This window comes from Manacus candei, unplaced genomic scaffold (assembly GCF_025592945.1).
Source record: "Manacus candei isolate 608988 ecotype Guabito, Panama unplaced genomic scaffold, ASM2559294v1 h1tg000008l, whole genome shotgun sequence".
NCBI classification, from domain to species: Eukaryota; Metazoa; Chordata; class Aves; order Passeriformes; family Pipridae; genus Manacus; species Manacus candei.
Window position 1 is genome coordinate 9,308,577 of NW_026138056.1, and position 72,089 is coordinate 9,380,665.

The window sequence follows — 72,089 nt, forward strand, 5'->3', positions numbered from 1 at the left end:
GAAACTTCAGCTGGAACTGACAAAGCAACAGACAGGTCAAGAATATAATTCTTGGGTTTTCTCCTCACAGCAGTATGTTGTGGGGTGACATCATCCTGGTTTGCTAAGGTGGATTTTTCTGAAGCAAAGGCAAAATAGAAAAAGATAGAGAAGTAACAGGAAAGCATGCCTAAATGTAAGAGTGGCTATCTTAGGTCAGCCTTAGACTAGTGTAGACTAGAGATTCGTAGGGGAGGAATACCAGAATACCCAACATATTCTTTCTATAACCCTTTCAGCTTCAGGTATTTGCTGGGTGAGTCGCTTCCTGATCCAGAGTTTGGTTTTATATCTTTGCAATCAACTGAAAAAAAAAAACCAAAAGAAGAAAGGTGTCAGGGAGAGTGCCACAATAGCAAAGGAATGCCAGAATAATAGTCTGACAATTCAGATGATGCTCAGGAAACAAAGCTATGATGACCTTATTTTCCTATTCTCACTTGACCAAATCAGAATACTTTTAGGGCTAAAAAATTAAAGTCACAGAAGTGGTGCTGGTAAGTCCTTGCAGACTAGTCTTGTTGAAGAGGCATGATGCTTTGAATATGCAGAAACCTCTTCTTATGTTATAACTGATGTCCCTCTCTACTTCAGTGTTGATTTTGGCTGGGGTATAGTTAATTTTCTTTACAGTGGCTAGTATGGTGGCAAAGTTTTGGATTTGTGATGAGCAGTGTTGACAATATAGAGATGTTTTTGTTAATTCCAAGCAGAGTTTTCACACCATCTAAGCTTTTTCTGCTTCTTGTACCGCCCCACAGTGAGGATGCTGTGGGTGAACAAGAAGTTGGGAGGGGGCTACAGCCAGGACAGTTCACCCCACTCAACCACAGGAATATTACATTTTCCTGGAAGCATCACCAGCCTGGCTTAGTGGCTCAGCTGTGTCCTTCACTTGCAGACCTCACCTCTGCAGTCCTTTGCTGCCAATACCTTGTCAGTGATGTCCAGTCCTCCATGTGACATCCCAATATTATTAAATAATATTGTTTATAGTTTTGGGTTAATGCATGTCTAAATATAACACTCATGTGAAGAGAAGTTGAAGGCAAACAGCAAGGAAGTCTTCACAGTTATGCTGTCTTAACTACTCCTAAATTTACATCTCCACCACAGAGGGATGCAGGACCTCCACCGTGGGAATTCACATTGCTTCTCCAGCAGTTGGTGGTAGTTCTTCTCTGGGGGGTGCTCTGACTAGACAGTGCACCTCCAGGAAGTGAAACATAGTGCAGTATACAAACCTTATAGTTGGATATGGGGAAATGACAACCCTACAATCTGCACTATGGTGTAGCTTGGGCCAGAATTTTTCCCCCTTTGGGGTTCTTGAAGCTAATTCATATCATAACTTAGCCTTAGCATGTAGTGTGGATGTGTGACAACTGCCAGCACAAGCAGAAATGATGGCTTGCATGTGCCCAGGTGCAGCACAGAGGAGATGCACAGAGGGACTGAATGCATGAGTGTGGCTACAAGCTTTTGCAAGGGGGTGGTTTTTACCTCGTGTGTCTATTACATCATTGTCTTGGTTTAATGACAATAGGTTCAGCAGGCGAGACCTCTAATGAGATGAACTCTCCCTTTTCTTTTATTTCCCTTCTCCCAGTATAGACATCATAAAAAATTATGAGGAGTCTGAATGAAGAAGAAAAAATAACATTTTTACTAAAACCAGAAAGAAACAAAAAAACCAACAATAGCAGAAAATATTACCTAACAACCCCCCCGGTTATAACAAAACTTGGAAGGATATTTTGTCCAGGGGAGAGTCCTGTGCCTCTGAGATGGTAACATGGGTTCTGGTGTAGCAAACCATGCGGAGTGATAATGGTGGGGCCAGGATGACCCGGCTCAGTGCTGGGACCAGGCCGTCACAGGCCATGCAGTGGCAGCATTTTATGTAGCTCTAGAAAAGAGGAATGTCCAGTCTGTTGGTGGTGGCTGGTCATGGTGGGATGGCTCATCTGGGGTTGGGGCGCTTTGTCTAGTGTGAAAAAACAGCTGCAGCTCAGATGGAAAATGCTGCAGGTGAGGCAGGGCAATCTCTAGGAAGACACTCCAAGTGTCCATGGTGCTCCAGTGAGCAAAAACCAGGTACCAAAGAGAGTTCTAGAACATGCCTGTTTTGTCTCCTGTCTCCTGAGTTTCCGGGATGCTTCACTTTAGGGACCCAGCTTTTCGGCAGGTCCTGAGATGTTGGGATCAGTCTTCCCCTGATCCGGGTCAGAAGGGGTTGGGGGGCGGTCCCCATGCTCCAAATTACATGGTGGTATGAAAAAAGTCACTAAAAATCTTTACCATTTTACTAAAACTACAGCAAGCATAAAGTCTTTTATGTTCTAAATAAAGACTGATTTTTATCTTGACTGTGCTAAAATTATACTTTACATATGAAGCTGCATACTGTAAAGTTTCATAAAAATGCATGAATATATACATTCACTAGATGAATGGTACAGTTTTTCTCTGAAACATTAAGTAGGATTTCCCCTTAGTCAGATTTACACAAAGAAACTGATTTTTTTCTGCCATCTTTTTTTCTCCTTAAAAATTTTCCTTTTGCTAAGAAAAGTACTTGTGAAACCCTCATTCCTGTCAAAAAGATAGTCAATTCTCTTATTTCCAGGAAAGCAACACTATCTGTGAAACATCAGGTAATTAGCAGCTTACAGCTGACACAAATGAGAAAATCCCAAAATTAAAAAAAAAAAGACAGAAAAAATAACTCTTTATAATTGCATATTATTAGGAACAGAACTTTAGTTTTCTTCTATGGCATTTGTATATTAACAAAAAACCACAACAGAAAAACCAGTGAATTTTCGTGTATTTATATGATACTTTTGCAGGAAGCAGATCAAGCTATGAAAGCCGTGATATGAGTGTGGATTGAAAGGAAGTAGCACAGAAGGGTGACATTCATTAATTTACAGATGGTATTACTGTAGCTGCCTGAAACCATAGTGATCTGGTAACAGGCATGGAACTCCAAATGCCTGAAGCAACCCCAGATGTCACAGCATACACTCCAGGGAATATAATTTAATAATAATTTATATGGCAAGTATAACACTTGTGAAATATGTCATTCAGCACCATCACTGTGCACATTCCCTGGTGAGTAATTTAAGAACATATAATATTTCAGAACTTTGAATCAGGAGAGACATGATAATTAGATTCGTACTTTAAATCAGGTATATGAAGGGGAAAGTTAATCAACTCAAAAAGATAATTTAGCAGATTTGGATTCTCTAATGACACTTCTAATTAGAATTAGGGCATAATTTGGGACACATATAAAGTTACTAATTATTATGAAAATATTTCCAAACATGGTGCAGGCTCAATGGTGAAAAAAGTTTATGCAAATCTTGACAATAAAACCTGTCAGATGCTCCGTGGCTTGGTATAAATATCTTTTCTGAGCAGCTATGGGCTTCCTGTTAAAAATTATGACTGGAAAATTTTCATGTGGGGCACCTGGCTCCTAAACTGAGTGATTATGTTTACTGAAGAGGTTTATGGGATTTTCTGAGAAGGGATCCATTGTCTTGCTAATTGTGGGGTTCTGGTTGTGATGCCTATAGTTTGTTAATCATCAGGATTCACAGGTCTTTTCTTAGCAATAAGGGGGAGGCAGAAATGTCTTCTATTCCCAATGCCATGTACTCCAAGTCAGTGGAGTAACACTCAGACTCCATAGGAAAGAACTGTATGACTCCAGTATTTAAGTATTATCTTTACACATTTAAGACAACTCTTAAAAGGAGGCAAATATTTTCAAAGTGAATATTCTAACCACTAGATTAAAGCATGCACCCTATAGTGCATGTCTCAACTTCTCCAGAGGAAGTGGGTTTGTTTGGTGAGTTAAATAACAAACTGAGGAAAACACCTCAAAAAATGCTGAAAAAAGGGCTTGATCTAGACTTGTGACAGAGAAGGCTGTGCTGTGCCCATGTCAATCTCAAATGCTGCCTCACACTGTACTAACAGGAGTGGCTTTGCATTGTGCTTCTGTCTCTCAAGGGCTTTCAGACTCCCAGACCTTCATTTAGAGAGTATAGCATTAAAAACTCGTGTACTTGTTCAAGCACGTGAAGGATCTGCTGCTTCAGACTTTAAAATGCTTTGGATGACCCTCTCCCCAGATCTATCCCACTTTACTTTAGTCATCTAAAAGTTAGATTAACTAAGCCACCTCCTAGGCTTCCTCTGAAGTCAATGGAGAGAGCTGAGGATCTTCAGGGGACAATTTATCCTTCTGTTCTAGACACTAAGGACAACATGAGTCAATTTCTAAAGGTGCTTGCCTTTCACCATTGACTACAGAGAAAGTCAAGATGTTTAACTTTTCATCAGTTAGTGAGATTACTTCCACCCACGGTGTCCGCATTAGGCATTTTGATTTAAAGAAAACTTATACAACGTGTGACGTTGCTTAAGTTAGAGAGAATGAAAGGTTTTTACTGTACATCATTAAATCTCATCTGTAGATTCTTCTTTTGTATCTAAGAAAAAAAGGAAGATATTTAACAAAACAGTAAGCCAAAATGTGCATTTCTACCAAACGCACAGCAATAGTTTTTCAAGGGCATTGTTATGAAATCGAACATTTGCACCATTATTCAGTGATGTACTGGTGGAAAAGCTCAATGCCATTCCTTTTGCCATGAGTTTTATATTCATGAATCAGTGTTCAAGCTGAGGGTCAAGGTAGTCTCCTTGGTTTTTGAAAAGTTACATTACTGACAAGTACCAGAAGAGTGTCCCATTGTATAGCGGGTGAATTACAGAGAGAAGCTAGGATTGTATTCATTCCAATGTTATTTGAACAGACTCTCTTGAAAAATCTCCAATACACATCAAATGCCACTGGACTGAATAACAATCAGGAACCAGAAAAACAGAAAATCCAGCTAGACAAAAGACTAAGTCCAGATCTCAAGAAACATGAAACTGTCTCATGAATGAAAAATCTGTTGTCTTAACCTTGATCATGTAGAAATACCAGTGCACCATCCTCATGCTTATGCAAAGTTTCAAAATAATTTCTTGCAGAATGAGAGTTTTATAGTTTGCTTCATATACACTTGGCCTTCAGACTAGGCACGTCCTTTACTAAACACACTGTTTTCCAAGCTCTTATTCCTTGCGCTACTTTAATTTAGCTTTGCTCTTTTACCCAGCTTGTAGATCCAGGGACAGTTCCTTCCACACCAAAAGCTGTTTTTGAGAAACAGGAAAACTTCTCCTGGCACAGTATTTCAAAAGATTGACCCTCACATACAAGATTGTTGTTACAAAATAAAGGCACGGCCATGGCTCTTGCTATCCCAATGTGCCCTTCTGCAGACAAAAGAAATGGACAAATAACTCAGGGATATTCTGTATACCGGGAAAATCTCTGCCAGACATGTAAACTAATTTGGTGTCTGCTAAGTAAAATATTGTTCATCTGAGCAGTGAATGAAAATCTAAACCTAAAATTTTGTCATGACATTGTTTTAATGATTAGATTAGGTAGAGGAGATGCGAGCAGTAAAACACAGCTTGCATCAGTGTCATTAGGGAAATAGATTGATGCATAGGGAAAGAGAACTATCTCTGTGAGGTTTTTGAGATAGATTCCTTACAGAGGAGTAGAGCAGTCTAGACTGAGAAATTTAGTCTTTTAATTTGGATATTGAAAGAACATTTTATGCTTATTGTGATTTGCCTTATAATGGATAAACCACTTTGCCATTAGGGTTATGTTTTCTGCAAGAAAAACTCTTTGATACCCTCCTAACTACTAAAGACGGAAGCCCATTTGTTATTGTCATAATGTAGTTCTGTTCTTTCTTTCCAAGTGCTGAAGATAATGATGGTTTGTCTGGGGGGAGAAACCACAAGGTTAATTACATAAGAGTGGAAAATAGTCAAAATAAAAGTATTTAGAGTTTAATTTGACAATTTTAGACTTTTAGAACTATTATTTCAAGGTAATGACAATTTAGTAGAACAATCTATATTGTTAGAATAATTTGCTTCCTTCACATCTTTTAAAACTTTTTTTGTTATTAGTTTAAAATCCTAGTAGGATATGTAGATTTTATCAGAGTAAGTTAACTACTCAATAGCAGAAAGCTTTAGAGATAATTTCTTCAAGATTATTTATAGGCTCATTATAAAAATGAACATAAAGCTGGTTTCAAATGTCAATTTTGTAAATAAAAGTAATAAAGAAGAATTTTTTTGAGACAAAAAATACCTATTATCTCCTTTTATGAAATCTAATCACCATTAGACTCCTCGAGATTACTTGCTCATGTTTCCTTACAATATCAAGTCTCTGTTATAAAAAATAATTTGTTTCTCAAATGCCTGATGTTTTTAGCTGAAATGCATGCTTGTTTTGTTTTCATGCATAAGCATTTATTTTGAAGAATAAAACTCAGAACCACATTAACATAATAACTCACAATATGTATCTAGTATATATTCACACATACAGTGTGCTATTAAATGATGCCTTCCAGGAAACTGCACTATCTAAAGCATCAATTTTTATCATGGTTTTAAATCAAGTCTAACTCAAATGCCAATTTTCCCCATGTACAAGATCTAAAACCAAGTTGTTATTCTGGAGTCTTCAATCAAAACCCCCAACTTTGGTTGTTTCCTGTACAAGACAATGGTTCAACTACAGCATTTCTGGAAGTTATTTCAAACCAACTCCATTTGATACTATTAAATGTACTCCCAATGCATGTTTAGTTTACTTGCATCCAAAAGGTATTCCATGTGTATGCTACAAGAATGCTCAGCAATCTGAAGAAAAACCATTGATGGGATGGAGATTCATTCCTAGAATTGCACTTCTGACTGAATGCAGGTCCCAGCTGCAGATGGCAATGTGGGTAGCCTCTACATGCCTAATACAAACTCCTTCAGCTTCAACATATGTTTGATTTTAGGATGGAATTTAAAGGTTTGAGGAAAGCAAGGGCACTCTTCAGTCTCATTTAATTTATCATTCTCCCCTTCTTCCCAGGCAGAGCATTGGCACCTTTAATATTTAAGGACAAATGCAAAGCTACAGCCTTTCTCCCATTCTTCTGCTACAGATACTAGCATCTGGGACTGGTACTGGACTGGGAAAACCACTAGGATTTCAGCATTGGACTAGAAAATGATTTAAATATCCTTTGCAGAAGGTCTCCACTCCGCACTTCTGATATATTTTATTTATCTCAGTCACAAGATTTATCTGAACAAAAAATTAAAACAAAGCTAGTTCTTTGTTTAGCTCTTACTGTAATATGTGTCTTTTAATCCACAGATCTTGTTTACATTTTATTGTCTGGATGTTATTTAGTTAAATTATACATAACATTATTGTCTCCTGACTCTTTTAGAGATGGCTGATTTACTTTGTGTGACAAAGAGATTTGCCTCAGTACTGATTTCTCATCTTTTCTCTACTGAAGAATCTCTTTATTGTCTAAAAGGGAGAATCATAAATCCCTGAGATATGAGTGCAGTTAGTCTTGTTAACTGCTGTTTTAGCCAGTGATCTTTATTAGGAGCATATCTCCTCCTGGATACTTCCTGAACTCAAGAACTCTGGTAGCTGAACACTGATCTCCTGCTTTCATTACAAAGATTTTGTGCTCAGTTTGTATGTCCTGTTTTGTTTGGTTTATGTCTAAATGGTCACCCTCAGGGGGAGCATAAAAATCCCCCAAACACTCAAGAATAAGCCTGCAAAATGTTCTCACGAATTGCACTCACAAATTCTCAGTTTGCAAGATAAAAACTTTTCATTCATCCAACAATATTTACTTCCAGAAAATGTTCAGTGTAGGTGGATTTTCTTAAACTCTGGACAGCCACAATCTGCAGTATAAGTTTCATGCTTTTGATCTTTCTGAAATATAAATACAGGTTATCATTATTTATTCCTGTACTCAAGGAAAAATTCTGCATCATATATCTACAATGAAAAATACAGTAGTAAAGAGGACTAAATACACTCCTAATGTTTAGAAAAATCATAAGTTAGGCACAATGACATTCCAGGGACATGAACTCACAAAGAAACGAGCAATAAATATTAGATGAGAACACACTGGTTTGTTTCCTACTGTTAAGTCAGTTTGGTTCCAGCCATTTAGTTCCCAGTAAGCTTTCACTGGCTGTTTTCTTCTTTCACCTGTGAGAAAAGATAACACTAAGGTAATTGTGCAGAGGGATTTAAAAAAAAAAATTTGGAATGGCTTTCTAATTTTCCCTAAAGACATTTGCATTGCTTTACCTTCACAAAACTAAGATCAGTGACAAAATTAGGAGAAGGAAAGACATATACAATTTTTCTGTATGTTCCTTGCTTAGGCTTTGAACCAGATCTATAAATGAAAACTGAAACTGAACTTCCACCAAAAATAGGAGACTAATAAAAGGGGAAATTGCAGGTTCTTCAGTAACCAGTTGTTACCAAAGCTGTAAATCTGACTGGTGAGTAACATTAACTACAAGTCTACTTTCTAAAACAGGCAATAGAGTTCGTAGCAGCAGAAAAAGCAACCTTAGAAAGAAGTCCTTACACATGTATAGGTCATCCTCTAATGATGAACTCCAAGGCGTGTTGCAGCACACTTATTTGTGAAGTAGGAGGTTGTGCCAAGTTCGAAGCTAACCTTCCAAAACTTTGCTCATTTAAATGTGTGTAAAAATAGAATCCTATTACGGTGGTATTAAATGTTTACAGGCACTTTCAAAGATTCAGAATTTTTAGTTGAGCCGAACACACGACTCACCCCTTTGCCTGAGTTTTCTTTAATATTTTTCTGCTGCTTTGGAATTATCACATAGTACAGCATTTTACACACAATCTCTGTGCACTCCTGGGAAAAAAATATACATAATATTCACAGGAGGCATTCATAATATGAAAATATTTATGTCTTGATCTAGTTTACTTCAGTTCATTGAAAGATGTTGCTGATGTTTCTGGAAAATGTTAGCAACATTTCCCTCTTTGCATCTTTCTGACAACAGCCGAGTCAATGGTCATACACTTTGATAAGACACAAACTAAGCATTATGATTTCTGCATGACATTTATTTTAGCTTTAAAACATTTCTTCAGGAAGTTAAAGTTGTCCCTCCTGACTTGGCAGCATAGCCAAAAGGGCTTCTACACAGAGTTAAGAAATCTAAGTATTTCTGAAATACTGAGGGAGCCTTGCCAATTTTTACCCTCTGACTAGGTCATAGACAGATTCAACTTCCACTTAAACATAAACCCATTGCTTGTAATACTGAAAAAAAAACAAACCAAACCAAACCAAACCAAAAATCAAAACCAGAAACTTTTCCTTTCTTGTTGGAATCATTCATTCATGTCTAGTTTAACAGTTCACAGTGCAAGAAATTTTGGGCAAAACAGAGTAACACACATATACATATATATATATATATATATATATAAATATAAAATTCTGACTGGCTATGTATGGTTTTTAAATATACATTAATTCTTTTTTCATAAAAATATACAATCAGTGACAAGAAGCATCGTTCTAAAATAGTGAAGAGTGAATTGTAATGCTTCAGATACAGTAAAATTCATCCAGAAGGACTATCTACTATCTAACAAATAGCTGGTACAGAAAATCCCTCCTATATGGAACACTTGCCTAAATTTGTTCCAGGTCTTAACTGTCATTTAAATTAGAATGTATCTTTTACATAAACCCATTGTTCTTTTCTGTTCCCCATGGATAATGAAGAATGGGTTGTTTCCCTTCTTGCAGCAGCTATTTATAGATTTGAAGACTACTGTATGTTCTACCTTAGTCTTATTCTAAACTGCATAAGATTTTTGAGTCTTTTGCTTTAGAAACTCATAATATTTTAGCTCATTCTCTTTTGGAGTATCTACACAACATCATGATTATCTTGAATGACAGTGCTGAAAATCAGACAAGGATAAAATTGAACCATGATGTTTATGCAAGGATTCAAATATCCAGTATGTCTCACTTCTGTTTACACATATATTGTATTCATGATTTTATTTCAATGATCCTTTGGGCTCCCTTTCTCCTGTTCTGCTACTCTCCTTTCCCTGAGGTTCTGGCTAAGGTCCCTGGAGCTGCTTCAGACTGTTGCAGTAGACCCAGAATGGGAGTTATGAGAAAGTAGAAACTGCCCAAACATAACGGGCTATCTTTTTTGCTTCTTACCCAGCAACTAGTATCTGGGGAAGAGGCCTTGAAGGTCATTGCTACACACTAACAATAAAGTTTCTCCTTCCAGGGGTACAATCATTAAATATTTAACTGAGTTTTTTTTCAATCTTGGTTTGTGTTACCAAAATGATGTTGAAGAGCTGAATTATACTGAAAAATTAAACCACCCTTCTCTATCTACTAACACATACTTACCCATGAATATGAATGAAATGTCATCCTAAAAAATTGTTCATATATCATGAAGAAAATAATTCTATTAACTCGTTTGCATTTCTCAGAAAATAGTCAAAGCCAACATCATTGTGAGTATCCTTTTTTTGGAATGTCTCTTAACTTTTCTTCTTGAGTCTCTGAGTCACTTTCTTTGTTAAGCACCTGCAGATATTTCATCTTGTGTTAAACTACAAACTATTTCCTGCAGTTCAACGGCGAACTTTTTTAGTTTCTTCATTTGCTTCTATAATTAGGCTAAATTTGGATGATTCATGATGCTAAATAATCCTCAAGGCCATGCTTCCAAATTCTTCAATAGTACCTCATTAAATGAAACCCAAAAAAATGCAACAGCTATTATGCATAAACTATCTCAAGGTCTTCTGATGCTTCCTGCACATCTCAGCTCAACACTGGCCTGGCAAGACAGCTCAATCCTCTCAGTTTATATGTGACACACCAAAAGAGACTTTTTACCTACAAACAAAAACTTAAGAGCACACAGGAGACAGCAGAGGAGTCAAAAAGGAATTACAGAAAGCTAGTTTTGCATCTTCCACTTTTGGATAAGCTGCTGGGTTGGGATCCTGTTTATAATACCTGCCTTTGTGTAAGATCCTATCAAAAATAAAAGTAATACTGCAAATCTGTGATGAAGTGCAACATACCAGAAGACACAATGGTCAGCTGTGCTGTTGCAGAGGAGTCCAAGCTGCCTTTAAGGGTATGTGACCAGAGGGACCAAAAAAGTTTCCAGAATGTACCTGTAGTATTGCTACCTCCTCTGTTTTTGTTGAGGTGGTTGGGCCCTCAGTTTAACACAGGTGAAAAACTCTAGAAAGAGTCTGCAGCATTTCTTGCCCCAGGATCTCTTCATCTGGCAGTGACAAGCCAAAGTAGGAGAGGGAGTAGAGACTCTTTGACCACATCTCTGCAAACCAGCCTTCCACTGCTGCACATACCCATATCACTCTTCTTCTTTTCACAGCTTGGAAGAAAAAAACGTTGTCAAACCTCATGACCATGCCCCACTTTCCTGCAAACTTAGCTTTATCTCCTTTCAAAATGTGGTCTGCATACTTTCCAGGGTTTGTTATTGTATTTGTAATATGATGGTAGTGATTATAAACATACATTTTTTTACTCACCATCTCAGAGCTGGAGCAATGTTGGTTTCTCCTGAGGGATGGACTTATTTTAAAACAGCCCACTAATATATACATTAATACCTATACAGCCACCTATCTGTGCTCTCTCCTGAGAATGAAGAAGAATCATGAACCCAACAGCCTGTAAATTTATTTTTTTCCTTCCCAATGACTTGTTTCCAAGGATGTTGAATTGCTGTAGGGAAGTCCCTGTACTTGTGAAGACTTTCAGGACACTGTTACAGAGGCTCACCAAAAGAATGCCATTACTCTCCATGTTGTCCCACAGACACAAACTATGTCCATTGGAACACAAAAAAGCTTTTTCATTTATTTATGTGTTACAGGACTTGAAAGGAAAAAATGAAAATGTTTTTCTTCAAGATACTCAGTAGCTCTTTCACTTACCTTTTAATTTGTTAAACAGGTGGCTTGAAATAAAGATGTAGTAGAATCCTCCCTCTTGGTATTGCAAAAGGAAAGAAATTCAGAAAATACCAGTGGCAGAATGTCATCCTAATTTTAAATTTGCTCTCTTAGCCCAATATGAAGACCCAAATTTTCCTCTCATGGTAGTTGAGTACAATTGCAATGTGTCATATAAAGCAAATAGAAGTAAATACTTGGTGAGTCCACACATACTGATCACTGTGCTGACATGGGAGGCTGTCACTTGCATTTCATTGTACTTTCCAATAAACCAAATTACACTGCCCTACTAGTGATTGCAGTGTCCTCAAATGCACTCTTTTCTAACCATCCACACAACTGAAATTTGTGTGCACTCTACCAACTTACTTTTCAATTACGGAAATGTACTTTTCTTGCCTTGACAAATGTAAACTGATCTTGTTGTTATCCATTCAGAACATGACTGGAAATGGCACCTTCACAACACACTCCACTGGCCATGCTTTCTCCTACTTTTTTCCATTCTCTTACTTGTCAGAGATATTTCCTTCTGGTCCTGCTGCCATGTGGAGCTTGTCACCTAAAAGCACCTGATGCAGAAAAGGAAATATAGGGTCTTTTAAGTCAGTTAGCAACAGATACTTGTCAGCATTCTTCTTGTTTTTTTAACATCTCATTACAACTGCTTTGCAAGTAGGACCTCCTCGCTCTGTGTTTGCACAGATACCAAATCTGTGATGAGGCTCCTATATGTTCTGGGACACTCTGCTCCCCACATGGCAGCTGTCACTACCAGCTAACAGTGAACTGGAAGGAAGCAAAGGCCACACCAGAGAATTGTAGCTCCACTCGCCTAGATTTTGTGTGCTTGATTCACTAGGGATGTATGAGCATTTCCATGATTACTTTTAAAAGGTTATAAAATTAACTCAGAAACTTTTTAATGGGGACAGGTGGTTCTAGCTGGGAAACAATTTTTTTCCCCCAATGAAATTATTCTTTTAGTGTATATTTTAAATGACACAAAAGCAAGATCAATTACTATGCTATATTGGCTTTGGACACATTTTTCAGTTTTCTAATGGCTTTAATTTAAAAATCATTTGTCTTTGGTGAGTAATTAATCAATTATATTTGAAAATTAAATCTGTCAAGATAATGAAGTTCAAAATTTAGTGCTGAATATAAAGAATTCTACTGTATTCAATTTTCATAATTTTAAAAAGTCTGAATAGTAGTATAATTACAGAGTTCAATCTATGTTTCAAGGGAGCTATTTTCCTTAAATAAAAGAGAAATATTTAGAAATTTTGTACATAGTCAAACCACAGTCCAAAATGGTCTGATTAATAACACTGTTGTGGGTTAATTTTTGGAAGGCAGCTAGGCCACACACACCAGCTAACTCACTTGTCTGCAGTGAGATGGGGGAGAGAATCTGAAGGGTAAAAGTGAGAAAATTCATGGGTTGAGATAAGGACAGCTTAGTAGGTAAAGCAAAAGCCATGAGCAAGGAAAGCAAAACAAGGAATTCCTTCACTGCTCTCCATGGGCAACCAGATATTCAGTCCTTTTCAGGAAAACCAGTCACTATCCCACATTAACAGTGCCTTGGGAAGACAAACATCATCACTCTGAATTTCCCCCCTTTCCTCCCTCTTTCTCCCATCTTCTATTGCTGAGTACGGCGTCATATAGCGCAGTATACCCCTCTGGTCTGTCAGAGTCAGCTGTCCCAACTGTGTCCCCTCACAACCTCTCGTGCACCAGCCTGCTCATGGTGGGATGGAGTGAGAAAGAGAGAAAACCTTGATCTGTTTAGGCACTGCTCAGCAACACCTAAAACATCAACACTGTTTTGGTCACAAATCCAAACCATAACACCATACCTGAGCTACTATAAGTAAAATTGTCCCAATCAAAAGTAGTAATAACACTAAAAAGTTTTTGTAAAAGCTGAATAAAAATAAAAGGAGAATATGGGAAAAGGAAGTCCGATGATTAAGAAGTTTCCTTTCTTCTTCTTGTTAGGGATGTTTCCTAGTGTACTCCACTGCTATGTGGAGTCTATCACCTAAAAGTACTTGGATGCATGAAAGTCTCTTTCATGTCTAGCGATAGAAAGCAAGTCAGTCATGATTTGTATGTGCGTATCTCTCCCCTCAGAATAAAGCAGAGTGAGGGAGGTAATTAACAAAAAACTTCTAGAAGACTTGCTAAGGCTGTCTTACACCCAAGACTGTGGTGAATGACTAGTCTAACTGAATCACAGAATCACAGAATCAACTAGGTTGGAAAAGACCTCTGAGATGATTGAGACCAACCTTTGACCTAATACCTAATACCACCTCATCTACTAGACCATGGCACTGAGTGCCACGTCCAGTCTCTACTTGAATACTTCCAGGGACAGTGACTCTGCCACCTCCCTGGGCAGCCTGTTCCAATGCCCAATCACTCTCTCTGTAAAGAACTTCTTCTTAATGTCTAACCTAAACCTCCCCTGTCACAACTTAAGACCATGTCCTGCTGCCGGTTGCCTGGGAGAAGAGGCCAATAACCACCTCACTATAATCTCCTTTCAGGTAGTTGAAGAGAGTGATGAGGTCTCCTCAGAGCCTTCTCTTCTCCAGGCCAAACAACCCCAGCTCTCTCAGCCTCTCCTCACAGGACTTGTGTTCCAGACCCTTCACCAGCCTCTTCGCTTTGCCCTTCTTTGGACACGCTCTAGCATCTCAATATCCTTCCGAAACTGAGGGGCCACAATTGGACACAATACTCAAGGTGTGGCCTCACCAGTGCCGAGTACAGGGGAAGAATCACTGCTCTGGTCTTGCTGGTCACTCTATTTTTTGATACAGGTCAGGATGCCATTGGCCTTCTTGACCACCTGGGCATACTGCTGGCTCATGTTCAGTTTGCTGTCAATCAGAACTCCCAGGTCCCTCTCTGCCCGGCTACTCTCCAGCCACTCTGTCCCCAGTCTGTAGTGCTGCAGGGGGTTGTTGTGCAGGACCTGGTAGTATTTTTATGAAAGGACTTTAGTTCTTGGATTAATTTCAACTTGTTATCTTTTTTATATAACTTAAAAAATAGAAATACATATTTCCTAGTGTATTTTTCTGTCTCTATTTAATGTGCCAGAGTTTTATTGATTTGCTGCCTGATCTTTGCTATTATCAGTCTTACCCAATCTTACCCAAAGCGACAGAACCCAGTGAAGAGTAATACTGTTGGATGTCTATGTGTATTAAAAGAAGATAGATCTAGAGCTAACAGCTCTCATTTTCCCATTATTTACTAAGTTGAGATGAACATCTCAGATACAGACACCTCCGCTTCAGAGATTAAAACTGGGTCAGAAGCATTAGCAGATTTTAATAAAACCCAATGTGTTTCTGATTTGAATCTTTCCCATCCAGACAGAAAGAGAAACCAAGGGACAATTATCTCAGAATGTCTTTAAAGTTACTGGTTTGATGTGGGACAAGAGAATCTGGCAATCTTTTTCTTACATTCAGCCTTAGGAAACCACAAACAGAGGAACATATTTACTTACCTTGTTTTGAGTGAAAAGGGGGAGCCATTTATTTCTAAACAGTTGCTATGGAAATCAAGGGTAGACTCATTAACTTTAGCTTGATCTACAAATCACACTGACAGTCAGTATCCCACAGACAAACACTTCCCCACTACAGTGGCAAATTGGTAAATGATCACCTCTCCATACTCCTTTTGTGCGCTGCTCTCTTCTCTATTTTGGGTAGGGATAAAGATAAATTGGCTATTTTCCAGCAGAAAAGGGTTATGTCAGTCAGAACTAATCAGAAGGACCACAGTTTTTGATACATAAGGAAGAAATTTGAAGAGAGACTTTTTGTCTGTCTGGATACTTGCTGCGACTCAGGATGTAATAAACAGTATCAGCATAAGGGTGACTAACTGGTGATGGTTTTCAATGTAAGTTACAGAACAATGCAGTATTGCTTCAGTAATTTTAAAATGAAATCCTTCTCTTGTTGAAGTCAGCGGAAGTCATACACTTATCATTTTGCTCAGAAATCTTGTTCCTCTGAGTCATCTAGTAGATTGCTAAGCATTTCATATCATGAATTCTTTTTTCAAAGGAAAAACATATACTTCACAAGTATATATTTCAATATATTTCATTGATAAATATTTATAGATATTTATAAAAATTGTACTTTATCTGCCATATTTTTCAACATATTCAAGAATATGTATATCACTATCTTACAAATACATTACCATATGTTTTATTTCTGCAAGTATCCAGATGCTCTCCTGCAGAATAACAAGTAGATTCATCAGAGAATTATTCTTTTTAATAACTCTGATTGCTTTTCTTTCAGTTATCTAATTATTTATGTCATCCTCCCCTATTACCTGTTGACTTGATAAAGCAATTAAAGCTTTGGAAAATGCTTAAACTTGGAAGTGCATGCATTTTTTCGAATATAAAAATGTATTCATCTTTGTGGAACTTAGGTGCCTAACACCCTATATGACCCAAATATATAGTGAAATATGAAACAGGACCATTATTATGATAGCAGATATGTCTGCAATAACTGATGCAGAAAAAATTACAAACCAGTTTCCATTTTAAATTTCAGGTTTTCACTCACTCAGAACTATCTGAAAAATATTTTTATCTGGATGGAGAGCAAAGGTTACTTATTCATAAAACTTTGTTTTAACAAGATTTTATTCAAGAGGATTCTAGATAGGTCTTTGGTACTCAAGGTACATCCTAATGAACTATTCTCCTCTCACTGGACTAGAAGTTATAAAGATTATGTCAAACATCCTTTGGCAACTGTCAGAAAAATCCAAGGAGAGTTTCCGTTTTGTAGTACTCCAAGTACTGCATATAATACTTTGTGTTATATGAAGTTTATGTGATCATCTAGTAGCCAAGGTAGTACAGCTATTCAGAGTAGTCTGGACACAATACAATTGTCATTTTATCTGTGCACCCCAGAGTTTCCAAAGATCCCATCATGTTTGTCCTAAATCAAAATAACTTTTGGTCCACAATATTTCAAGAAGAATTTGGTTATATTCTGAAGTATTTCTTTTTCTTCCAGTCACTTCAGAACAGAATATTATTAATGTAGCCTATATTCTGAAGACGTCTGTAGTACAGAATCAAGGATGGCAACATGTAGGAAAACAAGAAAAAGATTACAGAAATCCATTCCAAAAGGTGGATCGTGACTTTTATTGGTGTGAATGTTATGAAGAGAAATCTCCCTGAAATATTTAATTTTCCTACTCAGGCATCTAATTGAACTTTTGCTGTATAATGAACCCCCTGAAAGTCAACATATGAATCAGCCTGGTAATGAATCCAAATCTCCTTGCTATGAGAGGAATGAGGGGACAGATGAAAATGCACAGCGAACGTTGAAATCCTTGAGATGTTTCTGGGCAGTTCCTCTAATGAGTCGTGCTATGGTTTACCCATCCCCTGCCTCTGAAGAACTTGTGGAGCCCATGGGCTCCCTCATACCTCATCTTCACCTCTAATGGCCAAAGTAAATGGAGCCTATGATTATCATTTACCCCCTCAGACTCACACGTGTCCTAATGAAAGGGATTAAAAGGATGTTGAATCCAGGGACATGCTCCTCCCCTCTTCAGACCTAAACTGTGTTGTGTGCTTGTTCATTTATTGGTTCAATCACTGTCTTCACACTCCTTTGATTAAGGATCTAATCTGCTCTGTTTCTAAAGTGAGTTTCTTAGTCTTGCCCAGTCAGTGGGCTATTGAGACAGACTACTCCAAGAACCTGTGTTTGTTCATTAAATGTAGAAAGTTCATTTAATGTAGAAGAAACATTTTCTTCTGGTTGTAATAAAGATCTGTTAAAAAGGTGGGTGGTGATGCTTTTGTTATTAGCTTTCAGTTAATCATGGACCAAATAATGAGATTTAAAGATGTAATATCTAAAGTGTCTGGAGAAAACAGGTGCCTTGTCTCACAGTTACCAGGAGAGGGAAAAATTCATCAGTTCCAATTAGACCACAAGAAGCATCTGTGGTATAAAGCACAGACTGATGCATTGAATTCTTCAGGGATGTGCAAATAATTTGATGTTCAGTTAAAAAAGAAGTGACAATAAACAGATTGTTGTCTTCTGTTTTTTAGTAGGCACAGGCATTTCAGGCTCAAATACCTCTTACCTGTGTCTCAACATGACAGTTATTAAATGGGGACAATGCAAAATTAACTTTTACTTGTTTTGATTGATAGGCACAGAAAGCCAGAAAGAATTCCCATTTCTTGTCCTAGGTGTCTTTTGACTAATTCCAAGAATGCATACAGCAGATCAGTCCTTTCAGACAGTAATCAGTAAGTAGTTTTCTGATACTCAGAAGAAGATGTGATAACTCGGCAGGAAAAATATGTTCTCCCATCAAAATACTCTCCATCATTGCTAGGGAAGGAAAAAAAAGAGGGCTTGAAAAAAACCTTCACGTCTACAACTTTCAGTGAGGATATTTAGAGTATAATGTTAGGTGCTTCTTTTTCTACATCTGATAGGATATAGTTCAGTCTACTTCTAGCTGTGTGTAGGTCTAGGATATGTTTACAGTTACTGTTGAAATAGGATAACAGCAATTACCAATACTCAAAATAACTATCTGTAAAACAGTCTATAGCAGTAGTGCACACCTTTTTTGTGCACTACCTTCATATTCTACTGTGTGTAATTTTGTCAGATTTCTTTTCAAACTGCTTGTGTCACCCTGAGGATAATTGCAAAGGAAAAAATTCATCAGGAATGTTTTCTTGTGATCTATCAATATTATATATTATATTGACACATACATAGCTACATATATTCATGCATGTATTAATACATAATCATCATGGCTAGGCTTCACGAACGAAGATTTGGGAAGGGCTCTACCCACGTTTGTTATAAGCATGCTGGTGGTTAAAAATGAGACAGGCACATCCGGTTGCAAAAGGCACAGCAGAAAGACTCCTTAGGTGGTATATTCTGCAGGACACGATTCTTTCTGCATTGTCTTTTCTCCTTGAGAGTGATCCTGTGTGCGTTCTCAAAGGAAGCAGCAGCGTTATAGATGGTGTGTCTCCAGACCTCCCAATTGGAGGCCAGAATAGACCAGTTACGTTGATCAATATGGCCAAGGCTGAGATGTTGTTTCAGAGAGTCCTTGTATCTTCTCTTCAGGGCTCCTCTCTTGCGGCAGCAGGTGGCAAGTTCACCATAAAGCAAGATCTTAGGGAGGCGGTGGTCCTTCATCCTTGAGATGTGTCCTACCCAACACAGCTGTGTTCTCAGCAACATGGCCTCAATACTTGTGACTGCTGCCTGTTCTAGAACAGACGTGTTAGTCACATAATCTGACCAGTGGATGTTTAGGACTGTGCAGAGACAGCGTTGATGGAACCATTCTAGGAGACGCAGGTGGTGGCGGTAGATGACTCATAATCCAGATCCATATGAAAGAGTAGACAGCACTATGACTCTGTAAACACTGATCTTTGTACTTTTCTTCAAGTGTTTATTTCACTAAACTCTTTTATGAAGTTTTCCAAAAGCACTGTATGCCTTTGCTAACCTGTTGTCTATCTCTCCGTCAATCCTACCATCTGAGGAGATGAGGCTACCTAGGTAATTAAACTGCTGGACTGATTTGAGTTCTGATTCACCAATGGTGATATGGGGATGACAGAAGACATCCTGAGGTGCAGGTTGATAGAGAACTTTTGTCTTCTTTAAGCTGACTTCCAGCCCAAAAGCTCAGCAGCGTCTGCAAAGCAGGATGTTAAACGCTGCAGAGCTCCTTCTGTGTGGGCGACAAGGGCGGCGTCATCAGCATAAAGCAGCTCCTGGACAAGGTGGTTTAAGGTCTTGGTGTGGGCCTTCAGTCGCCTTAGGTTGAAAAGGCTTCCATCAGTACGGTATCGAATGCAGATTCCATCTTAATCATTGAGGTCTGCCGTGGCCCTTTGGAGCATCATGCTGAAAAAGATTGTGAATAGGGTTGGTACAAGAACACAGCCTTGTTTCACACCATTGGTTATTAGAAAGGGCTCAGAAAGTGCATTGCCATATCTGACTTGGCCGTGCTGATCCTCATGAAGTGAGATGATCATTTTAAGGAACTTTGGGGGTAACCTAAATGTTCCAAAATCTGCCATAGACCTTTTCTGCTCACAGTATTGAAAGCCCTGGTGAGATCAACAAACGTTGCATAGAGACCTTTATTGTGTTCCCTACACTTCTCTTGCAGTTGTCTGAGAACAAATATCATATCTCTGGTACTCATGCTGGCTCTGAAACCACATTAGCTTTCAGGTAGAATTCCTTCTGCCATAGCGGGCATTAATCTGTTCAAAAGTATTCTTGCCAGGATTTTGGCAGTAATGGAGAGCAGAGTAATACCATGGTAATTTGAACAATCTTATTTAACTCCTTTTTTCTTATACAAAGTGATGATGACTGCATCACGAAGGTCTGATGGTAGTTCACCTAGTTCCCAACAGTGCACCAAAAACTCGTGAATGCGCGGGAAACCCCGTGGGCCCTGGGCGTGAGAAAGGAGAGGGGGAGCTTCACTGGTGAGGATTGCACCCTCGTGGGAGAGGAGAGGGGGAGCTTCGGAGCACACAGAGGTTTGCTGGTCCAGTTTAGGGGAGGGGAGGAGTGTCGGGTGGGCCGTGGGGGTCCTTGGACTAGTGGGAGGGTGGGCGGGGCAGTCCTGTATGGAGTGTCGTAGGTGAGCAGGGCGTGGGGAGATCTGTGGTAACACAGTGGGGGGACGATAAGGTCTGGGTAGATAGTGGGTTCTTCTGGGGGGTTGGGGGGTCTTGGCCGGGCTGGAGCCTTGCGAAGTACCCAAGCCATGGGTGGGTGCAGGGGCTGGAACAGCTTGTTCTTGGCTCACCTGTGGCTACTGCCCAGGTTCGGTATGTTCTGGATATATTTATTGCGTCCTGAAAGGGTGGTCAGGACAAAGGGATGTTCCTGGGTATTTCCCTGGGATTGAGTATAGATGGGTGGCAGAAAACTAGGGAGTGAAAGGTTTGTCCTAACCATAATACATAATAATACAATATATTATCCAGTACCTTGATAGTTTGGAAGTTATAGAATAATCTTCTGTGCTCACATTATGTGGACCAAGAGCTGGACACACTATATGGTGCCATGCTCTCCAGCTGTGGAACAGGAACCTCTTCTAAAAGCTTATTTCTATCAACACTCATTTCTAGATTGATATGAGATTCAAAAAAATTTAATAGAGTTGCTATGCTGTTCAGGATTATAGACTGAAGATGTGGCAACAGAAAGCAGGGGTTCTGTTGTTTTTGAATACTACACACCAAAGAAGACCAGAGGTATACATTAAATGTATTAGTACTAAAGGAGTGGAATGATAATTGAAACATCTTTCTGCTAAACTCTTTTGATATGATCACCTCATACTTCTCTTTTATTCCCATTATACTTGTCTCTTCACCTTTTATGCCATCTGGCAGAATGAATAGCAAGCACCTTGAGGAAGGAACAGGGTTTTGTTATGTTTCTCAAAAACTGCTTATGTATTTCAGTTCTGACTTGATATTCTTAGGCTCTATCATAACACTTTATAGTGACAACATTTATCAATGAATTGATGCAAAGGTGACCTATTTTAAAATAAATATTTCTCTAGCACATATTCACTCTGGGAATTCGTCCCTTTGTATCTTTTTACTGTTTCCCTAGTCTGAATTCCGTATTCTATGGGTTATCTTTTGACTATTGAAGCAGTTAAGATTACGGGAAAAAAATGCACTACATCACTTGGCTTCTTTTTTCCTACAGAATTTATGTTTATAGAAATCCACATAAGAGATTCCAATGTTTATTTAGCTAGGAATAGAGATGGGCACATAAGTATTTTTCCTGTACTATGTAACTAACTTTCAAGAAGCCTGTTATGCATATTCTCATAGTTATTTTATTTTATTCAAAATGTTCATATTATTTTATCAATGATGTAATTCGCATTTCCAAGGTTTTTTAGAATCCAACTTGCAGTGGACTTGGAACTGTTAGGATTACAGTTGGACTTCATGACCTTGAAGGTGTTTTTCAAAATAAATGATTCTGTGATTCTATCACATCTTGAAATTATTAAAACTTTTCCAATTTTTTGTTCTAATGACATCCTGGTAGCCTAGCTTAGCACATTACTTCCAGAGATACCTGTGTAGTTAACTGAACTTTTCTAAGCTTCTATTAAGTCTCTCAAACATACGCTTAGTTTAAAAACAACTAACTGGTGTGAAGAGAAATGATTGGACTTTGAGTCAAACCCAGTTTGTTCTTGATTCAAGTCCATCCAATAATACGTTTTATTCATTCTCAGAAATTTTCAAAGTCAATAGGCTGTTAAGTGCTTGACTTCTTACTGGGATTCAAACTGTTTCTTTAAAAGTCTAAACCTCATGCTTGGAAAAATGTGTTAATGGAATTATGTTGGGCAGAGCTAGACTAAAATGAAGTATCTTCTGATCCTTCCACACAGACAATGTGCATCTCATATGATCCATTCTACTTCAAAAGTACCATTCCCTGAAAACAAATTAAGCTGCAAAGAACCAACACAACACTGGGGGCAGAAATAGGGAACATTAGAGGTAGGGGCCTAACACAGGAGCAGAATACATGAGCAGGGTAATTATAATACTGGTGATGTTATAGTAAAATGCTTGTGCTTGCTTATACTGGGCTAGAGTTTCATGCTCAGGTGTCTAATCCAGGTGTCTAATTATAATGCTCAATAATCTGTATTTAACTGCTTTTATTAAAATGATTGCATAGAAATAGAGTATGAGGGTCTATGAATGACTAAGGGAAGTTTGTCCTAAGTATTTTACACTTCAGGAGTCAAGCAAGGGGAACAATAAAAAGATTGGTAAATAAAAATTCCTTCATAGCAATGAAAGTTTCCATGAAAACACAGGGTCATATATCTCTGAGGCAATCACCTGAGACACTAACATAAGGACTAGATCACTATGATACAGATCTTGGTAGGTCCTGTTTATGATACCTTCCTTTCTGTTGGAATTCACTGTATGAATTATCTTCTTTTCAGAAGGAAGACAGAAAACATAGAAGGTTTGTACCAGGTTGCTATTGCACTCTCAAACTTAGCAGGTGCTCACCTATTCTTAACTATCAGCAAAAGGAGTAACTGTGACCAACAAATTAGCATGAAAAAAATTCTGGAAATAAAACAAAAAAAAAATCTGTGGTCAGTATTAGTAATCTACTTTTCTTTTTCTTAATTAATTTGCATATTCATGATGGAAATGTGATGCTGTTAACCAGTCTGCTTGAACATAACATTCCCTCAATACTTTTATTTATTTTTCTGTTTTTAGTCTTGATGGTCTTGATAACTGTGTAACATCCAACTCATTAAACTGGCTGAGATATGAAGAGTCCCTGTAGCCTCAGCTTCTGAAACTGGGAAATAGGTCAAGTATTACAATAAATGCTGTGTCTAGGTGGAATAATAAACATGAAAAAATTAATGTACATCCAACCTATGTTGATATAAGGTTTCTGATAACCTCTAATTAACCAGACCACTCGTGCACATGTTCTTGAAATAGTCTTCTCAAGGTGCTAATTAATAAGCACAAACCTCCTCTGACATATGGCAGAAGCTTTTAAAAAAATTTGTTTCTAGCCTCCCATGAGACTTGAGCATTATACAGATATGTGGCCAATTGGTCTTACCCGAAAGAGACAATTCAATGTAGATGTGAAAGAAGTGTTTTTCTACTTCATTATCAACAGATAGCTAGCAAAATCTGGGTTAGATTCTGATATCCTTACTTGTGTAGAGTAACATCATATATATTTTATGCTATACGCAAAAGAAACCATTCTGAATTCAGGCAAAACCATTGGTGGATAAAGGTATCTCTTGTAACAGTTAGAACATCATATTCTGATTGATATTTACTAAGTTTGAGATAAAGATATCTTGCTTTTGCTACTCTGAACATGTTTATAAACACAGGCTCACAGTTAGCTGATGTACTAAATGAACAGACTCCGCTTCGAAACACCTGACTCCATTCTGATGCCTGTTCCATCAGCTGATGGCCAGAGGGAAGGTGGGTGGGATTTTGCACTATTCACACAGAGCCTTCATTTGAGGACATAACCTGCAATGCCTGGGCTGAGAAGGATGCAAACCTTGCATCATGTACCACCTCAGCAGCTTCAGGTGGAGCCTGCCGGAACAGCACCAAATAATTTCCCACATCAAAAATGAGATACCAGAGGGGTCTCATCAACAACTCACTGGTACTCTAAGGGGTGAGGATACCACAAGCACAGCTCCTGTGATGCGTGTGTGCAGGGGAGAGCTTTGCTGTACTTACTAAGAGCAGTCCCAGTGCTGCCAAGATACCTCATCCCCTGGCAGAAGCTGATCTGTGGGGTAGAAAGTGTGCCTAGACTTTGTCTACCTTGGCTTTTGCTTAAATAATAACAACAAAAATAATAATAATCCACCATTAATAACAATATAATAACAATAGAAAATAGTAAAAATCACCATTCACATAAAATTGTCTGCACTGAATTAGACCAAAGGTCCATTTTACCCTCATGTTGTCTTCTGACACACCTCTGTGCATATACTTGGAGCTGTATAATCACAAGGACACATGCAGTAGATGTAAAGTTCACTAGGAGCTACTCCAGCTTATTCCAGCTGGGAACTGCCCCACTATTGCTAAGCTACCCACTGGAGTCCTCCATGCTCCCTACGTGAAATCTCACTGCCTACTGAGTGTGCTATTTACATCTGGATGTAAACATGCAATTTAATATTGCATACAAAATTCAGCAAAAGACAACATCCAGAATTTAAAACATTTCTGACAAGTTGGTAGGCTTTTAATTTTTTTTTCCTATGAAACTTTAAACTTTGCTCTGTCTAGTTAGAGGATATGATGCCTGTGTAAAAGACATTGCCTTTAAAGCAAGGAAGAGATTTGTCTTATACTCAGTTTGCATGCAAGTGTGAGATGTTGAATATCAAATAAGTTTTTTACAGAGCTCAAATATCCAATCCCTGCTCACCAGCAAGCATTACCATTGGTTTTCCAGAAGTTAATGACGGGATCCAGTGAACATCAAGAATCACAGTTTCAGCCAAGAGGATTTTTGCTTTAGGAAAGTGCAGGGCAGTACCACACAAAACTGTCTAACACATTACTACAGACAGAAATATCACTTAAGGATGCACAAGGAAATACTTGTTCAAAATCCTGAAGTAATGTCTTAGCTATCATAGGAACCTGTCATGGTATTGACATTCATTCTTACATACGACCATGAATATTTCATGACCAAGCAGATTAAAAACTGTTTTAAGTAATTATTCTGAGCTGTTTACTACTAAAATCTTTGTTGCATCAAGGCTGTGTTTTCCATATTCTTTTGGTACAGAATATACTAAATATTTTCAAATCAACCAAATCAATCCAAATATAGCATGTGTTCAAATAAACTATTTGGCATTGCTGAGAAAAAGTAGTAATTGTGTGGCATTAATATAATGAATTGATGTTGCTAACTACTAAAGCAGTTGCAAACAAATTTTCCAGCAATTCTTTCATGATTAGGGAAAAAAGCCGAGTTTGAAAACAAGAAAAAAGTTAATTATTCATGAAATCTTCATAAAAGTTAACTTGAGTACCACCCCCACCCCCTAATTCAAACATACATTTGTCCTCATCTCACCTCTGAATCATCTATTCAATCTGCCCTTTCTCCCTCATGCTGTGCTGAACTCATTGCTTCAGTCATATGAAAGAGGGAGCTGGGACGCAGAAATGTCTTTGCGCAACACCCCAGCCTGCTCCCATTCAGAAACAGTAAAAACAAAAATGATATAAAAGGATGTCAGCCTCTTGATTATACATAGAGTTGATTTCTTTTCTGTGAGCTCGGCTTACAAATAAGAATCCAAGACTCAGTATTTAGAATGAAAAATACACCCTAATAGCGCAGGGTCTTAAGTCAGCAAACAGCCTAATATTCTGTATGTTCTTCCTATTACGCTTGCTTTTGAATAACAGGTGAACTGGAGTCTCTGCGCACACAGTTATCTAACGAGGTAGTCCTTTTATGCACCTCTAGAATTTTCACAGCCCTTTATGAACATCTCCTTTACATTGTTGCAAGCTCCCAACCAGCACCAGTAGAACACTGTGGGTGGCAGACAGCGCCTAGGTCAAAGGCGTGGAGAGTATCTCCCAGCACGGATGTTTCTCAGGCCATTCAGCAGCTATCCTATAATTAAAACAGATTAAAAAAACACTATCAAGCCAACTATGAATATATCCCAAACCCAAATATTTCAGGGAGTATACGGTTTGCATTTCTCCTTCATAACTATGGACGTGACAAAGGTCTAGTTATTCATTTCGAGTAACTCTCAGGAACTGGAAGAGAGTGCTTCGTCCTCCCAGTTAGGGTTCTAATGATTTTGACATTAACTTGGATTCATTCCTTTTCTTCTAACATTTTACATTCTTTAGTTCTAGATAATTGTTCCTCAGGACAACTACAGAAAACAACACAGCCTGGACCCCCAAAGTAGTGAAAACTCAACATTTTAAATTAAATCCACACCAGCTGCGAGGCCTCAGTTCCTTGAAAATTAAAATCACAGTTTCTTCTTTCATGTTGTTTTTATCAAATCAGAATTTAGGGATTGAAACAATATTTAGCATATTTTGCATTACTATATTTGATTTTGAGGATGGAATTGCCAACAGCTGAAGCAACCACTTCCAAACTGGGCAATTTCTCTTAAAAGTACGATTTTTAAAAATTTTATTTTAGTTGATTAATTCCTATTCATGACACATGTTGGCATTTCGTGATGCTCAGGAAACCTCTAGAGCACAAAAGCAAGTGAGAGGGGTGGGCTTATGGAATCTGTATTATGGCTATTGATGAATGTTAGTGGAAAAATCAGAAGTATAATTATAAATGTGTTTCCTTTTTACTATCACATTCTATAAAGAACAAGTCCTTTCATATAGCAAATTTCTGTCTGAATGGAGAATTTTATGTTCATAACAACTCATGAGGCAGAAAGATTTAAAAATTCACTATGAAGATTAAATGATAGTACTAAGAAGCAATTGTTTACGTTTGTTTTTATGGTTTTGCACATACTTAAATACAGGTAATTTCAGTGTACTATGTCAAAAAAAACAAAACAATGATGAACCTTTATATTTTCTAAGGCACATGGTGCAATTCCTGGGGCCGTCCAGGGCCAGGAGTTGGATTTTGATTAGCCTTGTGGGTCCCTTCTAACCCAGTATGTTCTTTGATTCTATGAATCTATAATTTCCAAGACACAGTATTAGAATCTCAGTGTTATCAAACTTATTAGACTGTAAAAAATTCTTTTTTTCTCTTCATCACTATAAACAGAAATAAAGTACCTGTGGTAAGTATGTCTGGTGTGGTGCATTTTTATTTTTCTGAGCTTAACATATTACCAGGGACATGGGACATGGTTTCTATTCATAGTTTAGTTATGTGGAAAATTGTTTGATGAAAACAGGTGACAGTTTCTGATAAAGAAAAACCCACCACCACCACAATCAACAGAAAAATATGGAATTCAGAATTGATGTCCAATTTAAAAGATTTCCATATGTTTTAGAGAAAATACATTTACATACAAAGTCCCTGTAATGGCTTAATTTAAGACATGGGTGCAAGCAGATATTATGGAATCTATGGACAAAGAAGAAAGAAAGAAAAAACTGATTTTTTTCTTAAGTTTATTTCAAAATATTTGTTCCAAAGCATTCCAGAATGCTTTGATATGGTATTTAAGAGTAGGTGTGCATAAAAATTTCAGTGCATCTTTAGATCTTTGATTATCACACTGTTTACTGCATTCCTACATGACAATGCCTCTTTGCTAAATCAGAGCTATTTTTATGTCCCCTGTGGGATAGCTGGCCCACCTTGTAAAAGTTAAAAATTATCATTGAAGAAGGTTTAATAATGAGAAAAAAGGAATGCTGTGTGCCAGTCCACTTGAAAGAGGGAGCAACGCAGACTTGCAGGGCCTAACTGGCCCTACTGTGGATGGTCCTGTGAAGGAAGAAGCCTGGGGTCAGAGGACATGTGTTGGGCACAGTGGGGAAAGCAGCTAATATTGCTTGAATGTGAAAAGTGCTGTAAGTTACTCTTCAATATTTGTTGATAGCAATGCTGTAAATGTGGACTTCCAGTTGCCATGGTTACAAGCAGACTTTAATACAGACTGGTAACAAAAAAGTGCCCTCCAGTTATTTGTTGCCTGTCTCACATGTTCCCCACTTTTCATAATGATTTATTCCAATTGCTTAGCACTTCTCATAGAAATATTCATCACCTTCTGGGGCTCAGTTTTTCATTCTTCTTTAGCTTCCACTAATAATTCAGGACATTGAAAAACTGGAACCAATAGTAATGTTTTAACTTCTTTTTTTCCTACAGCAATTGCCTGGGTGTGAACACGTTAACTATGCATAAAATCTACAGTTTATTAAGATGCAGTTTCAGCCATAACAAGACATACAACAATATTTTTGTGACTTTTTTTCTTTTTTTCCCCTATATATATTTTAATTAACCGTTAGCAGATTAAGCTCCTTGTCTATTTTTTCAGAATTGTTTTTCAGCCTCAGTGCCTACTGCAGAGCACAAAGTGAAGACTACAAATGAAAGTGAAAGCTGTCTTAACTACTTCCAATTCACAAAATTTAAAAAGTGCAAAAACATAACCTAGGAGAAGTAATTGAAACTTTGGTTATTCCTAGAGCCGTTGTAATAATCTATCTATCATATATACTATCATTAAGGAAAGTACCACAAGGTCTGTATCATAACATTAAGCACATAGAAAGGATATAAGCTTTTCCACTACAGCAGAGATGTGGATTTTGAGCCTTGACTTGGTCCCTGGACTGAACATTTCCCCTGAGCTGCAGAAATCCTGTGGCTCTAGGGTTGTTCTCTGTGCACTGGCAGAGTTTGGAAAAGAAAAGTATAGTCAGATGGTCAAGATTCAGATTTTTAGTGAGCTTTTTACTTTACTGAGTGACTAAAGCTACAGAAACCATCCAGGCAATATCAAGTCAGCTTCAAGCCATGGGCACCTCAAATGAACAAACTGTCTTCATATGAATGTACCATGTCCCAGGAGAGATTGACTGGTAAGGTACTTCCTCACTGTTCCTCCAAATGCAATGCAACTTTGTCAAAAAGAGGCTTCTGGCACTGAGAGAGTCAGGGAGAGTTATTTGATGTCCTCGACATGTTATCGTGTGTATATTCACTGACAACCCTTCAGCATCACTCAGGATGCAATCTACTATCCTTGATTGTCTCTCAACTTCAGTAACTGAACATCTGTCCGCTGGGGACAATAGCATTTTTAAAGTTAATCTCTATTTGCACAAGCTCTACAGAAGCTATTTATCAAAACTTATTAGACGCTAGAATTTCTTAGGCTGTCATATGGTTTTTATTTTTCTTTGGTTATAAGCAATATAGCAAGTAACTTCCTTAGCAGACGGAAGTTCCCTCTGTATTTTTATGGTTTTATGATAGATACAATAGTAAGCCTTGGTTTTTGATGGTGTCCTACATTTTTTAAACACCTTCACAGCAGGTTCTTGTTTTCATGAAACACGGGCTTTCCCACTCAGTTCTTTCATGTCACTATTTCAACCACAGATAATCCTTCCTTGTCTGGAAGAGCGTGGTATGGTAAAGCTATCACACTCACTGGAAGAGATCACAGAAGAATTACTGTTCTCCATGGGCCTCTGGCAGAAGTTTGAGGGGAACTGGCATATCACTTTTTGTTGGGAAACATGAGGAGCTCTGTTCATTGGAGCACGCATTGCATGTGCCTGTAGTTAAACAGTGGCACCAGTCCAGAATGGGAAGAGGATTTTCACCCAGACTTCTGAGGAATAAATGATCACAATAGGGGGTAACGAAAAGAAAAGTCCTTCCAGTCATACGTGAAAACACATCATCTAAGGGAAAACACTAGTTTATCTGGTTTTGGTCATTTGTAAGCTTACACATCTGTAATTAGTCATTGGTGCCTTTTGCACAGATCTGGGTGGTCATGCAGGGTTCTGGATTCCTTTTTCATTTTCTTACCATCCTATTCTCCTCTTGACATAGTCTCAACTTCCTTGCCAAATAAATTTCCTTAATGTCATCAATTCTACAAGGTTTTGTAACTGTTCTGGCAAGTTTTCTGTCATGATCTGAATTGCAAAGAAAATTATTATTATTACTTTATTATTATTATGATTATGATTATTACCCCTGAAAAGAGAATTGGCTTTAGTATTGCCGGGGCTGGCTGGGAATGTAAATTTCAGGAAGCTCACAGTGCTCCTATCAAATGTCAGCCAGGTTTCAAAGCTATTATCTTAGTAGGAAACAATGTCAATATTTCTGACTGTCCTATCCAAGGAATGAGTTTCGCTACTGGAGCAGTTGGCAGCAGGCAGGCAGATGATTGACAATTTTGTGATGTCCTGTATTGCAAAAATCAAATCTCCTGTTTGCTATATAGCTTTTGAGGTAGCTCCAGAAAACTGGACAGGTTTTTCAGGGATCCTCTGTTTCTCATTCAGTACAACTATTGCCTCAAATACCTTTCTTAGTCTATTTTTCGAAGTCAGTACTTAGCACCTTCCAAAAATCTTTTGAAATCTTGACCAAAGAAGTCTTTGACCAAATCAATTAAGCAGTATGCTATTAATGCATGAAGATGTGCATTCTCAGTTTTTTAGACCAGGTCCTGAAATAGAAAGAACATGAAAGTAAGTAATTCATAGTTCCTTTTGCTGTGTGATTTAGGAGGCTCTACTCACTTTTGTCCGAACTTTTGACAAAATACCAGTGTCTACCCAATCCTGTCTTACCAGAGGGTAGGAATTATTGAGACATTCTTAGAACACAGGTAGAATAACAAATTATCTGGAGCAAGGCTGAGAATTTGCTGTCTCAATTCTCCAGTGCATACTGGTAAACCAAAGGCTGTTGTCCCTCAATGAAGGATGTGCCATACCTTGCGTTTACCACAATTGTGTGAAATTATCATAGGATACATATGAATTCACCAGGGAGTATCTTACATACTTGCAAGTTCACATTCCATTCAACTTTTTGATTATTGTAGCTGGACCCACACAACAATTTAATACTACTTTCCCAAGGAAAATGATTCTCAATGTGATGTTGTCCCTGTACTTCATATGAGTTAATGCTGTTATCTTCTGATAGCTAAATGATTAACTCCTGTCATTGGTATGCTGCTTGTGTGTGCCAGCTGACCTTTGAAATAACAACTAAAAATTAAAACCCACTCCTTATAAATATAACTCACACTTCGAGTAGGAAATGAGCTGAAGCAATTTATACTTATGGCAGAAGGTGACATACATGTTCCTGCTACAGAATTTCAAAAATATTTCAGATAAATCTGAGTGGCCTTTTTGTATCATTTCCCTGCACATTTTTCCTGTCTGGGTGCTAATCAGCACAATTTTTCCTGAACAAGGAACAGCAGAGAGCAAAGGTACAGGCATGGGAACACCAAAAAAAAATAAAATAAAAGAACAATGTTTAGTAACATAAACAATGAAGAAATCGCAGCTGTAGCCACACAGAGAAACATCAGATTTTACAAGAATTTGCAGTGTTTCTTTGTTTGGCTGCTGTATATTTGAAAAGCTGGGAAAAAGAGAGCAGTTCAAATGAGGGAAGACTGAAAGACAACATCAGGAATAGTGAATAAAATAAAATTATTTAGCCTAAGTTTTGTACAACTTGAACACTTACCTTCGCAATTTTCATTTTCAGTCAATCTTAATTTTTAAATAAAAAACCTAGAATGTTAATGCAATGATTTTCTATTCATCATGAATAATAAACAGAATAGTTTAAGATTCAGACATCTCAAGTTTGCAAATTAGTTCTCATGGTGAGTCAGAAAGCAGTGACCAAAGTAAATTTATCATGTGAACTGATGCAAGAATGTGGTAAATCCTTCACAATGCTCATAAATCACTGGGATTACAGCTGTGCCTATTTCCCTGAACTTTTGTTCTTTCAAGTAATTTGATTCATCTCAGTCACTCTGCAGCTATTCCACCAGTAAAAATTACCTGAAACTTCAGGTTTTCTTCTTCTGTGTCTGTGCACAGGAGCTACATAAATACATATACATATGTACATGGAGACTGACTACTGAACCCCCACTGCTCATCACTCAGTCACTTGGTATTTCCAAGTTTAGACAACCATAGGCCAAAAAAAAGAAAACTTCATGATCAAAAATAGGAAATCCCTATTTGGTACTGTCAACGAGTCATTCACATAGAGAAAAATAGTGTTTGTATCCCCACAAACATCACTGGTCACTACTGAACAGCCCAAGATTGAGGTAGACCCATGCAAGGTTGATCTAATTCCAACATTTTCCCTGCGATTGGTCATTTGTGAGCAAGAAATTCAATGCTCCAGACAAACAGAACATAGCAGGGTATGGATGAAGAGAGGTATTTAAGGGTTTAAAAGAAGGGAGGAGGAATTCATCCTGGGATGTGGTGGTTTAAGACTCCGCAAAAATCCAACTTCCGAGTTCGAGCCCCCCTTCCACAATTTGCTTCAGTGTGAGAGGGTTTTCAGACAAAACACAGCTACTCAGCACTGGGGAAAGGGGAAAATACTTAAGAGGTTTATTTACATACATATATATATAGGTAACAACTTACATTTCTTCTATGATGAAATAATATATTTACATTAGATTAAATTTCTCTTTTTCTTCAACAAGAGTCTGGGAAGAAAAGAGAAAAGTTCTTTTGTCACTTTTCAGGTCACAGTTCCTTCAAATTAGTTTCTGTGGTATTAGTTAGTGTCTTTTATTTTTAAGGTAGCAGATTTGAGTATTGCAGTCAGAATTTTCTTGTTCTTACTTTGTGAAAATCCCAGTCTCTCAAGCCCGAGCCTTCAGGGGACTTCCTTAGAGACTTTCACTCCTCCTTCTCTGGTGCTGCTGCATTTCGGAATTCCCTTCAAATGGAAATCCACCCCTCTTTCCAAAAGAAGGTCTCTAGAAGGGGTTTTGGGGAGATTTAATTCAATCTTACCCCCAAAACAGTCTTCATTGAGTTTTCTCTGTTCTGTTGCCAGCTCTCCCTTATTGCAAGACATCTCTCTGCGTCTTTGAGCCTGGCTCCACACCATCTCACTGCTGCTGGCTATCTTTTTTCTTTCAACCACCGCTGTCTCTGTTCAACTCTGCACGTGGCAGTCCTTTTTCCCCCTCACAGAAGAGGGGAAAAGAAGTCCCCCTTGATCACCAGCCTCAGGGGGGGCTCCACTCAGCTACTGAGCTGCTCCAGGCCCCCCAGCCCCGGGCTGGAGGGGAGGGCCTGCTGGCCCTCCCTCCTTGTGGATTCACGACATGGCTACAACTTTTTTCAACTACCTCAACTTCCTTCTCCTCCGGCCTGAGACATATGTTGATTTTTACAGTAGTGAAATGTAGCTTCTGATTGGCCCTGGCAAACCAGGAACACCATCCCCTGGTGGTTAACCCCCTGGTTAACCATTTTTTTCTAACTCCAGGGGAAAACACTTTTTATCCTAGGACATGGGGTCAATTTGCCAAATCTGAAAGCGTGCAATCTAAAATGTATATTTTATGTCAAAGTAGCTATTCTAGACCAAGTTTTCCAAAGCAGATGAACATTTTGAACATATAAAAAAGAAAGAGAACTCAAAGTGTAGCAGTTCAAAAATAAGCATATTTAATGTTCTTTGAATTTGGATTTCAATATTTTGTCGAAGTTTATCTTCTAACAAGTGACTAGGGAGGGAGGGAGATTTTTCTTCAATTACCACTGCTTCCACTGCTATTAATAGTGATGTTTTTTTAAATGTAGGTAATCATTATGGAAACTTTTGTCACAAATATTTCTGTGGGAGAAAAAAAATGTACTGAGCTTTCTCTTTGGTTTTGAAATCTGAGCCCAAAATGTAACTTTCCTTTTCTTTCTCCTCTGTTATTCCCTTCAGAGAAAAGAAATCAAGATGAAGAAAAGAAGGAAGGAAGGAAATAAAAAGAGTGGTAAAAGAAACCACCAGCCATCCAACCTGAAAAATGAAGTAATTTGAAATGGAAGGTTTTTTACTTGAGATCTCTGGTTAAAAAGAAGGAAATTTACAAGTCTTCCCTTCTTCCACCTTCCAGACTAAGCCCTTCGTTTGTATCGCAAGTATTTTTTTCCTGCTTTTCTTAATCCTTGTTTCCTGTGCACATTATAAATCTTCAGATATTAATCAGAAACTTTTTCATTAAAACATGTAATCACAATAGGATGTCTGATATTCATCCATGATCAGTGGAACCAGCATGAGTCTTTTCAACTATTTCAATGAGCCATCCATCAAAGCCCCATTTTTTTACTAGAAACTACTTGTATTCATCCACTTTGTGATAAAAATTAAGCTATACTTATATCTTAATAATGTTATGAATAAAACAGATTACAAAATCCTGCAGAGGCAGTCTGTCAGTCTTAGATCCTTTGATAGTTATATTAGTTACACCTGTGCTCCTGATCTGACAGCATGCTTAAATAGTCATGGGTTATCCACACTGAGTGCAAGTAACTCAAGGTAAGACCTTAAGTCTTTGGAAAAATGCATATGAGAACAGCACTCCCCAAAGCTAAAACAAATAAATCAAACATTTTTTTAATAGTCTTGAGATACACTTGAGAACTGAATTTGTTAATTCTCAAAAAATCAATTCCAAAGCCTTTATTAAAACTACATCTGCTTTAATTAGTTATGTAACTTCTTCATTATATCCCTGTGTATCAGAACAACATGAAAGAAATGGGAGCAAGGAGTGCAAGGAATAATAAGAGGTGCTGGGACTGCAATACACTTTTGAATAATTTGGCAGGTCTCTTTGCTTGATAATGACAAACACAGGAACAGACATCCAGCCAGCTGCAGCAATATGGCAAGCTACTTTATGAAGGTAAGTTGGATGTGAGCAAAATCATAGCAACAGCCAGTATTATTTTAACCCACTAGTCCAGGATCAAGGAAATGCTTTAAATGAGTTCATCTTTTTACATTTTGTCAAATGATTACTGCTTTCAGGAAGGAATTTCAGAAAAAAACCCTCTACCCCACTTAACTAAAAACAATGTACACATCATGTCCTCCTTCAGTAGGGTTTCTTATATGCTCCGTTATTTTAGAGTGGTTTTTCCCTCTTTTTTGTTTCTGTTTATTTGTTTGGGGGTTGCTTGTTTGTGGTTTTTTTACTTTTTTCATGGAAAGGAAGGGACAATTAAGCCCTGAGTACTCCAGAGGAAAGACAAACACATGATCTTGGGACGTGGAGGGATCTATTTTCACTGCTCTTTTTCACAGTAATGCTGTTGTGCCCCTGTGCCCTGCATTTCCCACTGAAGGAAGGTGTAGCAGGGTACCACTGACTTTAGAACAAGGATGAAATGGGGACTGTGCTGTCAGCTATGAAAAGTGGAATGGATAGCCCACATTGGAGGAGTAACCATGGCCATCACAGGAGTGGAGGGAGGTGACACCAGTCCCCATCACCTCTAATTATCAGTAAGTCAAACTATGAGGGGGAATTGCTACCTGCCTATATTCTTAGTGTCTACCAGATGGGTAATGAACACATAGTGGCTGTGCCATTGGTCACAGTCCCTACATATTTAGTTCTGCTCAGTCTTTAAAAATACAAATATGCATAGTTTCATCCTTTCTGATGATGACTTCTGAGTTGTATAGTTTAAGTAATAAGCAACGCTCATGATCCCAAAAATAACCAGACTCTGTCCATAAGACAGTTTCTGTGTGACTAATTGATTTTCTGCTGTGTCCCAACCAAAATGTGAAGAAAAATAAAATTTGGAGAAATCTTCTGTGTTTCATTTTAATGCCATTGGTGTTTTGTTTTGGTTTTGTGCTTTTTTAATTTTATTAATAATCTTAAAGAAATTAGCTAATTCCAAATTGAAAAAATATATTTTCTGTGAAAAGCTAAACACTGTATGGTGTACATTTTGAAACAAAAGAGTCATAGGATGTGTTTCTTCTTCTGAACCAAAACGTCATGCTAGTTTTGAGCCAGCTTCATTAAATTGCAAAATTATCCTAGATCTGCCTTTTTCTTCTCTTCTTTTTGTTTGTTTTGTTTTGTTTTGTAAACTTACAATTCATTAAAATGTTTAGCCCAGCTGCAGCTCTAGTTTAATTTCCCAGAACCAGAAGAAGAAACGTAAATGTGCATAGGTTTTGGTCTAATCAGTTTTAGAAAAGGACCTTTCCATGTAAGGTCCTTGATCCCACTGCTGTCAGCTGGCAAAAGTGAGTTACACACAAATTAACAATGTGTCAGTAGGAGGAAATGTGACTGTCTGTACCTGGGATTTTATATACAGTGAAGAAGCTGGAAGAATAAGCTCTTTTTTCAGATATGTTATAATTGTTACACAGAGTTTTTTAAATATATGTCAAGTACATAGGTTAGACTGTAATAGATTGCAGGGCTTTCAGCTTAGTCTAAATAAGGCAGTAGAATTTAGGCAATATTTTTCATTCAAGTCAGATAATTTTCAAGTTTATTGAAGGCAGAAATTACTTAAAATTCTTCCTTAAAAATCCGAAGGGGTTCTCCCACTCAGAAATTTCAGATGACAGTACTATTTTTCTTAAATCTCCTAGGCCCTTTGTAATAGCTTGCTTTCACTCTCGAAGAAAAATAGCTCTTTCTGGCTAGAGTTACTCTTCACATTTCTGATAAATTGCAAACTGATTTGGTAATTACTCTGAATTAAAGATAGACATGTCAAACAGATCACTTAGAAGTTGATCAAGAGCAAGTTAAAGTGTCAGGATGTAAAATAGAATTAATTAAAACCAGGAAATGGCCGTAGATTTTTTTTACATGAATAATTGTGATTCTTACTAAACAAAGACAAAAGCCACACTACATAAAATAGTTTATATCTCCATTTTTTAAACAATACTCTGCTATTTTGAGGGCTCTGAGTACTTTTAAAACAAACGACTTTGTGCATCAATTCCACATTCTGCATCCCTCCTCATATATCCTCCCTTACCTTGAAAATGCTCTGAAGTCCTCCAACAAGACTGGTAATATATCAAATGCAGAAGCTAAACCACCATCCTTGTAGGATCTATGAAAGCTAACAGTTGTTCTCTTGACATAACAGCTTTGTGCAGGCTCTAGCCCCTGCTCTTAGATTGGCTTAGGGCATTTTGTTGTCCTGGGCTGAGGTTTGAAAGTTGCCACCTTGGTACTGTGTTTTTATTAGCACTCTTTGAAGCTGAGTGTCAACAGGGTACAGAAACTTAATTATTCTTTCTAAGCCAAAGCTGGTCCCCATGGAGAACCTTTTGCTGCAACAGCTTTGGCAACACACATTAGCTGGATAAATAGAGCTAACAGAGCTGTCAGTCGACTACTTTGTGTAGGATCTGTATTCAGATAAGGTAGTTGTTTTGAATAGTTGCGTATATAAATGTATAGATGAACACATACATTTATGTATGTATTAATCATATTAATATAATATGATTAAATATTTAGGCATTTTTAATACTGTTTATGGGCTCAGATGTAAGGATTATGTCTTGGCAATTAACTTCATCTAAGCCACAGTCATAATAATTTTGATTGTAATTTAGAATACTCTACATTGTGTTAGAAAAGGGAGAAAATTGGAAGGAAACACGGAGTCATTACCATTGAGACACTGTGGTTAACCCCTGTCGATATCTGGTTTCAAGTTGTTGGTTACTGAAGAAAAAGACTGACCCTTATTTTAAGACCACTGCTACACTGTAATTAAGCACAAAGACAGTTTTGGTAGGCTTCTTTCCAGAAAAAGCTTCTCAGAACTTTTTCTGTTAAGGATAAGCTCTTTCAACAGCAGCAATTGCAAAAGGTTTTCTCAGGATGGCATTCTAACATGAAAGTCACATCATTCCCATCAAGCATAAAGAGAGCATATAGAAGAAGCATAACTAAGAAAATATAGCTCAACTGACCCTTCAGAACATACTGTATGATGGAAAAGAAGCAAAAATGTGCAGCATACTGTCTTTGTGCAACTCACAATGCCTCTCAGTTCAATTTATAGCAGTGCAGCATAGAATGAAAATAGGATTTGCCATTCATTTGTGTAGAAGGGATGTTCCCAATCCATGAGCCAACAGAATTTTAACTTAAAACTCTACGATTTAAAGGACCCACAAAAAAAACTTTCATAAAACTTTCATAACTTAAGAGTTATAGACAATCTTTCATTTATTTCTGCAAACACCCATTGAACTGCATTTCTCTGTGGAATATTTTGAATAATAATATCAGCACTGACTTGTACAAGAATTGGTGCCTGTTTGTCAGGTTCTCCTGATGACCCTTTAAGGACAGGCTCAGGGAGCAAAAATACCAGGATTTATGTGACAAAGACCCCTAATTAAGATTGAGCTGCCTCATTCCATCATCTGTAACAGAGACCTGGTGAGCAGTCCAAAGCATGAAATAAGTTCTTGGAGTATCCACTTAATAGTTTGTAGTATGAGTTAATACGATGTAATACCACTGAAGCTGGAGAAGAATAACAAGAGTTTGAAACTCGGTGTCTTCACATACCTACCCTGCAGAAAAAGAAAAGCTACCAATGCTCCAGAAGTTGCCTTCATGAAATCAGTAATTTTTTTCTCCCATCATAGCACTTTCTAGTCAGATGTAAAGTGCAATGCTTTTCACCATGGCAGACTACCACTTTGTAAGTCAGTTCATCGTGCTTCTAATAGTGTTGTATTTGATTTATAATATTTGTCTAGCATAAGTAAATCTGGCAGAAGGCAATTAAAATAAAGTTCCCTAAGTTTGCAAGGGTTTCCAGCCTAGAGAAAGCTTAATTAAAGTCAATCATAGGAAAAAGCACTTAGCCCTGCGGCCCTCCACATTTGTCAGACATCTGAATCATGGGAAAGGTTAATTAGAGTCAAATGAGGAAAAAGTAAACACTAGAAGTCCTTTCTGGGGTTCATTAAATTTGAACAAGTCAAAATATGTAATATTCAACTTTGTAACAGTGATCCACACACACCTCTGTCTGCTTTTTTACAATCACACATATTCCAAACACAGAATTAGCACACTTGGAAAGCCTGACTCTTAGTTACACCAGGCCTCCATGGCTCCATTTTGACAGTGAAAAGGAAGTAGATGAAATTTTTATTACCTATTACATTGACAAAAGAGAGTAAAGCAACTTGTGTATATGTATTCATTTTAAAAGGAGAATGTTGTTTATTATTTCTTAGTTCTCCTTCTCTGTATCTCTGTCATCTGGGGGATGAAACAGAGGAAATAAACTTTAAGAATCCTACTATGAAACTCTAAAGAAAACCTCCTAAGTGGGGGCAAGTATGGACCTTGGATCAACTAAAAACCCCAACAATTAATACCTATTGATTAAGCCAAACAACCAAGAAATAAATGGATCTTCCTGAGTGAAGGACATGAGTGCTTGTGTCGGTTTCTTTGCCTGCATAAGCCTTTGGGAGCAGAAGACTCTGTCTCCTTACAAAATAAAACCCAAATGAGACAGGAAATCTCAGTTACTCTGTTCTTGAAGGAGGAAGGAGTGTGTAGAATTGAGAGCTCAAGTGAAAAAAATATTTCTGTTTTGGAAGAGAGATGTTAGAGAGAGAAATATGCTTATTGTATGTCTTCAAGAAGGCAAGAAAGGAGTGTCCAAATTTCTGAGTCTCTGAAGCATGTATCTTTTTATGATTTTTAAGTCCCTGTTGTCCATTGGACATTAATATCTCACCACGGCATTCTTTAACATGTCTGTCCTTTGCCTCCCTTGCACAAATTAGATTCCTATTGAAATAAAATATTTCAAAATGATCCTATTTAGAAGTTAGCTTGGCTAACAGCTCCGGTTGAAGTGATAGGCAAGCAAACGTACATAGATTGCACTTGAAGTATAATTTTCTGTAAAGTGAATAGTTTTCATTTGTATTCATCACATCAACAAATCTTCTGTGAAACACTAACTAGTCTGTCTTTTAGTTTCCTCTTCATGTCTTGATAACCCCTCATTTGATTCTTTATCTACAGTGCTCACAGTGACTATAAATCAGTCAGGACACCGTCATTAAAAAAAAGAAACCAAGTCCCACGCAGATCCAAGCGTGACCCATTTTTATAGAATTTGGCAGACCCAGAGATACAAATGCTAAGGAAAAGAAATCTGAAGAGAAGGAGGACTGCTCTTCATCTAATAGAGGACCTCAGCCTCTTTAGTCTATCACAGAGAGATTTGTTGTGCTTCTATGCCTCCAGCAAAGGCTGCCATCCACATAGTACAAGGTCCTATAGGTCCGGTCTCACAGATTATAAAGCCAGAAAGGTCCACTGCTATCTGTTCCTCTGTAGTGCAATGGGAACCAGAATGCATTATTGAGAGACACATTCAACCTTGATCACAATATTTCTGTTGATTAAGAACTTTTCACATCAACTATATTGCTGAAGTGCTCAAATACCATCATTCCCAGCAGATGACTAGTACAACTTTTCCTACTTTTACAACTGCATGTACCTAATTGCACCCTTATGTGGTACACTGACAGTAGCTGATAAAATATTCTGTATCCCAGCATGGGCAAATACAGCCTTCGATTAATTCATAGCTGGTTACTACATCCAGCTACAGTAACAACAACTTGAAAGGTGTAAACACATGAAGAGATGATTAAAATGAAGAGCCAAAAATGTGATCAGAGAACTTAAAATCAGCCTTGTTGAGATCACAACATTGTTGAAGTAGTTTGTTTTATTCTGTACCTTAAACAATAAGTTGAGATGCTTGATGAATCTGTTTGTGATACAAGATGCAAATGCTGGACAAAAGACATTTTGCAGCATTGCCGTTATTGATATTGCAAGGATCAGTGTTCAGCTGTAGAAATCAGAAAAATTCAACTCCTTAATAAGGTGGAAATGCTTACCAATAAACAGATTTGAGCAGTATAGGTTATATTTTTAAAAGAGACATTTTTTATGCAGTTTAAAGCCAATAGCCCTTGTCCTGTCACTATCTACCCATGTAAAAAGTCCCTCTCCTTCCTTTTTATAAACCCTTTAAGGCTACAGTGAGGTCTCCCCAAAGCTTTCTGTTCCCCAGGCTAAACAATTCTCTTAGCCTGCTTTCGTAGGAGAGGTGCTCCATCCCTCTGACAATTTTGAGGCACTCATCTGGACTTACTCTGACAGGTCCATGTCTATTCTGCCCTTGTGAGACCCCACCTGGAGTACTGCATCTAAGTCTGGGTTCTCAGCACAAGAAACAGGGGGAGAATCACCTCCCTCGACCTGCTGGCCACACTACTTTTGATGCAGCCCAGGATGTAGTTGGCTTTCTGAGCTGCAAGCACACACTTGACTCCTGTCCAGCTTTTCATTCACAAGAAGCCCCAAAGTCCCTCTCCACAGGGCTGCTCTCAATGAGTTCTTCTCCTAGTCTAGACTCAAGTCTGGGATTGCCCCAACCCAGGTACAACACCTTGCACTTGGCCTTGCTGAAATTCATGAAGGTTCTCCTGGGCCCACTTCTCAACCTTGTTCAGGTCTCTCTAGATGGCATCCCTCCAGATGACACACCTTTAAGAGTGTCAACTGCACCACTCAGCTTTCTTCCCATTGCAGATGCATCGGTCATAAATCAGACTCATCTATTCACTATTTGTAACACAAACCTTTTGAAGACTGAATTATCTGGCTTAGCTAGAAAAAGGCTTGGGGCTTCAGTTAAGGAAGTTGATCAACTTGAATATCTTCTGAATGCATAGGTCAAACAATCCGAGTTAATTGCACCTACTGGCCCTAAATTCAGCATCTACCTCCAAATTTCTTCCTATCTATGCAAATTGAACATCTCACACCACTATAAAGCATCGTTTTCAGCCCTTTGTTTATTCTTACAGCTTTTATCTAAATCTTCTGCAACTTCTTAATAACCCTGTTGAATCGTTGACACCAAATTTGGCACAGTATCTTTATGATGTTTTCACTCCTATCTGTAGCAGCAAGTTAATGTCTTTGCTGCTGGTTTACAGTTTAAGTGCTACTGAGAAAAAAAAAAATCCACTAAGCATTTTCTAACTGGCAGATGCCATGAAATGAAAGGTTTATACAACCTTCAGCAGGGAGAAAAGCGTAGTTCATTATCTGCTCAAAGCCAATGCCCGAAAATACCTGATATGGAGAAATAATAAACTCAAAGGGAAAAAAACCAGGAAGAAAATCAGAGTGAAGACCTACCCAGTAGGAACAGTCTTACCGATGAGAAACCAGGGAACAAGATTGTGTTTAACACAGAGTGGAAAACTTGCCATTTACATATTAATAAAAGCACTAGGTAAAGTCTGGTAAACAAGATGTGTATAATGAAAGACCTCATAAAAAGGGACCAGAACTGAGAGATTTTGGGTAATGTGTCAATCCACGGAGTAAAGTAGAATGCCAAATCTGAAATGCAGTGCTTTGAAAGTTATGGATATGCGATAGGTGACAGATGACAATGTTCTGGTAAGACTGAGCAAGCAGTCCAAAGAAAGGATCTTTTTGTGTTTGACAGGTTTCAGTCTGTAACCAAACTTAACAGAAAATTAATATTATCACAATTCTGAGTAGTCCTGAAGGTAAACTGAATTAAGGAAGGGGGATGGTATAACATGATAATTCAGTTGTTTGATAGCTAAATTCCTGTTTTCCCAAAGGTCTACAAGACTTGAAGCTGGCCAGAAATGTGAAGGACAATAAAAAGAGTTTTTTCAAATATCTTAATGGCAGTAGGCAGAGAGTATTGGTCCATTACAGAATGAGGATGGTCACCTCATAAACAGGGACAGACATAAGGCAAAGGTGTTGAATGCTTTCTTTGCCTCTGTCTTCAGATAATGGACCAAGGGGGTCTCAGTGCTCTGAGCTGGAGGACCATGACTGAGAGAATGATCAGCTCCCAGTTGACCCTGAAATTGTGTGGGATCTGATCTCCAGCTGTATCCCTATAAATCTCTGGGGCCTGATGGGACTCAACCAAGAATCCACAAAGAGCTGCTGATGTCATCACAAAAGCTCTCAATGATTTTTCAGTGGTCTTGGGAATCCAGAGAAGTCCCAGTTGACTGGGAGCTGGTGAATGTTGACCTGATTTTCAAGAACAGCAAGAAGGAGGACCACAGAAACTACAAGCCTGTCAGTCTCACTTCAGTACCTGGTAAAGTTATGGAGAGATTATTTTGGGAGGTATTGAAAAACACCTGAAAGACAATGTTGTCATTGGTCACAGCCAGCATGGCCTCATGAGAGGAAAGTCCTCTTTATCCAACCTGATTTCCTTTTATGATGAGGTAACCCACCTAGCTGATCAAGGGAAGCCAGCTGATGGCATCTTTTCATGTTTCAGTAAAGCTTTCGATCCTGTCTCTCACAGGATCCTTCTGGACAAAATTTCCAGCACACAGCTGGACAAACACATCATCCAGTGGGTGAGCAATTGGCTCACAGGTCAAGCACGGAGGGTAATAGTGAATGGGGTAGCATTAGACTGGTGACCTGTCACTAATGGGGTTCCACAGGGCTCCATCTTGGGCCCTGTGTTCTTCAACATCTTCATAAATGACTTGGATGCAGGACTGGAAGGGATACTAAGCAAGTTTGCAGATGACACAAAACTGAGAGGAGTTGTTGACTCCCTCGAAGGCAGGGAGGTCCTCCAGAGAGACCTCCACAAATCAGAGGACTGGGCAATCACCAACCATATGAAGTTTAACAAGGAAAAGTGCTGGATTCTGCACGTGGGATGGGGCAACTCTGGCTGTTTGTACAGACTGGGGAATGAGATGCTGGAAAACAGTGCTGCAGAAAGGGACCTGGATATCCAGGTCAATGGCAAGTTGAATGCAAGTCAGCAGTGCCCTGGCAGCCAGGAGGGCCAACTGTGTCCTGGGGGGTATCAGGCAAAGCATCAGCAGCCACCTGAGGGAGGGGATTGTCTCTCTCTGCTCTGCACTGGTGTGGCCTCACCTAGAATATTGTGTGCAGCTTTGGTCACTGCAGTATAAGAAAGATATTAAGGTGTTTCAGTGTCCAAAGGAGAGCAATGAAAATGGTGAAGGGCCTTGAGAGGAAGCCGTAAAGAGCAGCTGAGATCACTTGGTCTGTTCAACCTGGAGGAGACTGAGGGGAGACCTCATCCCAGTCTACAACTTCCTCTTGTGGGGAAAAGGAGGGGCAGGCACTGATCTCTTCTCTGTGGTGACCAGTGACAGAACCTGAGGGAACGGCCTGAAGTTGTGTTAGGGGAGGTTTAGGTTGGATGTTAGAAAAACGTTCTTCACCCAGAGGGTGGTTGGGCACTGAAACAGGCTCTCCTGGGAAATGGTTACAGTGCCAATCTGTGTTCCAAGAAACATTTGGACAACACTCTCAGGCACATGGTGTGAATCTTGGGGATTGTCCTGTGCAGGGCCAGTAATTGGACTTGATGATCCTTGTGAGTCCCTTCCAACTCGGCGTATTCTGTGACTCTGTGAAAATTTGATAAATCAGTTCCTTCTGGGCAGCCTAATTCCTGCAGCATCTCTGAAATTCTGCAACCAAATTACTCCCAGTCTTTCTGAAGAAATGTACTTCTGTGTTTTGGGACATTTTCATTCCTGTGAGCAATACTTCCAAAAAATTCTGGTATCAGAAAGAATACAACACGCTTTATGGTGCTTTGGTTCTCCAGCAGTGGGTGTTTACAGAGACCTAATGCCGGTGGCTAATTTGACTTTTTGCTAAAAGCCTGCTGAGCTGGAATTACATTCCAAACATCTTGATTGTTTGCAATATTGCAGAGCAATATAATAATATCTTGGCAGAATAATAAAAAAACAGCTGTATCTGCCAGCATACAGAAGAGCATGCCGCTGTCCAGAAGACACAAGGAGTCCAGGATCTCCCAAGTTGATGCCATACCTGTAATGTTCACTTGTTTGTGTAGCCTTGGGAAGACAAACTACTCTCTCTGTCTTTCAATTGCATTCACCTGAGGCAATTCATAACAGGGAAAACTGACACACTCCAGCACTACCCCAGTGTATTGTAGTAAGTAAGAAAGTTTGAGATAATGTCTTTTATTTCCTCCTTCTCTGTCCCTGCACGGTCTTCACTGCTGTCACACAGCAGGACTGGTAGCATGTTGAGAGAAGAGAGTACTTTGCTTGTTGTGCTGCTACTACAGACAGCAATGAGGAGGGACAGATGGAATGTATATTGAGTTTGCATATCTGTGTAATGTCAGGTATTGAAATCAACAGGGAGCTTGTTCCATGGTTGTAAACATGGCTCTTTGAACTTTCTTTGGCAGTACTTGTTCCTGAGAGTGAAGTATGACTATGCCCTGTAGTACTTCAGATCTTGATCTCATTCCACTGCCAAATAAACTCATCAGAACTACCTTTGTGTGCCTGTGCTCTGGCCCAGCACCATGTCTGTGGAATGTCTCAGCGCATCTGTTCACGTACAGAATACAAAGTGCAGGTCCAGAACTATGGAGAAGCAGAATTTAAATATGAAGGTCTTGCTGACCTAATGATTCCACTTATGCTAAGGTAACCCTTACAGCTAGTGAACATAGAAACTAGATAGACTTGCTAAGATCTTTTCAAACTAACTGTATTTAACAGGTGCAGTCTTTCTTCATGAAGTATGCCATCTGAATAGTCCTCCATCGCAATGGCAAGATACCATCAAAAAGGACTCATTTTATTCTACAAACCTATTTGCAATTAAAACATTCAGCAAAAGAAAACATGCCTTCTGGTTTTTTTCCTTTCTTCTCCCACAAAAATAGTAATCTGGTAGACAATAAGGAATCTTTCTTCCATCTATTTTTCTTTGCCAGTGATTACTAAAGCCAAAGAAATACGTTTTCCATTTGAATTCAGAGTAGTTATAAATGTGATAAAGTATTTTAAAAGATTTGGCTATCAAGCAACAATTCAATGATCTTTGTGCCTGAATTCTTTCTAACCACTCCAAAATGTGCTACCCTAGTAGCTTTCAAGGATTAATAAGAGAATAATACTGTTCATATGTACATGGATATAAATGCATCATTAATTACATAAACTTCTGGCTGAAAAATTAATACTGTCTTCTCTCTGAAGTCAATTATATATAAACAAGGTAACAAGTAAATGTTGGTTATAGCAGACTAGGGATTCTGGTGCACTATAAATCATAAAAAGCAAAGACTTAGAAGTTTATTTCCAACTAGATATTACAATATTCACTCAGAGTACAATTAGGAAAATATATCAGGAGCAGAAAATTCAACAATCTGCTTTTTTGGATGTGGCACTTTATGTGCTTAGGCACCGATTTCCTCAAGAAAAGAAAATATATATTCCTAATAGATAAATAATGAAGGAGATTGTAGTGTTGCACCAGTTCTTGAAAGGAAAATTGCTAAGAATTTTAAGGAGGTCTGTGACAAATCAACTGGCTGTGTGACTCTTCTTTCCTGTTTTTTTCACCTATTAATTACATTAAATCATAACTGTGTCAATCAGGACAGCCAAACTGGGCTGGTATGCACCAGCTTAAATTCAGAGTATTCTGTAATCTTACATTCTTTCATGAGCAATTGCTTCATTTGCTACAGGAATACCTTCACCCCTAAGATACACTTTTAAAAGTTTTTCTTTTACCATCAGTGTAGTAGCAACAGTGAAGAATTTGTGTGATACAAACATTCCACAGCCCATTATCACTGGAAAAAAAGATCATGGACAGATTTTGAAAGGTTTCCCAGAACAAAAAGATTGAGCTGTTACCTATTGAGTACATAGTGTTTCATGAGATTTCACCATTTATTTCAGTAGTCCCGTGGATGTCATTGGCACTGAAAAATTATACCTGAACTGTATCTTCCTTTTAATCTGTCTATGCAGTGTTCTGAAGACTTATTTATTTAAGATAACATATTTAAAATTAAACAAAATAAATTAAATTGACAGGCCTATTAAAAGACAAATACTATCTTAATAAGAGTCTCTGGTTCATGAAAATTCCATGCCTTCACATGTCAGCCCTGAGAGCATCTATGCTTTTGCTGGTGGCTGGTTTCCCTTAGGGTGCTGCCATTCCCGGGCACCCTGCTCTCCCCTTTTACACAGAATGATTCTGCTGAGGCTGATACCAGAAAGTACTTTGTGGTGGTTCTATATCTAGTAGCCACACATAAGAAAAAAACCTGCCGTCCCAACAATTTTTGTCCAAACTCTAAATTAAGCAGTAGTAAGCTTTTAACAGGCCACATACCAGGCTGAAGAAGAGCCAAGCTCTCCAATATCTGCTAGCTGCACTGCTTCTTCATTTGCCACAATATCAAGACTGTGAACCGCATAGTAGAAAAGATTTGCGTGTCACCTCTCCCACTGTTTTACTCTGCAAGCTCTTCAAACATTGAAAAGAAAACATAAGAGTTTTGCCTTACAAGGGCAAAGTGAAGAAAAAAATTATGCTCGTGCAGACTCTTGGATTTTTGTTGAAACAAGCCCTGCAGCCCTGGGCCCAGTCCCAGATACAAGTCTCAGGAAAAGCTTTCTTGGAAGGAATCCTCTGGAACAGCTACTGTCCCCGACAGATGTGCCAGTGCCAACACAGCAACCAGAGACCCAGTTTCCATAGTGATTGCAAACTTTGTTCATGGTCTTCCTTCTTCAGTGGCAATAAGCAGGCACTGACTTGCTCGATATCAATGCAATGTGCATATAAGTCTATGTGCAGCAGTCTAGTCTACTCAGAGAAGAAAAAAAAAAATTTCTCTTATCTCTCTCTCTCAATGTACTGCTATTTTAAGAGCCATACTATTACTGGCTTTTTTCTTATTTCAGGCTTGTAATGACACCCAGCACTTTCAAAAGCTGCAAAATAAGGTGACCTTAATGTTAAGTGTCACAAACAGTAACAACAGAAAAAATGTGTTGAAAATCTAAATACCATTGTGCATTTAAGTAATAATATTGCAGTTAATCAAAAGCTGTTACTGCAACATCTTACAAGCTACTGCAAGACATTACAGTATTCATTGCCCGTGTGTGGTTAGTCCAGTTGCAGGTTTATTTTTCTGTAATGCTCACTAAATGTTATCAAATGTGGCTTGATCTTTTAGATTTGCTATCTCATCTCTCTCTATGCCTAATCTCCCTTCCCCTTTCTTCTCTTTCTCTTTAATTTGTATGCACATGGTTATATGTGTGCTGTTTCAAAGACCTGTACCAAATTAGTTGAGGCAGGGTCATGCATATCAACAGGATTATTTGGATTTTGAAGAATGATCCACAGTGAATACTGTTCTCACCCTAGGTTAGAACATAGATGTTAGAATTGAAAACTATAAAACATGGCAAGTGATGCTAGGAGATGACAAAATATAGACATGATACAAATAATAATGGAAATTGTTTATTTGCAAATTTTGCATAATCTGAAACTGAAAACACCTGTGGTATTGCCTAATTCTATTTGAATTGATAGGAAGCATGGATGGTTTTCTAGTGCTTGAGTGTTTAAGGATAATCTGTAGACATAATAATCAGTTTTGTTTTGAAGAGAATCACAGTATCTTGTATTTTAGTCCTGTTGATCTGTATTTGGTATACAGCTGTATCAAAATCCTTTAGGTTTTTATTCAGTTTATGTTTCAGATAAAGGCTTTTGAGTTTCAGGAGACAGATTTTCTGATCTGATGTTTGAGGTGTGAAATATGGAAAAATCAAGAACTTCAGATGTTCCCAGGATACATGTGTGTAAGATGACGTGCAGGCAAGTACTGCACATCAGCAGTATCTTCCGAGTTTCTATGTTGGTGTTTGGAAGGAAAGTAGCTGCTCACAGTGCCAACATCTCCTCCAAAGTCCACTCTCAGAGGCAAACACCAAAGGGCCTCTCAAATTCACCTGCTTCCTGGGGTTTACCAGCAGGTAACCAAATTATCCACAGGATATTTGGCATAGCAGGTGCCAAAATATCCACAGGAGACCCCACAGAAAGCCAGCTGGGGACTCCAGTGGGATGATTTGATGACTCTGGAGAGTTTCTGCATGTTGTCCTTGAGAGTTCACTTTTCAGTTCCCTTCCTGGGCAGACGGTGAATTTGACTATGACAGCCACTAAGTGCATGAGGGAGAAGATACCAAAAGGGATTGTGTATCAACAAAGTCAGAAAGAAGCTGAGAAAAGTGTTGACAGCCACAAACATCTTAATTTCCTTTATTCCTGCTTCTAATATCTAGTTCAGGTACAGATATTTGCACTTGCAAAATGGAAAGTTCTGCTGCAAGCTGGGAAATCATTCATTGGAAGTAAAAGGGGAAGAAAAAGAATGGCTTTGTGGGTGATAAAATAACTCCGATCTGTGCTCTGTGACTCTGAAAACAACCCCCCAAACCTGCAATCTTAAAGTGTGAGGTAAATATTTTCCAGAGCAATAGAGAAGGATTAATGCTTTAGTGTAAATTTTTGTAAAACCTCATTTAGACATTATTCACCTTTAAGAAACATTTTCTCCATCTGGAACAGGTGCATGGAGAGACTGTGAAGATAGAAAGGAGAATAAAAACCTATTGTGCACAAGAGAATAGAAGTGCTTAACTTTTTTCACTCAACAAAATGAAGTCTGAGAGGAGATACTATAGCAGTCTGTAAATATTTCTGGGGGTAAACGTTAATGAAAGAGGGGAGGTCAGTGTTAACACAAATTGATATGTCTGCAAATTGGCTATGAATTTTAGACTGGAATAGCAAAAGACTCTAAAAACCAAAGGCTAAACAAGAAAATATGTATTGGTTGGTCCAAAAAATATTTTTTTCCTTAAATTAAAAGACCATAACAAGCTCTGTGACAGCTTTCAGTGTCATGGTGTGAGAGAGCCCTGCTGCTATACAAGATTTTCCTTTGAAATCCTTCAAAAAGCAGATTTTGACCCTTTATGTGTGCCTCTAGTGTCAAGCTGCTGAAAGAAGTGCATTCATTTGAAATTAAATTCAGATTAAAAATCAGTTATCTTGCCCAGGATTCATTTCATTAAGGATTTGTACATAGGAATTACCATCCTATGTAATTACCATTACCGACGTCTAGACTTGCAACCCTGTATAGCAAAGCATCTTCTAAGCTGTAATCAAATGGAGTAGGAGTCCTCTTGATTTCAACCTTTAATTACATAATCACATGTTTTGGTTCACAAACTAGTGTTGTTTTGGTTCAAATGTCATTCCTTCCAGTACGTTGTTTCTTCAGAGTATCTCTTTCACTTTTTCTTACAGTAATAAATAAAATAATAATGTATTATGTAAACATATCACCAGCATGGCAAAGAAGACATTTACTTACTCATAGCATCTGCATCTGCCTTGTATAAAAATCACTCAGTGTAGCTGGAAACTTCCTTTTGCACTAAAGACCGATATTGCCCTAAGCTTTAACTCAGCTGATATTTACTGTGTTGGCTGATGTTAATGGCAAAGCCAAGAATAAATTAATCAGTGGACCTCTTTTACCAATTCATCACACTACAACTTATTCAATTTCATTAATGATTTACTTAATCACTTGGGGACTTTCCTTCTTATAATAGTGGTATGAAAAAGCCAAACCTAAAAATTAGTTCATAAAGATATTTACAAATTTTTCAGCCTGTACCAATTAAAAAAAAAAAACCAAAACCAAACAAATAAAACCACTCCAAAACAAACAATCAAAAAACGCCACTCAAATCTACAAACTGAGCCCAACTTACTCCTCTGAAACCTTGCAATTCATCTAGGAAAACTATGACACTGCCTTGAGATCTGATTTTTGCCAAAATGATAGTCTAAACACAACATGACCATTTTATATTTCAGCAAAAGAGAGACAAGTAGATGAGGTGCAGGCCATTTTGCTGAAGTGGGGCTGCAATGAGCCCTTTCTCTGTCCTGCACCATGCAGGGTGTACAGGCAACATGCTCCACAGCCCAGGGTTGGGCTCCAGGCACAGCACTGCCCCTTGCAGCTGGGGCTGTGGGTTTGACCAGCTCACCTACCTGCACTGCCTTCTCCCATGCTTCCAGTTCCAGATGGGCAGGTTCATTTTCGTTTAGAGAGTCTCTCCATGCCTGTTCCCTGGGAGGCACCTGGAAGCACAGTGTGGGAAAGCATCCTCATTTCAGTAACTGGAAAAGTCCTTCCTCATCCTCAGACTGTCTGCTAGCTTGCACATAGAACAGCTTTTAACAACATAAACCAGTTGTATTTTTTATTTTAAAACCACGTTGAGATTCTGACACTGCAGGAGTCCAGGAGTGAGCCCTAGCATATATACAGTTGAAATGTTTATCTGTCCAAAGTACACGCAGATATTGCCAGCTGTTACTGTGAGGTAGATATATTAATGCAAACTGATGGGGAGCTATTTTGCAGCACACTCACACTCTAGAAATGGATCTATTTCAGGTATAGGTTAGGTGGCATACTAACACTGAAGAATTCCTTTTACATGTAAAACTGCCTGTCTAGCTCAGCTTCTTTAGGCTTGCAAAAGCTGTTACAAAAACCAGGGCAGACAATTGCCACAGCCTTTATTTAATCCACATACTGACAAGCCCTCAGTCTCAGTGAAATAAAACTTTGCCAAAATTTTTACAAATCAGGATATGGGGGCATTGAGAAGATGCAGTTTTCCTTGCAGGTTTGGACTTCCATGTTGTTATCAAGAAGCTTTGAACTGTAAATTGAAAATGAATGGATTCACGTTCCTCAAATTTGCCATATTATACCCAGAAAGATTTCAGTCTGTAAATTTTTCCAGTTCAAATGTAGAAACAGAATATCACAGTACTATTGCACAGTATAAAGATGAAATGTTGTACATCAACATTTAGTCATTAAAAATATACAGCATATAAAAATAGTAACACACTATAAAAATCAGAAGCTTAAAAGGCAAATGGAAATTAAAAATAAACACAAGATTAAACTACATTATCATTGTTTCATAGGAATTGGTACAGAAGTCAGAAAGACTGGTAGCATCTTCTAGATTTGAGAAAAAAAGCCTGAATTTTCAACATTGAGAAATAGAGATAAGACTTTCTAAACATAAATTTGCCTCTAAAAGCACTACTACAGGAATACTTCATTACGGTTTTTAGAGGCAATAATAATACATCCGAATATCATTCAGGAATAAGGTTGTGGTGGGAAAAAAACAACATTGAAATAATCCTACGACAATATCTTCAGTCATCATAGAGGAATATGGAATAATGTCAAGTATCCAGAGCTATATTGTTATTAGATGTGGGTTTTCAAACAAAACAGTCAATTTGCTTTGACAATGCCTGCTGTTTTTTCTCCCTATTTTTTCTATAATAAAAAACCCACCCTAAATCAAGAGATTTGTACCTTTACCACAAGCCTTGTCTGTTCCTTAGGATCACAGTAGAAAGCTCTTATTTCATCCCTTAATGCAGACTCAACAGCCTCTTTGTCAGGGTTGCCAAATTCTCAATAATGATTTTCTTGGCTCCTTGTAGCCTGATAATGCTGGAAGAGGTCACTTTACAATTACAAGTTAGGAAAACAAACCTGGCAGTATAGTACTCGCATGCAAGGCTCAATGTGCAACCGAGCCCCTGTTCACTTTTGCAAAAGAGTAATAATGTATGTCATTGTATGATAGCAAGCATCTTCATCCCACTGCAATTTTGGAGACAGGAAGAAGCTTAAGAGGTGGGAGGAGAGGGCAGAGGGAAAGTGTCCTGCTTTTTGTGGCTTGAGGCAGGCTTGATTAGTCCCATCCTGCAATGAATGAACATTGACTGTAACAACAGCCTGTTGCCCTCCCAAAAAGTAGCTTTAAACAGGCAACTTTGCCAAGTCACTGCTGAAGATGTAGTAGATGAATGGAGCTCTGAGATAGTAGAAAAGTAAACAGCTTGTTGAAGGAAAAACAGAAGATGGATACTCTCCAAAAGACACAGATCACATTCATGAGTTCCAGTGTTTTCTGGATCAAAATCTCAAATTTGGCAGATTCTTCCTTTCTACTATACATACCTCATAAAGCATTACAAAAATTCCTATGTGGAAGTTCTAGTAAAACAAAATATATGTTCTCCATTGCTGTCGGCTTTTCCTTTGTATTTTCTTATTTCCTTCCATTTGCAGCCTCACACTTTCAGAAGGTATTTTGAATATTTATAACCGTGATTATTGTTGTTTACTTAAATTTTCAAAAAGACAAAGAGTCATCATGAATTTCTGTCACGTATGGCAAAACTGCAAATTTTCCCAGTGTTGAATATCATACCAGTAACCTTTGCCATGACTACCGTGCTGTCCTTTTCTGGAAAGATAAGTTATCATGCAGAAAGGCAGAATATCTTGCAGAGTGAATAAAGACAGGACATGCTTGTGATAATGTAATACTCGACTCCTTTTCTTTGATAATTCCTTGGGAAGTTAGCATGTAAATAGTAGGAAGAAACTCCATTGTTCTTGAAATGAGACTCTTAACTAGTATATTTGCCATGAGAACAATGGTTAAACAAGTGTTTGTAAAGTCAACAGCTAAAAAATGTCAGGCTTCTACAATATAATTTTGAAAAGTTGTGAGATATTTGTGAAATGTTCTTTAAAATTTATGTGTTGCTCAGCAGACTGCAGAGCAAGAAGAAGACATAAATAGTTTAAAAGAAGACTTCTGGTCCTCTAAAAGGTGACACAGAAGTCTTTTATTTATTCCCCAGAAAAAAAAAGCTCTATGACTATGATGAATGCCAGATGAGACAGCACGTTTCAAGGAGTAGAGAGTCTGACAGGACAGAAAAAATTAATCTAGGCTTTTTACAGCACTAGAGCCCTCATTCTCCACTGACTGGAAAGACATTCAGGCTTGTAAACCAAATTGTGGTTTTTTACATGTCATTCACGTTCACCAAAGCAGTGGAAAACTAGGTCCTTTGCTAATAACCCTACAGTTTAATGCAAGTTTTTCAGAGAATACAAGCTTTTGCAGTAAACTAGCAAAGGTGTTTTAGTTCACTATGCTGTTTTTGAGTGGTTTTTCTCACCCCCTCTGTACTACCTCTCCCAGCTTTTACCAGGCAGGCCACTGTCTTCCCGAGGAAGAGCACTGAAAAATCTACATCTTTTTCTTTTCCCTAAGAAGGGGATCACCTTCAGTGATGGGCATAATGACCACATCACTCCTCATCCTCGCTTCAAAGTCTGTCACAGTTTAGGTTACCTACAACCATGTTTATGCCACCTAAATTTTGCACTGTAAATAGACTGAAAGCACTGAATTATTTCATATAAATATCTACATCTTATCATCATATCTCATATTAGTGGAGGCAAGCAGGATGAACAGAATCCTCACAGAAATACATTAATTTAGGCGAGGGAAAGAAATAGCATCATATTATCATTAATATATTATATTTATGTATTGATAGTGCCTAAAACATGATCAAACTGAATTTCATAATAAAAACCATTGTATAAATTTACAATATCTGAGAGCCACAATCAGTCTAGTAGGTAGATCTCTCACTGGTACAATAAAGGGAAAATAAAGTTGCAAAAAAACCCTGAAATTGGAAGCGAATGAATCCAAGAATAACATAAGAATCTTAAGAAGCTTAGTATTGTATATATTCAACCTGATCTCAGTATGAGAGTGTTTTGAGATACTGATAAACTATTCACATTGTACAATTAAAGTTTTTGATTTCCTAGGGGAATAAAGCTGTATGATGCTCTGTTGTATGTACCTTACTCCATACAGAGATAATTTCTCCAGGAGATCATTAGTTCAGCATAAACTTTATTATAGATGCACCTAAAGCACTTTAAAATCCTTCATGCTAGAAAGATTGAGTTGGATGGGCCTGGAAATTTAAACCCTTTTATATACCTCCCTAAGGCCTCTAACTCTTCTTAAATCAAGACTTTCTTTCCATTATTTTCAAGCCACTCAAACTTCATTTTCCCACTTATCACTTCAATCTATAAAAATATCATGTATTTGTCTTTTGATCTTCTCCATTCAGAGAAAGATAGAGAGCCCTTGGGACTTACAGGATCATTATGTTTCCTTTAGCTTGGAGAGAGATTTCATGAAAACCTTTAATTTCTGCCTTATAAGGTAGGAAGCAATGTTCTTTACCACCAAGATTTAATTTGCAGTATTGTGGTCATCCTTAAAAGCACAAACTTTATCTCCACAACTTATAATTAGCAGTGCTTCCAGACTGCTGTTTAAAGGTCTCCAGCTCTCTTTTTCTCACAGATCAAACTCCACCCCAGAAAAGACACCTGCTAAACCAAATATCTTGTTTTCCTGGTTTTAAGTCCCATTTGTCTCTATATTTTCTTCACCAAAGTGTGTGTAGGGCACTGCCTGATGCCAAATCTCCTTCAAATTACTTAGTTTGTGTCACAAATCTTTTAAAAAACAGCAGCAAAAAAAACAGTTGGAGCATACCTATAAGTTAGGTGTTTTCATTTTCACAATGTCATAGGAAAGAGTTAATGTAATGAGTGAGGTATTACAGTTACAAGTTAATCCTTTAATTCTCTGAAGTCTGAAATAGAGAAGGTTTCCCCACTCTCCACTGCACACCTATCTTTTTGAAGTGTTTATCTTCCTGATTTTTCTTGATGATTTTTATATATGTATTTTTCAAAAAATCTTATCTACATTTTCAAGCACACGATCTTGCTTTGTCTCAATTATTCTAAACTTTTAATGTATGTAAATTGAAACATGAGGTATCTGGCATTAGGCCTCTGCCACCAGAAAATGTCAGGCTGCATAAGACAGGTTGGCATTGTTAATAGCTGGAGATATCGGAGTAATAAAGGCTCTGGACCAGTTCACACCAGCATAAATTACCAGGTGGACTTATTAAAATGTTCATTTGTTGTTTAATGATAGCTTTAAGTGATAATTTATATACTTTAATATCTTATTAAAAGTTAAGAGATGTATGCATGGCTATCAATTTATGCATTACAAGAGATAAAATGTAAGGAAATTAATTCAGGTAAATGTATGTGGGTATACACCTTAACCATACTAATATCTCTCCATCCAGGCTCTGTCTGCCAAAAGCTGGGAGTCCAAAATAGGATTTAATCAAAAGATCGCAGGGTAATATTCCTTCTTAAAAGTCTTCACCAAAATACTTCTGATGCCTTAAATTGAACAAAATGAAATCATTTTTCTAGAGGATTAGAAAATACTCTTTTCAAAGACGGAAGTAGAGATGTAACACTGCTGCAAAGAGGAGGAATTCCCTTTGGGAAGCATCTGGCAGATAGACCTATCTGACGTGATGAGTCCCCATCTGTTAGGATGCTAGTGATGAAGAGGTAGTCAGGGAACTGTGGTGAATCCATTGGCAAGTTACTCAGGAGAGTCCAAAGTCCTGTGATTAATGGTGCTGAATGCATTTTCACAAAGCTGGGAGAAAGGAAGAGAATTGCAAGATAGCACAATTTGCCATTAACTCGACATTAATAAAACAGGGATAGAACAAGAATAAAGACAGAAAAACTGGAAGTTTCAGCCCAGGTAGATAGGAAAATGAAGTTTAGCTTCAACAATGGAAATTGATATATGGCAGTGTAACTAGTGCTTCCTGCTCCAGCATTTGCCTGGGAAGTCAAGAATATTGTAAAATGAAAGACTTTGGAGTAAGTGGGAAGAAGGTGATGGCAACTTTATGATGATTAAATCTGTCATAATCAAGAGCAATTAGCATTTGCATCCTAAGAACAAATAATACCAAAGCATTAGTCCTCTTGCTCCTTCTCCTTAACCTAAAATCAAACTGTGAAAGACAACATCACAGTAACAAGTTTGAAAAGAACTTTGCTACTGATTTTCCTGGGATAACCTTAATTTTCTGCTCAGATTTATGCACAGTTGCACCAAGGCTCCAGCTGCCCATCACAGCTGGGCAGGCATAGTGGTGGTTGCCTGGTCCCTGCTGCTATGCACCCTGGCAGAGCACTGGGCAGCTGCTGGCAGCTGTGAGCATCTAATGAAGCAGAAATGACAATGGGAAGGGATGCATTCTCTTCCAAAATCAAGGAATCACAAATTTTGCTCATTACATTGCCATAGAAACTGCCCCCACCAACAGCTGTATCATCCTCCTCCGCTCAGGTGCTTGGGTCTGTTTCTTATACATGCATATGTATCTTGCTTACAGAAACAGTTTTTACAGAAAGTTCCTGATGTAAAAGGGAATTGATGCAGGTAGTGACAACGTGGCCTTATTAAATTTTATAATCTGGGAGGGTTTAAAGCAGCAGTAAATGTTTTCCCTGCCTGTGATTTGGGGAAGCTATATTTTATATAGATTTTCAGTTAATCTTGAACTGACAAACATTCAAATATGGATCTCAAGGCATTAATCTTTCAAAAAGAAGAAAGTTGTATTATGCCATTCATGAAACAGCATGACACAGCATGAACTTTGTAATAAACTGTATCATGCAACTCAGGAAACTCATGATACCATAAAACCCAGTTCAACATCCTCAACAATAGGAAAGAAGATCTGCACTGACACAGTAATTTATTGCAGTTTAATATATAATTAATTGTTGAGTAAAAAACATTAAGTGTAATTTGACAGTAAAAAATTGTATGCATCAAAATCAATTTAATTTAATTTTTCTGTATTACCCTTTTGTCATTAGTATTGCAAGAAACTGGGATTCATGGTTTATGTATTTATTGTGACTGAAGCTCTATGAAATTGTTTCAATTGATTTGAACACTTAATCTGCTGCTTAGTTTACTTCTGTGATAGGAATGCTTTTACCTAATTATCTTTGGTAACGGCAGAAAAAAAAAAAAGAAGCAAAGAAAATGGAGTTTGAGAGATTTCAAAGACCAGACTGTATTTTTGAAATCTTAGTAATGAGAGGAACAAAAAGAACCCTGTTCACTTTCAGGAGGCCTTTTTTTTTTTTTTTTTTTTTGATAGAAGCAAATTCTCCCCTTGAAGTTTCATTGCTTATATTAAAAAAGGAGGAATATAGTAGATACTTTGGAAGCCACAAAAAAATGAAGTTAGACTATCTGAACTCTGAACTTCTGCCTATTTCCTGAAGGGAAGGGTTTTTACATATCTTTGCACCTGTTTATCTTTGAATGTCTGTGGATTTATGATGTTAGATCTCTCAAAGGTAGGGAGCTTAAAAGAATATTCCTCTTGACATCACCTATGGAATCAACTCTGTTAGGAAAAGTAATCCAGTAAGAGCAGTAGTCCATGACAGTTTTATTAATACTCAGTTCTTGATCTTTACACAGTATTTCTGGTTCTCTATATTTTACTCATCAGTCTGTGTTGCCTGGGGACCATCACAAATCTTTCTGTTGCTGTTTAGTTTCTACTTTTGCATTTGTGCTTCTGTCTTAGTGATACACTGAGTGAATGAATAAATAAACAAATATATAAATAATGCCATCATTTATCCAATCATCTCAACAATGTACTCTAAGATGAATGGTTTGAGTGAAATGAAACTGTCTCATTAACCGAGGTTTTTTTCATCTTTCAAGCTAATTCCAAAAGCTAAATATTAGCCCCAGTGCTCAAGGACTCTCAGATTTGTGACTCTTGACCCATAAGACAATAAATGAATTAATGTGAAATATAAATATTGAGAATTACAGGAGTCACTTTAGCCATTAGAAAACAAACATTTTTCATACTATTCACAGCATAAAAGGCTTGACTTCTCATCCTGTTGCTGTTAATATCTTTGGTACCTTCTGAGAAACAGTTTCATAAGCAGAGTGAGACACTTGGAGAAATGTGAGGTGTTGCCTCAAATTGCAATGTTTTTTAATTCTTTTTTGTTTGCTGATCAAAGCCAAAATATTAAACTCTACTTCCTTCCTCCCTCTCCCCCGCAAAAAAACCAACCAAACTCCCAAACCAAAAAAGCCCAGAAAAAGCAGGCAAAAGCAATTCATGATATGATTGAGTTGGGTATCCTAGTAAGATTGTTTGCTCTGTAAGGGAATTGTCCTTCTTTGAGGTAATTAGGTCCCAAGTTGATTCACTCTGTTCTCTTTTACAGAATGTATTGCATTATTACTACTTGGAAGACAGGAAAGTCTTACACAATGGACACATTTTGCTAACAAATGAATAGGCTTGTATTTTTCTGGATGGAGCTGATGAAGAGAGCTTGCATTGGCAGCACCAGAAAACGCATTATAGCTTAGAAATTGATAAGATCTAACACCCCACCCTCATTAGGAGGAACTCTGATTCTGTACCCTTATTTTTTACTATAGAAGTAACGTCTTTCCATCAGAACAGGGAAGAATTAAGTAACACAGAAACAAAATGAGACACCTATTCAAGAAGGAGTCTCCACATGCTCTTTAGATGGGAATTGTTCCTCATAACCAACTTCAGTACACTAATGCGGTTGTTTGGATCGCAGTGGGGCATAAGCCTTGTCCCTGTGGCAGTGATGCATGCTTCAGAGGAAGGAGAGAGGTCTAACATACCCTTCTGCCTACCATTTGTATTGATTAGTTGAAGGCAGCCCCTAATCAGGATGTACATTGCGCTTTAGGAGCACTGAACTCTTGATGAGGAGGAGGCAGAGGGCCTGACAGGTGGTCTGAGTCACACTGCTTTTCCATGCTGAAGTATGTGCTCTGGTGATGAACAGACAGGAGAACAAACGAGTCAATGAAAATGAGTCTCCTTTTTTTCTCTTTTACTCAAAAAGGATGTTAAGACCAGGAAACACTCTACAGTTCTAGTGTGAATTCACCTTATACCTCTTTAGACAGCTTACTGTAGTGATTAATGTCTGTATAGATAAAAGTCTGATAACTCCTGTTGTGTGAAAGGAGTGGAAGAGATATCTTCCTGTGGAAGCCTGGATCCTCCAGCCATCCTAATCACAGCAGAGACATAGAAAGGTTGATCTCATTAGAAAGGTAGACCTCCCAAGACACACGGAGACATAATTAGAATTATAGAATCATTTAGGTTGAAAAAGACCTCTAAGGTCATTGAGTCCAACCATTAACCCAGTACTGCCAAGTCCATCGCTAGACCATGTCCCTAAGCACCACATCTATCTGTCTTTTAAATACCTTCAAGGGTGACTCAACCACTCTCCTGGGCAGCCTGTTCCAGTGCTTGAAACCCTTACTGTGAACAAATTTTTCCTAACACTCCATCCAAAACTCCCCCGGTGCAACTTGAGGCCATTTCCTCTGGTCTTACCGCTTGTTACCTGTGAGAAGAGGTCGACCCCCCCTTACCACAACCTCCTTTCAGGTAGAGAGCAGTAAGGTCTCCCCTCAGCCTCCTTTTCTCCAGGCAAAACAACCCCAGTTCCCTCAGCTGCTCCTCATAAGACTTGTGCTCCAGACCATTAATCAGCTCCATCGTCTTCTCTAGACATCCTCCTGCACATCAATGTCTTTCTTGTAGTGAGGGGCCCAAAACTGGACACAGGATTCAAGGTGCGGCCTTATCAGTGCAGAGTGCAAGGGAAGAATCACTGCCCTGGTCCTGCTGGCCACATTATTTCTGATCCAGTCCAAGATGCCATTGGCCTTCTTGGCCACCTGGGCACACTGATAGCTCATGTTCAGCTGGTGGCTGACCAGCACTCCCAGGGCCTCTTCTGCTGGAAGGCTTTCCAGACACTCTTCCCTCAGCCTATAGTGCTGCATAGGATTGTTGTGACCCATGTGCAGGACCCAGCACTCTATCTTGCTGAACCTCATCCAATTTCCCTTGGCCCATTGATTCAGTCCGTCCAGATCCCTCTGCGGAGCCTTCCTGCCCTCCAGCAGATCAACACTCCTTCCCAGCTTGGTATCATCTGCAAAATGACTGAGGTTGCACTCGATCACCTTGTGCAAGTCATTGATAGAGGTATTAAACAGGACTGGCCTCAATACTGAGCACCGGGGACACCACTTGTGACCAGACACCCGCTGGATGTAACTCTATTTATTACCACTCTCTGGGCCTGACCATCCTGTCAGTTTTTTACCCACTGAAGAGTACATCTGCACAAGCCATGAGCAGTCAGTTTCTCCAGGAGAATGCTGTGGGAAATAGTGTCAAAGGCTTCACTGAAGTCCAAGTAGACAATATCCACAGTCTTTCCCTCATTCCCTAAACAAGTCACTTTTGTGAAGAAGCAGATGAGGTTGGCCAAGCACAACCTGCTTTCCACAAACCCATGCTGTCTGATACTGATCCCCTGGTTGTCCTGTACTTGACACATGATGGCACTCAAGATGATCTGCACTATAACCTTTCCCACACTGAGGTCACACTGACAGACCTGAGTTCCCTGGATCCTAATTCCAGCCCTTCTTGTAGTTGTTCATCCAGTTTTCAAAGGTCAAGTTAAATGGGACCTGCTCGGTTAGTCTGGACTGCTCATAAAAGACAGAAGGTGACTCACTGAGCACTTCTGTCAGCTTCCTCAGTACCCTTGGATGGATCCCATCTGGCTCCATAGACCTGTGTGTGTCTAGGTGGAGTAGAAAGTTGATGACTATTTCCTCTTGGAATATGGGGGCTTCATTCTGGTCGTAATCCAGGTCTTACAGCTCAGGGGGGCTGGGTGTCTGGAGAAAAATGGCCTTACTATTAAAGACTAAGGCAAAGAAGGAATTAAGAACCTTGGCCTTTTCCTAGTCCTTTGTCCCTGTGTTTCCCCCCACATCCAATAAAGGATGGAGATTCTCCTCAGCCCTCCTTTTGTTGCTAATGCATTTACCGGAAAAAAAATAGTCTTTAACTGCAGTCATTTTTAATTGTGTGAGAAAAAAAAATCAATAAACATCTATAACTCCTGCACGATATGTGAATAACCCAAGCTTTCTTTTTATCTTAGAGATAGTATAAGAACAGTGGTAGGCTAACATTCTTCTGCAAGCACCTTTGCACATTAGATCATGTTACTCAGTAAAACCCATTAGACTTCTGACTAATATGCTGGAATTGAAATAAGACATGGCTTTGCAATCAGTTCTGAAAATCATATATTTTAGTTCATCTGTGTCACTTTTACGGAGAAATTGGGTAGCTTTTCATCATTTTGGCCCGCAAGTCAAGTCATCAGATTCTATTCATACACATTTCTACCTCCTGTACCTTCCTGTCCCTTACATGATTATTTATTGGCACAAAAGGGTGTGATCTTAGATTGGTTAGGGAACAATTGAGTTTTCCTCCTAAGAAATTTTAAGTACACAGGAAGAACAGATAATCATTAGAGAGCAAAGTGACTTTCACTAAGGTGAGTTAGATGTGATATATATGCAGATTCACCAAGCAGAGTGATATAAATGTCAAGTTGTCTGTTCCCACCAGTGAAAACAAACAAGACTAAGCAAAATCCTCAGGTAAAGCTCATTAGAAACTTTACATGACATATGCTGCTATGCCTTCTGGGTGAAGAAGTTTGCAAATTAAATAAAACCAGCCTAAAACCTGTATGGAAAGCTTTATTATCTTCTTTCTGTACCTATTTAGACATTTGAGAACTCTGCCTTACTTGGAGCTTAAAAAATGTCATGATTTTGTTTTTCCCTTTCCTCCAATCTTTTGAGACCGCTTCACGAGACCTTTTGTGATAAGACCCTGTGGAAAAATATACTCAAAGTCGTCTGTACCTGGGCAAGTTCCTGGTGCTAATTATACCTGTGGGCCTTAGTGCTGCTATGGAGGAGCACACATGTATTGGCAGCCCTTGATGAGTCGTCTCTTCCTGTGCTCTGCAAAGTCAAACTGCAGCAGTCAGAGAATTAATCACATTTAACATTCACAAGTCCAGGAACAGAAATTATTGCAACAAATATCTGTTAATATGCAAATGAGGCCTCTCTGGCTTCAAGCATCATCCTGTAATTACTCAGCTGTTTCTCAAGTGTGATTTATTGAATCAGCCATTTATGAAGATGGAGTGGCATAACCTAATTTACTTGTGTAGCTTCATTAATGGTTAAGGGGTAGAAATATGCCTCATGTCACTATTCACAAATTGTATTTGTTAGCACTAGAAGTTGATATGGGTCATTTAATTCATCTTTGCAAATTCACTTACCATGTTTTGGAATCAACAACTCCTCAACAAGCTTGTTTCTCAAATGTTTCTTGCAGCATTCCCACTTGTGTCTTGAGCATTTAGCATAAAGACAAGCTCTGAGAAAACATTAACAGCTGGTGCTAAGCAAAAATTAAATGGTTATATTAATTGAGTAATACTAATATTTTGTAATTCATGAGGAACTGACTGAATTCCTTGCTATTGTGCCACTGCTGAACACAACGTTAAATGAAAACTGTATGTATTGTAGAGGATGAAACAACATATGTAACCATCAAATTAACTGTGTACTGTAATTTCACTTATGACTAATAATGATGGGAATCTGCTAAAGAGAATAACTGACAATGTTAATCACAAAAAGAGGCATAATATATACAGCTTTAATTCTGTTCTTTCAGTTGCTTTGCACTGCTGAATATGTCAGCTATGGGCATGGTGGGGAATTCAAAATTCATTTAAATGGAAAAGTCATATTCCACAAACATATACTTTTTTATATCACAGAGGTTCTTATATTTTCATGAGATTGTTCTGGGTGTGAATCCTTTTTCATCACTTCGGCATTCTCATCTCTGCTCCAGATGTCAATAAAAATTATTTTTCCACAGTTTCTCCATTTATCTTATTTCTTTGTAAGTTAATTTTGGCAATATTGTTTTGATTTTTTTTGTGGTGAGGGTTAGGCAAATCTGTCTGTAAAAGAAAATCCTCATGAAAGGTGAAGGATGGTCTCAGAGTATTCTCTTGTGGTATTGATGAACTCTTTATACAGGAAAGTCAGATCTTCTAAAGGAAATCTATGGGTGTGTCATCATAGTTTTTTATCCAAAATTTTTGAAGCAAAAATGTTCATGTTTGTCTGGGAGTGACGGCACATCCAGAAGAAGTAACTCCCCTAAACTTTAGGGAATTTGTGATTGTAAAACCCACACACACAAAATTCAGTTCTAAAGAACAAATTTCTTCGTGTTTTCCCCCATCAATTACTTCTTCATTCCAAGAATTTGTCCTTTGATTCACACTAGATCAGTTATAGCACCAAGGTTATTCAAAAGAAAAAAAAAAGGTGGTGGAATCTAGCTTAATTTAATTAGAAACATTTAAAGTATCTTTTGAGAAGGTATCAGGAAAAGTGACCATGGTAATTAAACCTTGTTTTTGCTAAAGACACCATGAAGTTTTAAAAAAATACTTGAAATCCAGAAAACTAGGTAGCAACCGGCATTTCAGACCTCAGATCAGGGGAATGATTATTCGTTCCTTTCTGATAAAGTCTTTTAAAGCCTCTGACTCTGTACTGGCAGCAGAAACACTCATTGTTGCATATGAAAAAGAACTCTTTTTTCAGAACGACTTGTTAAGTCACCAACTGAATTTGGTGCTCAGTTTTAGTCTGTGGGAATAATGACAGCAAACTGCTCAGCCTTGTGCTGTGCTGTGGGTGCTATCCCCTTATGAAAGGTCAGGGGAAGATTACAGGATGCCAGTTAACAACACACATCTGAAGCAACGACCCTTACAGAACCATCAAAATTGCAATGGTCTGTTGACAACTGTGCTTTGTTTTTTAAGTCAGGTATTGCTACTCAAGTTTGTAGCATGACACAAGAATGGTATGAGATGGCATCAGAAATACAAGTCTTGTTTTTTTTACTTCTTGTTGTAATTACTGTCCAAGGAGAAAATGGGCTTTACTGACATCTTAAACAGTAGATGTTCTGGTTTTCATAAAGGGTGACAGTGAAAAATGAGGGACAAGGAATTTGCTCAGAAATTTTTTTTCCTTAGAAAGACTTTTTCCTTGGTCAGACTGAATGTGGTCGTCTGGCAACCACAACTATAAGTACCTTCTCATAACTTGACACTTTTTAGTAGCATTGAAGTATTTTTATTGTCAGCACTGAGGAAGGTGGGAAGTACCAGAGAAATTGAGATGTGCTGGGAGAGCTGGGTAACTGTCTAATGGGTCACACAATCTCAGGGACATATGAAGAGTTGATTTGAGACTGAAACTGAGATTTGAAATCCCCCAAAATGTTCTTAAAAACTTACTATCCTCTCTTTTTTCCCTCCACTTTCCTATTACTCCTCTGAGCATTTTCTCCTGTCCTTTCCTGATGACTAGGACAGTGGTAGACCAGCTCTTGGATATCAAGGGAAGCAGATCTGTAGCAGGCTCCTCAATCCCATACATCCCATACATCCCATACATCTCACCATCTTCTTACTTGTTGCACATGTGACACTTTACCAAATTATAGTGCCAGCGAGGGTAAAAGGGCTGGCCTATCTGAGCTTGATTCAAATGAAAAACAATGCTGTTTGAACATTTACTTTCAGTTCCTGAAAATAGAGAGGTGCCAATTGAGCCTTTGGAATTCCCTTAATGATAGATCAGTGGGCAAGAGAGGGTTGGCAACAAGTGAGGTTGTATTTTGTTCAGTCTTTTCTCGTTCCAGTTACCTCAACAATCTGATCTTTTTGGGTACTTGTGCCAACACCTAAGGGTGGAAACAAACAGAGAGCAAAATAGTGCTGGTATCTCCTTCAACTCCAGTATCCTCTGCTTAGTTAAACTCCTTCTCCCATCCACCACTGAAGTGGGATCCACCAGCCTCCACATGTGCAAATGCCTGGGCCCTGCTCCAGCACAGCCAGGGAGAGGGAAACACCACCAATAGCAAGGAGAGAGCTCAAGATACTGCTTCAGCCATCCTCCTGTACTGCTGCTTGAGCAGCCCTAGGATCCATAGGACAACAGACATAGAGCTAACATTGTTATATTACTAAGCACAGCGTCGGCAACTAATAATTTTGTCATCCTGCAATACAGTGGACAATTCAAATTGTGGTATTCCTAGAATTCCTACAATATTGTTACCTATCATGATGCTGTCTCTAGCTTTGGCACTGGCTTGCCTGGGGAAAATTACACAATCTTTATGCTTCATTTTCCTTCATCAGGAAGCTAATATAATTGCAGAATTACATTACATTACAGTGCTATGGGGACATAATATGTCAAATCTTGAAGCAGAACACCTGCCTCTGAGCAGAATAGTGCTGTGCATAGTAAACTCTCTCTTTGGGTTTACTGCCTCAGATATCATGCCCCTCCCACGTCGCTTCTCTGGTACAGGAAACACAAAGCCAGCTTGGGTGTCTCTGTACTTACAGTCATCAGACCTTCAACAGTTTTAATAGAATCACAGAATATTCTGAGCTAGATTGGACCCACAAGGATCATCAAGTCCAACTCTGAAGTGAATGGCCCATGTAGGGATTGAACCTGTGACCTTGGCATTATTAGAGTCATGCTCTAAGCAGCTGAGCTAATTTTGATTCACAAGTAGATCAAATTGAGTGTTTGTTGCTGCAGAGGACATGAATAGGCACTAAGTCACAAGACTACGCTCATGAATGTGAGAAGGCACCCAGATCTGCAATTATCTCTTGCAAGGTCGGTGTACTCACATAAAACCATGCGAACCCCACAGCAGACTTATGTTACAATCAAAAAAGGTGTTTATTGAATATAAACAGATAACAGCTAACCTATGACCATAGGATGTTGATGTTCATTATAACACCCAGGTCAACAAAGTTTCTGCCTGCATTATAGCCTTTCCTTTAAACCTCCATCTCAGCTTTCTCACAAGCTAAATGACTTCTAGCCTGAATGTGCTACCTGTACCTAAATAGAAAAATAGTAAGTTCTTCATGTTGCTTTCACATTTGAGTGGGATGTCAAACTTCCTGAAGCTACCTCATCAGAATGCCAACAGCACAATGATGGACAGTACTAATTTTACCATAAAATAAAGCCACTGCTTTACTTTCATAGAATGGCTCTAAATGTCCTATATGTAAAGTCTCTGCCTCCCAGTCTTCTACAAAATGCAGCAGATGTACCACAAACATGAGGGCAGCTATCTCTTTAGGAAACCATTAGTAAAAGAATTTAGCTCTCACCATTATACCCAGAGGCTGCTCGTCCTTGTGAATTCATCTGAACTGGTCTCTGGCTGCCCTAAGGAATGTGGCAGTACCTTGGGAGTGCTTCATACACATGAAAAGCCATTTGTTGATAGCTGAGAAGTTTACTTTGAAGAGTACTCCTTTTGCATAGACTCAACTCTAATTTTGGTCGCACCAAGTAAAAATCTAAAGACACTTCAGTGGTGTTACTCTAAGGATATTATATTTCCTTGCAATTAAGAAGTGTTTTCTTTTTGTGTTCTGTACACTCAGATATCTCATATCCTGTTATTCTGCTATCAGTAGGCAGGAAAATTTAGTGAAGGAAAAGAGTAACTATGAATTCATCATTCCTGAGAGAAACACTTTTATTTTAGATAGTACACAGTTTTGTCATGGAATCAATGTCCTACACAGATGGACTGTGCTAGTATGATACTGTATAGATCTGGAAAAATCCATTGTAGAGAGAGCTCTTGAATCCTCCAAATTAGACTCAAATTTGCAGCCTGCCACAAATGACAAATTAAAAAAATAAAGGGTAATACAACATCCAACTAATGAGAACCCTAGAGTAGTGAATACAACCAATTTAAACCAAGGGGTCAATGGCAGTCACAGCTTTAATAATTTCTAGAGACATTTAATATTGCACAGGGATAGAAGACATCTTCAGGAACTTAATTTAAAAAATGCAAACCACAAAAAAAAAACCCACCAAACAAAATAAAAACCAACACAAAACAGTGAAAGTAAAGCCCACTTTTCTCAGTAGCAAAGAGAAAGAATAAGAACCCATTCAACTACTAAAACTAATATAATGGGGTAATTTGACAACTTTAGAATCAAGAAACATGAAACAAGGCCAAAATTATAACCTAAAATATAAAAAAGAGGAGAATGTACCTCTTAGATACACTCAGAAATGATTCTCTGTCTTTCTGAGGTCAGTTTTAAGGAATGAAAGCAGAACACAGAAAAGAGAAAGTAGAATACAGAAATCTTTCATGCGTCCCATACCTTGTGCATCCCTCCCAGGTATGTGGAGCACCTGGAAGATGCTACCACTTTGAATCAGCATCTTGCAACTCTACCAAGCTGAATGCTAAGCAATGAAATAGAAGATCGAGTTCTCAGCATTTAAGATTCAACATTTCAAATCTCTTGTCAAATCCAGAATTAATCCTGTTATTAATTACTATATAAGCAGTAATCACAAGATACTAAATACGTAAGTAAAAGAAACTGGAATCAAATATTTGACAACCACTGATGGATGCTTTCTTGTTTTACCCATTCTCTTTTGTCTCATTATCATATTTCAAACTGTATAAATTTTTGATTGCTGCAATATAAATAAAACATAGTTTTATGCCAGTGATAATTCTAGTGCTGACTTCAAGTTCCCCCCTTCAGAGACCTAGTACTATCTCTGAAAGACAACAGCGAACTGTAGAATTTGAAATCTTAAATTTTAGTCTCACTTGAACATAAGCTTCAGAACAAAGAGTGGGTTAAAAGAAAAAAAACTTCTATGTGTCTCCTTAAATATCCAAGTACGCCCTTGGCTAATTTCAAATCTTGACTGCTTGGAATAAAGTAGCAAAAGTGACGTGCCTTCCAATTTTTTGTAAAGTTTTGACAGTCTACTACCTCCAGGTGAACGTATTTCATGAAAACAAAGCCCTGAATTATTATCCAATCATTGAGTACAAATAGTTTATATAAAATTAACAAAAAATCACCCTATTTTGTGTAGGGTTTTTTACCCATTTTCTTGTTCTGTTGAAAGATGGTCTTTAAATCAGTAGTCTTTAACGTTTCCTATCTTCATTAACTGTCTTTAGAGTTTTTACGGTGTGTGAAATTCTTCAGGAGATATAAATTTAAATTAAACATTTTCTTGAGACAAAATTGCCTTCCTGCTTTCTAGGGGGAGGAAATATAAGTTTCTAGTTTGAACTGAGATTTTTTTGCTGTTGTTAATCAAACTGATTGCATTGTTTCCTGCAGAGTTAAACTGAATCAGTGCACCTGAGCTTCACACTCACAAAAGAGCCTCTCTATTTATGGGAATCACAGAAGCAGTGACATAAAGGCATGTTTTTTGTCATTATACACAGTTTTAAGAATATCCTGTTGTGAGCGCATTTTGAGCGGTTTGAAACAAAATCATAATTTAGTCTCAATTCTTCCACTGTTAAAAAAATGGTCAAAGACATATCATACCTTTACTTAAAAACTAACTCTAACACAGTTTCCTTTCTTTGCCAGATGATCCACAATTAAAACAAACATTTAAAACTAGACTTCGCTATTTCAAAGAACAGGTATTTTTTTTTTAATTAAAATATTTTAATTAGCACAATATTAGAAACCTATCCCTTTCCAATTAAATTTTTAAACTCATTGCTCTGTACTAAACTACGCTAATCCAAGAATGAAGAGGTTTTGACCTTCAAGAAAGAAACTTACATGTTTCTACATTTTTGATACACAATCTTAAGAAGCTGAAATTAAAGCTTGTTGATGTTTGTTACCACTACTGAGGGCACTTCAGGAGCCCTCCTTCTGCTAATCTAGACTTACTGTAATTTTTACTTGAGCAGCTGAGGGTATTCAGAATATCAAGTACATCTCCAGTTATATAATATTGTAAATATGAGTTAGTCATATTTGACACAAGGCCATTATTCATATTTTATATTTGACAGGAACAGGATTGTTATCAAAGAGGAATGGATCATATATTTTCTCTAAATCTAATACTAAAAAGAGTGGCATGGTTCTTTTTTATTGTAGCCATGTTCCTTCTGAAGCTCATCCAAAAATGGTTAAAATTTAAGTTTGTCCAGGTTGTCCTGATGTTCGAAGCAAAAATGCATGTCTGCATTTTTCACAATAACCATACTATTTGTCCTATTTAATTCTGTATACTTATTTCAAGTACTCTCAATCATCTGTTTTTCGAAGGTCCTCCATAGAATTCCTGGAAGATTTCCCATTTCCTAGTTCCCTTAATTTAGTAAAAGAATGGTTATCAGCATAAGATTCTGAAGAGTGAGTTAGACATAAAAACAGAATTGAAAATTAAGTATGTTCCCATAACACAGAAAAGTTCCTTTGAGTCCAAGACCTCCCTTTGAGAGGTGCAGTTACTGCTCATTGCAGCCTAAACAGGGAGGTGTTACCCGTAAACCTCTTATAAAAACCAGGGTAAAAAATATTACAAATGGACATAATCACGATGTTCCTCCTCTTTCCTGGTAATCAAGCAATCTCTTCCCACTCTGCAACCCAAAAGTAGCCCTGGTTCCTCAGGAGATGCCCCTTTCCCGGCAGGGCTGTGTGAGGAACTTGCAGAGGGCAGAGGATTGTGACCACCTCAACCTGCACAATCTAAAAAACTTTTTTAGGTTTATCTAGAATGAGCCTTAGGTGGGATCACAGCTCCCATCCTTTCCTCAGGCAAAGGCAAAAAGGAGAAGGGAGGCCAATACCTGTCTGGGGCTTGCTCCAGCAAAAAATGAGGAGGTGGCTGGTACAGGCATCAGCCCCATAAGCCCAAATGTGAAAGTATGGACTGAATGCATCCCTTCTTTCTCTCTTTCTTTCTCTTCCTCATATTCAATGTATGCATTTGCAAGACCCTAAAAGGTGACAGACCATGCACAGACACTTATAATGATCATTGAGGGAACTTACTCATTCCTGTGCATGTCACACAGCCTTATCATGGGTCATAGAAATATCACATTTATATTTCATACCTCTTAAACAACTTTAGTCGGGGTCTAGCCCTGTTCCTTCAATGTTAAAACATTAATTAAATGAGAATTTTTTCTTGATGTGTCATCACTGCTGATAATGAAAACTGAAAAAATCATTAAAGATAAAAGTGTATTTAATTTTTAAGTATTTCAAGTGTTTTTTCCCTTTTTTTTTTCATTTTCAAGTATCTCATATTTTAAAAGTGCATTTCATTGCTTAAGACTGTTATGAACATTTAAACCTATTGATATATATGGAACATTTTATCCTTATTTCTGTGATAAATGATAAAAGATATTTGAACTATAATTTTATTTAAACAGCTGGGTTTGTTCAGATGTTTTAAATGGTAATCTCTCTTAATCATATGGAACAAATGCAGACAATATACTTTAAGGACAAAACCAAATTGATACTTTTGCTGGCAACTTTACAGGAAGCAAGAAAGCCATTTCTGTGTATAGGTTTTCATATTTTCTATGCAAAAAGTGCAAGCATCTGAACAGATAAAGAGATTCTCTGAAAGGAAGTTTCATTAAAACAAAAAAGGGAAATTATTGACAACTGTAACCAAAAGCCCCACTCTGCTGACCTTTCCACTGTAACTGTGCTCTGTGCTCTAATGTTTTCTTTCAATTCTATTCTCCTTGTTGGGCTAATACTGAGTGTCAAAGGGGAATTGGTATAACTTTTGCTATATAAAAAGAGGGCACCAGAACTTACATAATATTCTTCTGTCTCCCCCACAGTGTATCATGAAGGATGTAAGATGTGTGAGAAGCAAAGAGCCTGAAGCATCCTTTATGTAAA

General features: G+C 38.1%; 1 long non-coding RNA gene across 1 annotated transcript; it reads right to left on the reverse strand.

Moving 5' to 3' along the window:
- Positions 1–19,921: 19,921 nt before the first annotated feature.
- Positions 19,922–52,855, reverse strand: LOC127465215 (uncharacterized). The gene is made up of 3 exons (XR_007901946.1): positions 52,794–52,855; positions 51,434–51,523; positions 19,922–20,082 (listed from the first exon to the last, which is right to left on the reverse strand). It is a non-coding gene; the product is annotated as an uncharacterized LOC127465215 (long non-coding RNA).
- Between the last annotated feature and the right edge of the window lie 19,234 nt (positions 52,856–72,089).